General features: G+C 44.9%; 2 protein-coding genes across 3 annotated transcripts in view; one reads left to right on the forward strand and one right to left on the reverse strand.

Moving 5' to 3' along the window:
• The first annotated feature begins 12,638 nt into the window (after positions 1-12,638).
• LOC144681400 (CBY1-interacting BAR domain-containing protein 2-like) lies at positions 12,639-41,363 on the forward strand. Of its 2 annotated transcripts, XM_078542990.1 has the most exons (9): positions 12,639-12,745; positions 17,903-18,137; positions 20,397-20,465; positions 24,457-24,558; positions 32,685-32,789; positions 33,674-33,787; positions 38,068-38,166; positions 38,393-38,449; positions 41,135-41,363. In XM_078542990.1, exons 1-9 carry the CDS (start codon positions 12,726-12,728, stop codon positions 41,267-41,269), a joined length of 936 nt encoding a protein of 311 aa, XP_078399116.1. In that variant the 5' UTR covers positions 12,639-12,725; the 3' UTR covers positions 41,270-41,363. The 2 variants fall into 2 exon arrangements, with proteins under 2 accessions (XP_078399116.1, XP_078399117.1); XM_078542991.1 differs by lacking the exon at positions 38,393-38,449.
• Positions 41,364-48,435: 7,072 nt separating this feature from the next.
• Positions 48,436-71,797, reverse strand: part of LOC144682207 (meckelin-like) — a 112,289-nt gene continuing 88,927 nt past the window's right edge. The window contains exons 21-28 of the mRNA XM_078544613.1: positions 69,791-69,931; positions 68,170-68,250; positions 66,486-66,602; positions 65,617-65,733; positions 61,634-61,738; positions 54,905-55,007; positions 52,573-52,715; positions 48,436-49,729 (exon numbers count right to left, since the gene is read on the reverse strand). Coding sequence (XP_078400739.1) covers positions 49,649-49,729; positions 52,573-52,715; positions 54,905-55,007; positions 61,634-61,738; positions 65,617-65,733; positions 66,486-66,602; positions 68,170-68,250; positions 69,791-69,931 — 888 coding nt within the window. The 3' untranslated portion in view covers positions 48,436-49,648. The remainder of the gene's footprint in view (positions 49,730-52,572; positions 52,716-54,904; positions 55,008-61,633; positions 61,739-65,616; positions 65,734-66,485; positions 66,603-68,169; positions 68,251-69,790; positions 69,932-71,797) is intronic.

The raw sequence follows: 71,797 nt of genomic DNA on the forward strand, positions 1-71,797 counted from the left end.
ATCTAACTAGCCTGTAAGCCTAGGACTGTGTCTGCAAAGGATCCTCATTTTGAATTCATAAGGTCAAATGTGCTTTGCCTGGTGTCTGTTTAAAGTCTATGGGTTACTGTTGCCTAGGTGAGGATATATCTGGGAGTGATTAATTTGGGGATTTGTTTAAAAGTTATTATGGTAGTAATTTGTAGACATGTATATGTGTTTAATTTCTTGTTAAATTAATAAATGCTTAATTTAGTTTTATATAAAAAAAACCTTTTGGGGCTTGGTGGTTTTATTCCTGAATTCAGAGCTGCATCTCAAACATATCAATTAAAAATATAGGTTATGACAGTTGTTCAAGTTTCCCTCTGGGATTTTAAATAACTCAGCCTTCACCAACTGCTGTGTCATAACAAGAACTAAGCATTGATCCAAATTTGTATAGCCTTTATGCTGAAAAAAACCTCTCATTTAACAAGTGTTAATGTTGTGACATTCACTGTCTTCCTCCCAAAGTGTATGTCTGATGAGTCAACCGCTAATGATAATGAATTCATCTATCTCCCCCTAGTCTGCAACCCTGCATTTATTTATTTTTTATTCTTTTCACCGGACATCGCTAACTAGGCCAGCATTTTTATTGTCCATCCCTAATTGCCCTTGAGATGGTGGTGGTGAGCTGCCTTCTTCAACTGCTGCAGTCCATGTGGTGTAGGTACACCCACAGTGCTGTTAGGAAGAGAGAGTTCCAGGGTTTTGACCCAGCGGCAATGAAGGAACGACGATATAGTTCAAAGTCAGGATGGTGAGTAGCTTGGGGGGATCTTCCAGGTGGTGGTGTTCCCATGTGTCTGCTGCCCTTGTCCTTCTAGATGGTAGAGGTCATGGGTTTGGGAGGTGCTGTCGAAGGAGCCTTGGTGAGTTGCTACAGTGCATCTTGTAGATGGTACACATGGCTGCCATCATGCTTTGTTGGTGGAGGGAGTGTATGTTGAAGGTGGTGGAGATGGTGCCAATCAAGTAGGCTGCTTTGTCTTGGATGGTGTTGAGCTTCTTGAGTGTTGTTGGAGCTGCACTCAACCAGGCAAGTGAAGAGTATTCCATCACACTCCTGATTTGTGCCTTGTAGATGGTGGACAGGTTTTAAGGAGTCAAGAGATGAGTTACTCGCCATAGGATTCCTAGTCAATGACCTGCTCTTGTAGCCACAGTATTTACATGGCTATTTATTTATATTGTTCTCTTGTCAGCAGTTAAAATCATTCCAACATCTGACTGGAGTCTACAAATGAAATTCTGACTTACCTCCAAAGACCAACAATTTGATTAACAATCTAAAATCTAAAGCTCTGCAGAATCTCACCAAGGCTCCTTAGACAGCACCTTCCAAACCCATGACCACTACCATCTAGAAGGACAAGGGCAGCAGATGCACGGGAACACCACCACCTGGAAGTTCCCCTCCAAGTCACTCACCATCCTGACCTGGAAATATATCGCCGTTCCTTCGCTGTCGCTGGGTCAAAATCCTGGAACTCCCTCCCTAACAGCACTGTGGGTGTACCTACACCACATGGACTGTAGCGGTTCAAGAAGGCAGCTCACCACCACCTTCTCAAGGGCAATTAGGGATGGGCAATAAATGCTGGCCTAGCCAGAACGCCCACATCCCGTGAATGAATTTTTTAAAAACTCAACTACTCAACAGATCAAAGAAGCTGCCTGTGTTTTTCAGAGAAATAGGCTCAATTTTTATTTTACAGTTCAGTGAGCAGAGAGAGGTTTCCACTTAAACTTTAATTACTGATGAAACACATTTACCTTGTATATTTAAAGGTATATATTTTTTTAAAAAAACAACATGGAAGTTTTCCTTATTCAATGCTTTGCTTTTCTCACGATGGCACCAGACTTAAATTCCAGTGCTCCCGGGATAAAACCCAACAAAACACTGTTACTACGGCAAAAGATCTCGGCTGCTCTGCATTCTAAGCTTGTTTGCGCATCAACCTCTCTCTCCTGCTCTCCTACGTAACCTTTGATTTCTGACATCCCACCCTTTAAAACACACACACACACACACACACACACAAACACACATCTTATCATCTACCAACAACATGGTTTCACCCAAACAGAATCTTCCTTTTAACATGGGCATAATTTACTCTTTGTGCACCCACTTCAGTTACGGCAATCTGTCTTATCTACGCACTGCAGTTGCTTGGGAACACCAGTTATTCAGGGGAAGTGTGGCTTGAGCAAGATAGCTGCGTCGTGTGCCATTTTAAGTCCTGCGTTTAGTGTTGAATATTCTGGGAGGTGCATGGATATCATCCCAGAAAGTATTATCGCTGAAAGCAAGAGCGCATTTTGGAGATTACGTTAAATAAACCCTTTACAATTCAGCACCACTGAACAGTCCCTTTCAACGAACCTGGTAAGCTGTTACTTTTGGCAGCCGCCTGCAGGCCATAGGCTGAAAGCCAAAGTTAGCTCATTTTTAGGACAACTGCAAGTATACAGAAATAAATAAACCAATAAGTAGAACATTCTAGCTGATAGACCGGATGCAGAGCCAACGTGACTGGTATTGAATCCTTTCAGCACTGAAGGGGTCCTCACAGATCCTCTCTGCTCGCTGGTCAGCTGAACCCGAGGGGAGAGCGGAGAGGAAAAACAGATGCTGCCTTGTAACATATGTCAAGGCTATTTAGCAAGTTGGGCAAAGGTTGTGGGGCGGGGAGGCAGCCAAACGATAGGTGGAGGCGGGAGTAAATGTTGATCAAAGAAATTCCAGCAGTACGCTTTGTAATCTCAGCACCACACAAGTGGGAGCCAGGAAACCTTCTCCCATGGGAGAAACACTTCTCTTTCCCGGTTGAAAGCTTAGAAGAGGTCAGCATCAGGGAGCAGTTGTTCCAGAAGATGAGAAAAATGTTTATCACTAGGCCACCCCTGGTATCCTTTTCCCAAAGGCTGTCTATTTTCTCTCTTGTTCCCATGCAGCCCCTAATTTGGAGTTGTGGGGGTGGGTGGGGCAGGGGGCGGGGGGGGGGTGGATGCTGTGGGGAAAAGGGTGAAAGACACATTTCACACTAAATGGGATATGAAGAGTCAGTGGGTAGGCTCACGGTGACACTTCAGGTTGCCAACTCCCCAGGGTTAATTCCTGGGGACAAAGACCTATCCTTTGGACACCACTGTGAGCACCTTGGAAGAATAACCATTGGCACTTTAACGCAAAATTATGTTTTTGTAACATTTTCATTGCACAATTTCATTTATTGATTGTAAAAATAATTGGTGAGGGCAAAAATTCCGAGGGGGGTGATTGGAGGTTGGGGGGGGGGTCATGTGGTGAAGCCTCCAGGAATACACCCAACCAGAGTTAGCAACCCAAGTTAGTGCGCACAGTCTGCACAGTCTTTTTAGAACTCTTGAACACAGCAGCGTAGTGGCTTACCCAGGGAATTTTCCAAGCTGCAAGTAGGGCAGATGAGAGCCATAAAAGAAACCTTAAGTGCCATGGAAAGTGAAGCCAGTTTTATTTTTATACATTCCATAAGAAGCCAAGAACAGGCAATATAAATTTTGCAATGTTTAATTCATGAACACTTGTTGATAGGCACGTTTAGAACTCCCCATCTGGCCTCGTCGGAGTCTCTCCGCCCCCTGTGGAACTGATCCCAAAGCTGATCCCAAGACAGCAGAGAGTTTACAGGTCTCTGCACAGGCAGTGACAGACAGGGTTGGGGTGCAGGTCTACAATGATTGGGGATTGTTAAGAAAGCTAGGGGAGGGGTAAACAGTCAAAGACCTCACTCACTCGCAGGGCAGTACTTAATGAAGCGACGGGGGAGGGGGAAGTATCGACCACTCGCTGGAGAGCCGGCAAAAATCCCACTTCGTCTCTTTTAGGGAAGGCCCACTTAACTGGACAGCAGTGGACCTTCCCCAGGATCAAGGACCCCAGGGGCGGATGCCCCGCCCGCTGAGAGCTGCGTGCCAGTCAGAGGCTGGCAGCCCTATTGGACGGCCATGCCACTGTGGAGGCGGTGGCTGCTGCTGGTACAAGACCCACTCGAGTCCTAGGATTGTCACTGGATACTAGGCCAAAGGTGACAGGAGAGGGAGGGGGGGGTGTTGGCAGCAAGGGCAGGGGAGCGGCTTTCAGTGGGCACTCCCCTCTGCCTTCCTGATGCCGGGTCCCCCGATCAGGCACTGTGTGCCTTTGAATGAGGAACGCTGCCCACCCCATCCAACCCAATGGGAACCCGCAAGCAACAGGTTTGCCTTTTGCGCCTGCCGCATGGTAAGTACCCTCATCCGCCACTGGGTTAGTAGCAGTGGCAGTGGGGTGAGGCCCTTAGGGGGGCATTAATTGCCTAGGCCTCTTGATCACTATTCAGTGTTGCCTGCTTAAACCTCCCATTTGTCTTTACATTTGTAAAGCTGATGCAAAGCCCTGCCCCTACTGGCTGCTGCTGGTTAGGTGGGAATTCTTGCTGGATCCCAGCAGGGAACCAGGAGCAGGCAGGATCGAGAGGAGGAGCTGAGGGGAGAATTGCTGTGGGGAAGTTTGCATCATCATCATCCTGTGCAGCACAGGTTGGCAACCAAATGTAGAAACCTTGGCTGAATTTTGCACACTCCCCATCTCACCTCCACCCATCTCCTAGAAAACCCAGGCATGTTGTAGAAAAACCTACCACTGCAGCATCATCCCAGTTTTTTAAACCATTCATTCACGGGATGTGGGCTTCGCTGGCTGGGCCAGCATTTATTGCCCATCCCTAGTTGCTCTTGAGAAGGTGGTGGTGAGCTGCCTTCTTGAACCGCTGCGGTCCCTGTGCTGTAGGTACACCCACAGTGCTGTTAGGAAGGGAATTCCAGGATTTTGACCCAGTGACAGTGAAGGAACGGCGACATGTTTCCAAGTCAGGATGGTTTCCCAAACTTGGAGGAGAACTTCCAGGTGGTGGTGTTCCCTTGTATCTGCTGCCCTTGTCCTTCTAGATGGTAGTGGTTGTGAGTTTGGAAGGTGCTGTCTAAGGAGCCTTGGTGAGTTCCTGCAGTGCACTTTATAGATGGTACACACTGCTGCTACTGTGCTTCGATGGTGGAGGGAGTGAATGTTTGTGAAAGGGGTGCCAATTAAGCTTTGTCCTAGATGGTGTCGAGCTTCTTTAGTGTTGTGGGAGCTGCACTCATCCAGGCAGGTGGGGAAGTATTCCATCACACCCCTGACTAATGCCTTGCAGATGGTGGACAGGCTTTGGGGAGACAGGAGGTGAGTTAATTGCCACAGGATTCCTAACCTCTGACCTGCTCATGTAGCCACAGTATTTATATGGCTACTCCAGTTCAGTTTCTGGTCAATGATAACCACCAGGATGTTGATAGTGGGGGATTCAGTGATGGTAATGCTATTGAATGTCAAGGGGCGGTGCTTATATGCTCTCTCATTGTAGATGGCCATTGCCTGGCGTTGTGTGGTGTGAATGTTACTTGCCACTTGTCATCCAAGCCTGGATATTGTCCAGGTCTTGCTGCATTTGGACATGGACTGCTTCAGTATCTGAGGAGTCACGGATGGTGCTGAACAACATTGTGCAATCATCAGCGAACATCCCCACTTCTGACCTTCTGATGAAAGGAAGCTCATTGATGAAGCAGCTGAAGATGGTTGAGTCTAGGACACTACCCTGAGGAACTCCTGCAGTGATGTCGTGGAACTGAGATGATTGACCTCCAACAACCACAACCATCTTTCTTTGTTCTAGGTATGACTCCAGCCAGCGGAGAGTCACCCCGGGAGTTCAGCTCTTTTGTCCATGTTTGAACCAAGACTGTAATGAGGTCAGAAGCTGAGTGATTCTGGCGGAACCCAAACTGGGCATCAGTGAGCAGGTTATTGCTAAGCAAGTGCCGCTTGATAGCACTGTTGATGGCCCCTTCCATCACTTTACTGATGATTGAGAGGAGACTGATGGGGCGGTAATGGCTGGGTTGGATTTGTCTTGCTTTTTGTGTACAGGACATACCTGGGCAATTTTCCACATTTCTGGGTAGATGCCAGTGTTGTAGCTGTACTAAAACAGCTTGGCTAGGAGTGTGGCAAGATCTAGAGCACAAGTCTTCAGTACTATTGCCGAAATATTGTCAGGGCCCATAGCCTTTGCACTATCCAGTGCCTTCAGCCATTTCTTGATATTATGTGGAGTGAATCAAATTGGCTGAAGAGCGGCATCTGTGATGCTGGGGTCCTCCAGAGGAGGCCAAGATGGATCATCCACTTGGCACTCCGGCTGAAGATTGTTGTGAATGCATTAGCCTTATCCTCTGCACTGTTGTGCTGGGCTCCTCCATCATTGAGGATGGTGATATTTTTGAAGCCTCCTCCTCCATTGAGTTGTTTAATTGTCCACCACCATTCACGACTGGGTGTGGCACTGCAGAGCTTAGGTCTGTTGGTTGTGGGATTGCTTAGCTCTGTCTATCGCTTGCTGCTTATGCTGTTTGTCACACATGTAATCATGTGTTATAGCTTCACCAGGTTGACACCTCATTTTTTGGTATGCCTGGTGCTGTTCCTGGCATGCCCTCTTGCATCCTTCATTGAACCAGAGTTGATTCCCTGGCTTGATGGTAGTGGTAGAGTGGGGGATATGCCGGGCCATGAGGTTACAGATTGTGTTTGAGTGCAATTCTGCTGTTGGTGATGACCTCATGGATGCCCAGTCTTGAGCTGCTAGATCTATTCAAAATCTATTCCATTTAGCACAGTGATAGTGCCACACAACATGATGAAGGGTCTCCACAATGACCGTGCGGTGGTCACTCCTACCGATACTATCATGGACAGATTCATCTGCGGCCGGCAGGTTGGTGAGGGTAAGTATGTTTTTCCCTCTTGTTGGTTCCCTCACCAACTGCTGCAGGGCCATTCTAGCTATGTCCTTTAGGACTTGGCCTGTGGTAGTGCTACCGAGCCACTCTTGCTGATGAACAACCCCCAACCCAACCCAGAGTACATCCTGTGCCCTTGGCACCCTCCAAGTGGAGGAGTATTGATTCATCAGCTGAAGGGGAGGGCGGTATGTGGTAATCAGCAGGAGGTTTCCTTGTCCATGTTTGACCTGACGCCATGAGACTTCATTATTACTGTCAGGGCCAATAAGTAAGTTTATTCTTTCTAATGCAGCAAAATTACATTAAATACAGCGAGTGTTCCAGATAAAAGCAAAATAATTATTTATTTACAATGCAGGAGCATGAATAACAGTATCTGTATCAGTATAACAGTATCAATATAATATCAGTATCAGTATAAAAGTAACAATAACAGTATCTCGTTGTCTACAATCTGTTGTGACTGATACTTAGAGGGAACTTCACCACTGACATTGGTAAAACTGAATAATGTAGTCATATAGATTTAACATTAACTCTGTCATGCTGTTGTTCCCCTAGTTTTTGAGTGTTTAGTCAAATTTATTGTCATTGTGAGTTAAGCCAGTGAGTGGTTGAAATATGATCAGATGCATTACACTAGTTAGTTCATTTTAGCTGAGTTGCTGGCAGCGTTATTTTCTCTCCTTCAAAGGAGAAAAAGAGTGTGAGTGTGTGTGTGTGAATGTGAGTGTGTGAATGTAAGTGTGCGACTGTGTGAGTGTGAATGTGAGTGTGAGTGTGAATGTGAGAGTGTGAATGTGAGTACGTGATTATGTGAGTGTGAATGTGAGTGTGAGAGTGTGGGTGCGAATGTGAGTGTGCGAGTGTGAATGTGAGTGTGACAGTGTGAATGTGAGAGTGTGAGTGTGAATGTGACAGTGTGAATGTGAGTGTGTGACTATGTGAGTGTGAATGTGAGTGTGTGAGTGTGAATGGGAGTGTGCGAGTGTGAATGTGAGAGTGTGAGTGTGAATGTGAGTGTGTGAATGTGACAGTGTGAATGTGAGAGTGTGAGTGTGAGTGTGAATCTAAGTGTGACAGTGTGAATGTGAGTGTGTGAGTGTGAATGTGAGATTGTGAGTATGAATGTGACGGTGTGAATATGAGTGTGTCAGTGTGAATGTGAGTGTAACAGTGTGAATGTGAGTGTGAGAGTGTGAATGTGAGAGTGTGAGTGTGAATGTGAGTGTGTGACTATGCGAGTGTGAATGTGAGTGTGTCAGTGTGAATGTGAGGGTAACAGTGTGAATGTGAGAGTGTGAGTGTGAATGTGAGAGTGTGAGTGTGACAGTGTGAATGTGAGTGTGTGACTATGCAAGTGTGAATGTGAGTGTGAGAGTGTGAATGTGAGAGTGTGAGTGTGACAGTGTGAAAGTGAATGTGTGACTATGTATGTGAGTGTGTGAGTGTGAATATGAGTGTGTGAGTGTGAATGTGAGTGTGTGAGTGTGACAGTGTGAAAGTGAATGTGTGACTATGAATGTGAGTGTGAGTGTGAATGTGAGTGTGTGTGAATATGAGTGTGTGTGTATGTGTGAATGGGAGTGTGTGAGTGTGACAGTGTGAAAGTGAATGTGTGTGTGACTATGTGAGTGTGTCAGTGTGAATGTGAGCATGACAGTGTGAATGTGAGTGTGAGAGTGTGAATGTGAGAGTGAGTGTGACAATATGAAAGTGAATCTGTGACTATGTGAGTGTGTGAGTGTGAATGTGAGAGTGAGTGTGACAGTGTGAAAGTGAATGTGTGTGTGACTATGCGAGTGTGTCAGTGTGAATGTGAGCATGACAGTGTGAATGTGAGTGTGAGAGTGTGAATGTGAGAGTGAGTTTGACAGTGTGAAAGTGAATGTGTGACTATGTGAGTGTGTGAGTGTGAATGTGAGTGTGAGTGTGACAGTGTGAAAGTGAATGTGTGACTATGAATGTGAGTGTGTGAGTGTGACTATGAATGTGAGTGTGAGTGTGAATGTGAGTGTGTGAGTGTGACAGTGTAAAAGTGAATGCGTGACTGTGAATGTGAGTGTGAATGTGTGTGAGTGTGAATGTGTGAGTGTGAATGTGAGTGTGTGAGTGTGAATGTGCATGTGTGAGTGTGAGTGTGTGAGTGTGAATGGGAGTGTGTGAATGTGAGTGTGAGTGTGAGTGTGTGAGTGTGAATGGGAGTGTGTGAGTGTGAGTGTGAATGGGAGTGTGAGTGTGAGTGTGTGAGTGTGAATGGGAGTGTGTGAGTGTGAATGGGAGTGTGTGAATGTGAGTGTGAGTGTGTGAGTGTGAATGGGAGTGTGTGAATGTGAATGGGAGTGTGTGAGTGTGAGTGTGAATGGGAGTGTGAGTGTGAGTGTGTGAGTGCGTGTTGGGGCGGGGAAAACTGGGGTTGGAGTTCAGCTTTGATGAACTCGACAGTTCAATCGGGCAGCCTTACAAAGAGTAGTTAACACTTGAGTGAGCTACCAGGGGGCCCACTGTAACCTGTGGAATGTAATACTGGCAACAAGGTCAATGCTGAAAAAGAAACAAATGGATGACTTGCATTTATATAGCTCCTTTCATGACCTCAGGATGTCCCAAAACGCTTTACAACCAATGAAGTATTTTGAAATATAGTCACTGTCCTAATGTGGGAAATGAAGGGGAAAAAGTGAGTTTAAAAATAAAGCTTAGTTACTGAGTAGTGAGGTGTGTTTTGGAGGCAGATGGTGGTGTGGTGGGAATATCACTAGACTAGTAACCCAGAGACCCAAGCTAATGGCCTGGGAACATGGGTTCAAATCTGACTATAGCACCTGTTAGAGTTCAAATCCAATTAACAAAATCTGCTTCTGTGAGGGTGAACAAACTATCATCAATGGTCATTAAAACCCATCTGGTTCACAAATACCCTTTCAGGAAGGAAACCTGTTTGTTTTCCCCTGGTCTGGCTTATGGATCCTTTTGGAGTCTTAACGGTTGACTCTTAACTGCCCCCTGAAGTGGCCCACCAGCCATTTCAGTTCAAGGGCAATTAGGGATGGGCAACACACGCTGGTCTGGAGCAGCGACGCCCACATCCCATGAAAGAATACATTTTTTAAAAACCACTCGCCAGTGTGACATGAAGGCCCTAAACATCGATTATCGCACCCGGGAGACTGTAACTGATGACAGGGGGAAAATGGTGACATCACCTTGCATCACCGTGACGATCAGTGGCGAAAGCAGCTTGACGACAGAGATGCCAACACCTCGTGCGTGGCAACCTGCCTCTCACGGACCATGGTCTCCTCCACCATCAGCAAGAGTGCAGCATGTGAATCTACCCCCATCCTCAGTTTGAATTGCTGTATGCCCATCGTCTTAGGCAGATGCAAGGATGCTGACGACTCAAGTCATTTCATAGTCCCTTTCTCTGTCTCACTCTTACACACACTATTTCGCCAGAGTTCATCACAGAAATAAACCAGCGAGAGTTTCCATCAACTTATTTAAATGCTGCTGATGGCAGGACTCTCCCTTTAAGTTACAAGTTCACCCTTCCTCGTGAATTACAGTGTTCAGTCATAGCAATGGCTGCTGAAATGTCCTATAGCATCTCTGGTAGCAAAGAGCATGCACTGATAATTTGCGGTTAATAAGTTTAATGGCTATCTTATCGCTGAGCTGTACAGCCAAATCCTAGATTGGCCCAGGTTTGATTCTTAAGAAGTTCAAGACAAAACCAAAACCCACTGCCTTAACCAAAAAAAATCAATAAAATACAACCTAGTGAGAAGCTGTAACATCTGTCGGAGCGAGAGAGAGGATTCTACCTCTCCAGTGATTGAGCGGCTGCTCTGTTGGTGACAGTTTTACAAAAGGTTATTGTGTCTTCATTCATTCAACTTGGAAAGGAAATTTTTACATAGAATTTACGCTACAGGAACAGGCCATTCAGCCCGAATGTCCATGCTGGTGTTTATGCTGCAAATAAGCTTCTTCAAACTCTATTTCATCTAACGTTGCTGCCGATTCCTTTCTCCCTTGTATGTTTATATAGCTCCCCCTTAGTGGATCTGTGCTGTTCACCTCAGCTACTCCGTGTGGTAGTGAGTTCCCCATTCCGACCACACTCTGGGTAAAAAAATTTTGAACTGGGTTTTATATTTATGCCTCCTAATCTCATCTCCCCACAGTGGGAACACTGTCTCTATGTCTACCCTCTTTAATAATGAGTGTTTGCAGTGGCTGTACTGAGGGAGTGCTGCATTGTCAGAGCTGCTGTCTTCTGGATGACAGGTTAAACCTAAGTCCCATCAGCCTGATCAAGGGGATGTAAAAGATCCCAAAGCACTATTTTGAAGAAGAGCAGGGAAGTTATGTCTGGTGCCCTGGTCTATATTTATCCCTCAAATCAACATCACAAAAAAAAATGTTGACCTGGTCATTATCACATAGCTGTTTTTGGGAGCTTGCTGTGCACTAACTGGCTGCTTTGTTTCCTACATTTTAACAGTGACTGTATTTTGAAAGTATTTAATTGGCTGTAAAGCGCTTTGAGATGTCCGGTGGTTGTGAAAAGTGCTGTTTAAATGCAAGTCTGTTTTGCTTATAATCTTGAAGACCTCCATCAGGTCACACTTCAACCTTCTCTTTCTCTACAAAACAAAAGAGCCACAGCCTGATTAATTTTTCTTGTTGGGTATAACCACTCTGATCTTGCAGCATTTTACTCAAAGTCAATTCTTACACCTTCTCCAGCGTCTTTGTCTCCTTTTTATTATATGGAGACCAAAAATATTCACAGCATTACAAGTGTGGTCACGAGGAAAAGACTGTTTGAGGACCAGGGTCACAAACCTGGGACAAAGGTCAAGGTTGACCGGGCAGCAGTGATCCCCGCGCTCCGATATGCTTCACAGCCTCGGACAGCCGATAAGCAGCACCTCAAGCACTGGAGAAGTATCACCAGGGGTTCCCTTCGCAAGATTCCCCAAGTCCCGAAGGCAAGAAAGATGGTTCGACCACAGCGTCCTCTCCCATGCATCGAGGCGCTAATCGCTGAACACCAGCTCTGCTGGGTGGCGGGTGTAGCTCGTGTGCCTGAGACCAGACTCCCCAAGCAACTGTTCTACTTGGAACTTGGGCACTCCCAGGCGGACAGCGGAAACGCTTTAGGGATCTCCTCAAAGTATCCCTGGGGCCGACAAGTATCCCTGCTGACTCATGGGAGTCCCTGGCTTATGACCGACCAAATTGGAGACGGCTCATTCGGGAAGGCACCGAACACGTCGAGAGGTTTGGTTGGGAGAGCACAGAGAAGGATTCGAGGCATCGGAGGGAGCGCGCAAACCTCCAATCGGTCCAGCTACTCAACCCCTTCAAGCAGCACCTGACCAGCATGTGACAGAGTCTGCAGATTGCACATGGAGCCTCAGAACCCGTGGAATCAGAGTGGAAGCAAGTCACCCTTAATCCCGAGACATGGTCTAACTCAAGTTCTGTACAAGAAAACTTTAGGCTGCATGAAGGCATTATAAAAAAAAAAAATTGAGCTTCATGACATTGAAACCTTCCAATTCTGCATTTAGGCACAGGACTCTCAAAATTTACTGGAATTGTGTGTAAAACACATCATTGAGTATGTGGTTCTTTGCTGCCATCTAGTGATCTTTGAGAGAAATAATGAGCACTAGAGGAGATGAGTGATTGCTTTGTGTATTTGTCGTCACTATAACAACCAGGAACACCAATACTTGGGCAAGGTCTGCCTTCATTCTGAGCTGGCATTGTCTGCTGTTTAAATAAGGGAGGAAATTCAGAACATTTCTGGAGAAATGAATTCTTCTTTATCAAGGTAAGGGCAAAGTGTCCACATTCAGAAATGTTGCCTTAGAATAGTGAGAAGAAAAAGGGTGAGATTTAAAAAGTGGGACTGCGTCAGCCATTGATGCACACAGCAAACCACACAGCTCCCAGTATCAATGCAGCAGTGAATCTAATCAATTTAAGCAGAATTTATTTTTAGATGCTCCATGTCAGGGGGACCCATTTCAGTGCTGTGCCAGCCAGGACTTCTCAAGTTTGGAATATTAACAAGGTCAAGTTCAGCAACCATTTTGAGCCATCTTGCCAAGGTTGAGTCCATTCTAGGGTTTAATTATTTACTGTGCAATGGCTAATGCTTAGAAATTCTCCCCGCATTTTTCTGAATGTGCAAAATGGAGATCTATAAAAGACTTGGCTGACAAATTGAAAAAAATAAAACACCATGGTGTTATGATTTTTGTACTTAAAAGGCATTCTTTGCCAGAGTATCACTTTAAGTCAGAGTTTGTGCTGTGAAGTCACAATAGCGCTGATTGTAGTAAGCAATTCTTTAAATCGCTTTTTTTTTTACTGTCATTGGTTTTCTTCCCCTCTCTCAGAAGGTATTGCCATTTTGCACCATGTGGGAGAGATTTGGGGGAACATTAGGCATTTCAATATTCCCCAATGAATCTAGCCAATTCTAGTGGATATTCTGTATTGTATTCATTTATCAACTTTCCTCCCCCTTTGATCTCTTTCTCAGTCCCCATTGAAATGATTTCAAGTCAGCAAAACTGCAGTTATCCAGACACAGGCATGAACAGGTGACGGTCTCAATACTTCATAGATATCGAATAACCTGCTTTACAATTAATTGCATGCATTCTGTTTCCGTATTTTGCCCATATTCCAACTTGGACCAAGTCCTCTTTGCCCTAAACCAATTGCTGAACTACATTGGCTCCCAATCTGGCAACATCTTGATTTTAAAATTATCATCCTGGTTTTCCATAATCTCCGCCCCACCCGCCCCGCCCCGGGATGGGGGGGCCTACAACCCTCCTGAGATCTCTGCGCTCCTCCAATTCTGGCCTTTTGTTCATTTCTAATTTTCGTCACTCCACCATTGGCGATTGTGCCTTCAGCTGCCTTGGCCCTAAGCAGCTGAAATTCCTTCCATTAGCTTTTTCCTCTCTCTCTACCTCACTACCTCCTTTAAGATGCATCTTAAAACCTACCTCTTTGACCAAACTTTTGTTCCACTGTCCTGATATCTCCTTATGTGTCACAGTGTCAAATGCAGCTTGATGACACCCCTGTGAAGTGCCTTGGGATATTTTATGTTAAAGGTGCCACGTGAATGCAAGTTGTTGCTGTCTAAAAACACAGAAGCTGAAACACATTAACACAAACTACAATCTCTTTCAGACAGCACCAATCTAGCTGGCCTTAGCAACAATCATTGAGTAAGTAGACTGCACCATCAAGCCAGAACCAACAATGTAAAAAAAACATTGAGTGAACTGGCATCTTTCCTTCTCGTCAAAGCTGTAACAGAAATAGTTACTAAAGAGCTCCTGCCTGTATACCATAATTGAAATTCAGGACTTATCTGGAACTGCGCTCCTTGGTCTCGGGATTATGGCCGGGCTCCAAGCCTTCAGGTTAACCCTTTCCCTGCTGTTTTCTCTCCTCAGCGCATTAACAAAGAGCTTCAACCACACCAACATTTACAGCATAAGGAACTGTAAAGGTCCCCACCCGAGTGATGCCACGTAGGACATTACTAATTAGGACACAACCAGACTTAGCTGTGATAAAAAGTTTTTTGCAAGAGTTGCCAGCTATTGTGCTCAGGGTAAATCAGCGCTAACCTGCAATGGGTTTGATTAATATGGTAAACAAAAACAGAATTACCTGGAAAACTCAGCAGGTCTGGCAGCATCGGTGGAGAAGAAATCAGTTAACATTTCGCGTCTTCATGACTCTTCGGCAGAACTGAGTATAGTTAGGAGAAAGGTGAAATATAAGCTGGTCTAAGGTGGGGGGGGCGGGGTGAGAGAGAAGTTGAGGGTGGGATGATTGTGGAGATAAGCAAGCAGTGATAGCAGGGCAGAAGAGACAGGCGGAAATCCTGTCGGAGAACAGAACAATACTTCTTCAGAGAGGGCATTTCTTGAAGAGAGGTGGCAGTCAATTAAACACAGAGATAAAAACAAAAAGCTAAAAGCTACTGCGGATGCTGGAAATCCAAAACAAAAACAGAATTACCTGAAAAAACTCAGCAGGTCTGGCAGCATCGGTGGAGAAGAAATCAGTTAACGTTTCGAGTCTTCATGACCCTTCGGCAGAACTGAGTATAGTGGCTGTTTAATCCAGCTCGTACACTTCCCCTCCACCTCATTTTTACTGACTAAATTTTTCATGCATTTGAAGGCGTTTTGACCAGATTAGCCAGGGAGGAAGCTGTTTCTTCTGTCAGGACAGTCGGTAACCAGAGGACATAGATTTAAGATTATCGGCCAAAAAAGCCAGGATGGAGATGGAGGAGACTCTTTTCTTTTGTGCAGTGTGTTATATTCAAGTGGTCATAAACACCAGCATGGACTGGATGGGCCGAATGGCCTGTATCTGGGCTTTATATCCTATGTAATCCTTTGTATGAAATGCACCGACTGAAAGGGTGGTGGAAGCAAGTTCAATAGCACCTTTTAAAAAAAGGACTAGAATATATACTTGAGAAAAGTCAAACAATTTGGAGCTAGGGGAGTGGGGCTAATTGGAGAATTCTTTCAAAGAGCCAGCACAGACACAACCCGCCAAATGACCTCCTTCTGTGGTGTAAGATTCTATGAAAGCGGCAAATTTATGCTGGAGTACATTTCCATAGATGCCTGTAGGCCAATGATACCTCACCAAAGGGTCAATCATCTCTGGAACCTGAGCTCACAACCGACTTGATGTGAACAACATCAGATTGGTGAGCTTGGTGCTGACTTCACTCTCATCGCCACTATTCCGACAGGGGTGACTTGGCCAAGTGACCAAGAGCAAGGACACTGGGCTGATTTTTCCTTTTCACCCACCTGGGAACACTAAAGCCAATTGGAGCAATTGTTGCATCGATATGATGAGCTGACTCATTCCAGGCCCCGGCTCAGCCTGGTCTGAATGGATCACTATAACGCCAGGCGGTACTTTTATCCACAGGCCTGACAGGGAAACCATCCAGAAGCACGCCTAACTGAATTTTCAACTAACTGCTGCTTATGAAAAGAACAATCTAATTGGCTGTTTAGAGCAGGTGGCTACTTGATAGATATGATTAGAATATCATCATGCACTGGAATGACCACGGGATCTTGAGGAGAAGAGAGAGAAACTTCTACCAAATTGAACAGGGACCTTCCCTTGTAAAGAAAGAAAGATGACAGACCAATTAAATTGGGGATGCTCGAGAATCCAGAATTGGAAGAGTGCAGATATCTCGGGTGGAGTGCGAGACTGGACGAGATTACAAAGATAAGGAGGGGGGAGGCCATGGAGAGATTTGAAAAGAAAGATGAGATTTTTAAAGATGAGTTGTTGCTTATCTGGAAGCCAGGGTACCCCTTTGGTCTCTACTTTGAGTGTCCTGTCTTCCATTCTTAATTAGCACTTTTCTTAGACAAATATCACCACCTTCAACACCTTTTTGATCCTTTTGTCTGTGACATCTTTTGATTATCTGCTCCTATCACTGCTTGCTTATCTCCACAGTCACCCCACCCTCAACTTCTCTCTCCCCCCGCCCCCCCACCTTAAACCAGCTTATATTTCTCCTTTCTCCTAACTATGCTTCAGTTCTGCCGAAGGGTCGTGAAGGCTCGAAACGTTAACTGATTTCTTCTCCGCCGATGCTGCCAGACCTGCTGAGTTTTTCCAGGTAATTCTGTTTTTGTTTTGGATTTCCAGCATCCGCAGTAGCTTTTAGCTTTTTGTTTTTACCCCTTTGGTCTTCCAGATTACAGAGTTTACAGATGAGACACAACAACCCCCACCCCACCCCCCCCCCCCACCCGCCCCCCACTGAACACTGCATTTCCTATTCTCACTGGAGCGGGCTGGAGTTGGGTCAGGGTTCACATATTGCACGTTTTACGCTGGTTTAAATCATCAGCTGTCTCCACTGAAGTGGGATTTTGGTAGCCCAGGAGCGTGAAACCCAGCATGTGCAGGTAAATCCACCTGAACTTGGTGGATTTGTCTGGATAGCCCCTTTGGAGAGGTAAGGTGCCATTTGGATATGGTCCTGGGACACCATCAGAAACCTCAGCCGTTCCCTGTATTGTTGTTTTACTCCAGGTTTTTCTCCATCAATGTGAATTTCTTTTTATTCTTCAGTTATTTTTCTTGCTGGTACCTATCTTTCTTCCATCCTTTCCTTCTTGATCATAAGCACACTTCAGACGAAGCATCCCAAACTGCCTGGAAAGAGCAAGAGCCATCCACTTGTGTACAAGCCAAGCAAAGTCACCTCAGCAGTGATCCACGTGGGATTAAAATAATGTTGCACTGAGTCCGATGCTTGTGAATCTAGTTAGTTAAATTGAAGCTCAGAGGCATGTGAGCAGCAAGTCCTGTCATGCTTCAATGTGGGGGTGGACATGTGGAAAATGTTACTAGAGTATGAGGCTGTCTTTGAAAGTCACCAAAGAGCAAAGAAAAAAATCAACAGTCATAACAGTTTTGCGCAGGACAAAGCGAACTTGTTTGTAAAAATGAATAAGAGCGAAAGCTATACAAGGAGCTTGTTCCGATATTTGTGGAAACCAGTCCTGGGTAATTGGAGATTTGGTTCCCTCTCATCTACTGAATTCAAGAGGCCATCTGAACAGCTAACAAATGAGTAATGGGAAACTAACAAGAAACTGAAGAGTTGGCTCAATCTGAAATTTCCACCAGTAAAGAAGGATGATGACTGCTGTAACTTCAGAAAGAAATCAATGTCTTTTTAGCCTGGATTAAGCACAGAAAAGCTTGGAACGAGCCCAACATCATTCCACTACCAAAATTCCGATTTGCCTGGATTCCTATTCTAGAGTTTCACTCATCCCTAGTTAATGCTTCCTGCTTCTCAATCCCTCGCAACATTATCTGGAATTGCAGCTCTCCACATGCCCTGCTTTCATCTTTTGATTTTTTTTTCTTTTTTAAAAAAAAGGGACGCTCAGGTTAAGATCATGGAAGGGACAGTGAACAACGCAGAGAAGTACCTTGGCCAGTTCTGCATGCTCCTGGCTTCCTACACGCGGAAGAATGCCAGACTGAGAGACAAGGTTGACCTGCTGATAAAACAGATTATGGACTTTGCGAACACCGAGAATCCAGAGATGCGAAGATGCCTCAAGGACTTTGGAGAGGAGTTGTCTAAAATTCAGGACTATCGTCAGGCAGAGGTAGTAATGTTCACAGAAAATACTGTTCATAGAGGTGATTTATTTTGTGATATTGTGTTTTATTTTGTACCACGCTGTACAGAGTCTTCACTAAGGAAAATTAATATGAGTAAATGTTTATCACTTGCACACATAATTGCATATTGGAATCACAGTGATGCAAGTTTGACAGTTTGGTATAATATTGTCTATTAGTCACAGTTTTAAAGCAATTACATTTTCAGTCACCACCTTATAGATACTCTGCTTGTAGGCCTGTATTTGGCAATGTTGCTTTGTGAATTCTAACTTTACGGTAATCAAGAGTGTCCTAGGAGATGCCTAATGTGACTTTTTAAACCTTCATTATGGGGAAATGGATAGATGGGGATACTGGGCCTTTACTCAGCATCATCTAAATTACCTTTGACATCTCAGCTGAATTTAGGAACGTGATGTGTTGGGGAATGTTGGCATAGCACTGCATGGTACAGGATATTCAAGCTTAAATACAGCGAGTGTTCAAGTATTTTTTTCCCCATCTTTGTGGATTAGGCAGATTCTTGGAGGCAATATGAAGTTTAAATGCATGCTTCAGGTAATTTGCATATATCTCAAGTTGCTGATACGAACAACCCTAGGTGTTCCAATTTAGGACCCATCCACCAGTGAGGCAATAGTGATAGTAAAAGTCCTTACCAAGCTCCAAGACCACCGACCTTCAGATATTATTAACCAGAGCAGAAATAAGCACAAATAGGAGTGAGTTGCCCAAGTTTCGCCAAGTTTGAAAAGCATTCATGGCCATTAATTACAGGAAATAGTTTCAGGATTAGAATCAGTCTTAGGTGATGCTCAGCAAGTGAAATAAATACCGTCCCTTCGGCAGGAAAATTTAAAAAAAAAACTTATTTGGAAGCTTGGTGAATGGGAGGGGAGCAGGTCGGCCTCTCATTCGGTGTAACAGAACTTAAGCTCACCACATTCAAATAGAAAGAGAAAAAGAAGTAACTAATGTTAGAAATTACGAAGGAACGTTGAAAATTTTCAGGAGGTCATTCAGCATCTGAAAGAGAAACATTAATGATTCAGCTGGGACCTGACATTGTGATGAAGGACTCCAGTCAAAACGTCTATCTCTCTTTTACCTTTCAGGTACTAACTCACCTGTTGTACCAGTATTTTGATACAAAGCACTGAAGTCCATTTATCATCGATGTCAGAAGACTGTATCTCAGTTTCCTTATATCAGATCCCGCTAATGTTGCTGTATTCAAAGCCTAGCAGCTTTGGAATGTAGCAAGGAGCTGCTTTGTTTAGAGATCTCTAGATGCAATCTGGCTTTCAGGCTAGGAGGCACTTGAATCCACTCATCTTTCACTGAAGTATTTTTGTTGAATATTTTGAATTATTTCTTTAAATGTTTCCCACTGTTCATTTAACACCATATCTTTTAGTCTATTTACCCAATCAACCTTAACCACTTCTCCCCTCATGTCTATGTAATTGGCTTTAAGTTCAAAATTCTTGTTTGTGATTGGAGTATCTCACTTTCAAACTTAACATGAAATTCAATGGTATTATGATCACTATTTCTTAATAGATCTTTTATTATGAGATTACTAATTAACCTGTCTCATTACACAATACTAAATCTAATTTAGCTTTATCTCTAATTGGTTCCATAATGTATTGCTCCAGGAAGCTTATGAAAACATTCTACAAGCTCATTTGACAAACTAAAGTAAATCTTAAAATTAAACATACATTTGGCACACATAACTGACTCTTCTGAACAACCTCCACTAATATAAACTTCACCATCCCCAACTCATGAAATTGCCATAGCAGGATTTGAACTGATGACCTCTGGGTTACTAATTGAATACCATAACCATTACACTATCATAACCTGCCTCCAAATCTAAGGGGGGGGGGGAGGGGAAGTGAAATCTCGATTATTTTTCTGTAAGGAATCCTGTGCAAATTGTAACAATAACAATCAGTAATAATCAGCTTTCACTGGGTTGAGGCTTCCTATGCCGAGGAAAATGAAATGCTCAGGGAGACTATGGAGGTCAAGCGATAGGAGGTGATAATCACAATGTAGAAGTTAATTAACATGTGAAGGAATTAGTCAAACAACAAAAAGTTGTTTCTATTTTTGCTAAGTCACATTCCTGTGCCATAACTTCACAATTAAGTTTGTTGCGAAAATTTCTTCATGAGATTGGTCTTTGAAATAATTCTTTTTTTGCCTTCTTCCCCGATTCATTTTAGGTGGAAAGACTGGACGCCAAGGTTATTGGACCACTAAAGGCATATGGTCCGCTGACAAAATCCAAATGGGTATTTTGTTCCTTTGTTCCTATTTAATTTTCCACCGTAATACTTCTAATTAATCAAAAGTCAAATTCTTTTCCACCCACAAACCAAAAATTTCACCTAAACAACAACTTTCATTTATATAGCACCCTCAATGTAGTACAAACATCTTGAGGCACTTCACAGGAGCGTAATCCACTCAGCTTCTGACCTCATTACAGCCTTGTTTCAAACATGGACAAAAGAGTTGAACTCCTGAGGTGAGGTGAGAGTGACTGCCCTTGACATCAAGGCAGCTTTTGACTGAGTTTGGCATCAAGGAGCCCTAGAAAAACTGGAGTCAATGGGAATCAGGGGGAAAACTCTCCTCTGGTTGGAGTCGTACCCAGCACAAAGAAAGATGGTTGTGGTTGCTGGAGGTCAATCACCTCAGTTCCAGGACATCACTGCAGGAAATCCTCAGGGTAGTGTCCTAGACTCAACCATCTTCAGCTGCTTCATCAATGACCTTCCTTCCATCATAAGGTCAGAAGTGGGGATGTTTGCTGATGATTGCACAATGTTCAGCACCATTCGCGACTTCTTAGATACTGAAGCAGTCCATGTCCAAATGCAGCAAGACCTGGACAATATACAGGCTTGGGCTGACAAGTGGCAAGTAGCACTGATGCCACACAAGTGCCAGGCAATGACCATCTCCAACAAGAGAGAATTTAACCATCGTCCCTTGAAATTCAATGGCATTACCTTCACTGAAACCCCCACTATCAACATCCTGGTAGTTACCATTGAGCAGAAGCTCAACTGAACTAGCCATATAAATACTGTGGCTACAAGAGCAAGTCAAAGGCTGGGAATCCTCCAACAAACAACTCACCTCCTGACTCCCCAAAGCCTGTCCACCATCTACATGGCACAAGTCAGGAGTGTGATGGAATACTCCCCACTTGCCTGGATAAGCACAGTTCCAACAACACTCAGAAGATCGAAACCATTTAGGACAAAGCAGCCTGCTTGATTGGCACCCCTTCCACAAACATTCACTCCGTCCAACACCGACCAACAGTGGCAGCAGTGGGTGCCATCTGCAAGATGCACTGTAGGAACTCACCAAGGCTCCTTAGGCAGCATCTTCCAAACCCACACTACAACCTAGAAGGACAAGGGCAGCAGATACATGGGAACAACACCACCTGCAAATTCCCCTCCAAGTGACTCACCATCCTGACTTGGAAATATATCACCGTTCCTTCACTGTCGCTGGGTCAAAATCCTGGAACTCCCTCCCTAACAGCACTATGGGTGTACCTACACCACATGGACTGCAGCGGTTCAAGAAGGCAGCTCACCACCACCTTCTCAAGGGCAATTAGAGATGGGCAATAAATGTTGGCCCAGCCAGTGACGCCCACATCCCATGAAAAAATTAAGAAAAACCAGAAAGAATTTGTAACCGAGTTACATAAGGAGATATCAGAACAGGTGAGAGGTAGATTTTAAGGAATGTCTCAAAGGAGAAAAGAGAGATAGCGAGGCAGAGATGTTTAGGGAAGGAATTCCAGATTTAGGACCCAAGCAGCTGAAGGTGCGGCTGCCAATGATGGAGTAAAGAAAACTGGGGGATGCAGAGGCTATAATTAGAGGAACACAGAGGCCACAGAGGTTTGTAATGCTGGAGGAGGTTACAGAAGTAGTGACAGGACCGGCTATGCAGGGATTTGAAAACAGGAATGAGGAGTGAGAATTTTACTAACCCTTTGGGGACAGGATGGGCTGGGAGGCAGAAAGGCTGGCAAAATGGCAAGGGAAGATATTGGGTGGCATGCCCAACATCTGCTTGCTGTCATGCCACTTTGCCAGCACTGGGAAGGATTGCCAATGAGCTAGCTGCCTGGAGCACAATTGAACCACTTAAGTATTCATTTCAGGGTTCCTTCCCGTCCCCATGGTCTTTTTGCTATTGGGTGGGGAGACTGCCCAGTGAAACCAGGCAACTTCCTGGCTGGTGCCGGAAATGGGGCCTCCTTTTTTTGCAGACTCTTTGACCCACAGAAGGGACCCCAATGGCTATGGCCACCCCTGCAGTACCTGTTCACTGAGACACCACCTCACCACCCCCCCCCCCCCTCCAATGATTGATGGGACTTGCCTGCCAGGCACCATCTTCCCCAGCTCCACTTACACCTCTTGGAGGGCACCGGCCATTGGTCCTACATGTACAACACAGCAATGGCCACTTGTGGTAGCGCTGCTCCACCTGCTGCTGAGCTGCTAGCCCTATGATTGGGCTGGCAGCTTTTAGGGGCAGGCTGCCATCTTTAATAGGGATGTGTCTGCTTGCTGCCAAAATATGACCTGCATACCGCTGCCCACTAAAGCAGGGTCAGACCCCCCCTACCCCATCCCCTGCTTTGGGCCGCGGCGACAGGAATTTAGTCTTCGATATGAAATTCAGCCCATCGAGTCATTGCTAGACTGGGTGCCAGTGTAGATCAGTGAGCAAAGACGTGAATGGGACTTGGTGAAAATTAGGATCCTGGCACCAGGATGAGTGCGAGTTTCCAGAGGTTGCAAGATGAGAGGCCAGCCAGAGCAGTATTAGAATATCACTGTCAGAGCCTGTTCGTGTTAACCAAAAAGGACTGGTAACTATTACTGTGGAATCCTTTTGACTCCTCCAAGTGCTGATGTAGTCTGACATTGTGGCGACATCTGTGATTCAGATCATTTAGCCTCCTGGCTGTGGGATACACAGTGAGACAGGATAAACACCGGACTTGGGGGATAATGGAAAACAAAGGGAAAAGTAAACTGCGAAGACTGGATGTCAATCCTGAAATTCAAAAGCAAATACAGAAGAGCAGGTCAACACCATCTGTAAAGAGAAAAGTGGGCTGATCATTCTTGGAGATTATCTTTACTTCAGGACTGGAAGTTGAAAGATAACCCAAAACTCTCTAAGTAAAATTGCTAAACAAACGGGGGCTGGGGTGGGGTGGGGATGAAACTCCAGGTAGTGATCGGACTCAATTTCCTCAAATTTACAAGAATGAGAGGCAATTTCATCCAAACATATGTTCTTAAGGGACTTGAAAAGGTAGAAGCTGGAAGAATTGCTGTGGAGTCCAGAACATGGGGTCACAGGACAGAATCTTGTGGAGCTGACGGGGTCTTGGCTGCCAGCTGGAGACCCGGTGAGAGCCCCATGTCGCCTCTTTTCGGGAAGGCCCACTGCATGTTGTGCCACTCAGGCAGTTAACAGGCCTGCAGTGGGCCTTCCCCCCTGTGCCAATGACCCTGAGGGCGCAGGTCCCGCCTGCCAAGAGCTGCCAACCAATCAGAGGCCGGCAGTTCTCAGCTCCACCGCCGGGGAGATGGTGGCCACTGCTGGTACTACACCTACCCAAGGCTCTAATTGAGGTGAGACCCAGGTGACTGATGGTAAGAGGTTTTACAGGGTGGGGATTGTTTGGGCAGGGGGTTGGCAGCAAGGGCTGGGAGGTGACCTTCGGGGGCACTCCTCTTCCTGATGTCAGGTCCCTCGATCAGGAACTGAGTGCCTTTGAATGCAGGAGGCCCAACCCCTTCCCCAGGAGCCCACAAATGAACTCACCAGGGTTTGCTTGTCGCGCTCCTGGCATGGCAAGCTCCGGGCCAACTGCTGGGCTAATACCCTGTAGTTCCCCATTGCTTTCTCCATGGCAATGCCTCAACCAATCAGAGTCAACTTGCCAACCAATCAGCACTCTTTTCTCCTGTAGTATAAAATATCATGAACGTTTGAAATTTGGCATTCTTACATTTGTCCTGACGAGTTCAAGATGAAAAGTTTCAGCAACATGTCTCTCTTTTCAGCCATATCCAAGTTCTGTACTATCAAGCGACTATTAATTTATACAACTGAATTAAATTCCTGTCACAATAAAATGTACTTTCTAGAATAGTGGCTTGTCAAAGTTTACACATGTCAGGAAGCAGCATAATTAGTTCTGATTCTCTTTCTGTATTAAATCAGACAGACATCAAAAAATTTAACAGCGTCAGAAATCGTGAAATGAAAGAACTGGAAAACCTGCAAAAGTTGAAACAGAAGAACCCTTCGGACAGGCAAGGGATTGTATCCTTTCTGAAAGGCTGGCCCTTAAGGGTAGAGAGTTTAAAGATAAAATTGACTTCACTTATGCAACTTTTAAAAAAAACAACAGACACTTATAACTTAGAAAAGGTTGCCTCAACTCTGAGTTAATTCTCCCATCCCAAATGTAATCAGAACTAAATAAGAACAGAAAATGCTGGGAAAACTCAGCAGGTCTGGAAGCACCTGTGGAGAGAGAAAAACAGAGTTAACGCTTCGAGTCTGTGTGACTTCTTCAGAGCTGAAGAAAGGTAGAAATGTGATGGGTTTTATGCTGTTTAAGAGGGGGTGGAGCAGGTGGAGCAAAATAGAAGGTCAGGGTAGGTGGGAGTTCAGGAGAGATTTGACAAACTTATCATGGACACAAGTCAAAGGGAGCAGTAATGATAGTGTTAAAGACTAAGGCGGGTGCTAATAGTGGCATAAAGGTCGGATAGCAGAAGGCGTTAATAGCAGAACAAGGGTCAGTGCTCTGTGAAAGTAAAGCATGTGAACGAGTTACAGACTGGCCCTGTGTGGGGAGGGCTTTGGGAAAAAAAGGGTGTTGGGGGTGATAGAGGAGTGAACCAGGGTGCAACAGAGGGTACAGTCCCTGCAGAATGCTGACAGGAGAGATGAGGGGAAGACGTGTTTGGCGGTGGCATCATGCTGGAGTTGGCAGAAATGGCAGAGGATGATCCTTTTAATGTGGAGGCTGGTGGGGTGAAAAGTGAGGGCAAGGGGAGCTGTATCATGATTCTGGGAGGGAGGAAAAGGGTGAGGGCAAAGGTGCGGGAGATGGGTCAGACACGGAGGCAGGGGTGGGGGAGATGGGTCAGACTCGGAGGTAGGGGTGCGGGAGATGGGTCAGACTCGGAGGCAGGGGTGGGGGAGATGGGTCAGACACGGAGGCAGGGGTGGGGGAGATGGGTCAGACACGGAGGCAGGGGTGCAGGAGATGGGTCAGTCTCAGAGGCAGGGGTGCAGGAGATGGGTCAGACATGGAGGCAGGGGTGGGGGAGATGGGTCAGACTCGGAGGCAGGGGTGGGGGAGATGGGTCAGACACGGAGGTAGGGGCGGGGGAGATGGGTCAGACATGGAGGTAGGGGTGGGGGAGATGGGTCAGACACGGAGGTAGGGGCGGGGGAGATGGGTCAGACATGGAGGTAGGGGTGGGGGAGATGGGTCAGACACGGAGGTAGGGGCGGGGGAGATGGGTCAGACATGGAGGTAGGGGTGGGGGAGATGGGTCAGACACGGAGGTAGGGGCGGGGGAGATGGGTCAGACATGGAGGTAGGGGTGGGGGAGATGGGTCAGACACGGAGGCAGGGGTGCGGGAGATGGGTCAGACACGGAGGTAGGGGCGGGGGAGATGGGTCAGACACAGAGGCAGGGGTGGGGGAGATGGGTCAGACACGGAGGCAGGGGTGGGGGAGATGGGTCAGTCTCAGAGGCAGGGGTGGGGGAGATGGGTCAGACTCGGAGGTAGGGGTGGGGGAGATGGGTCAGTCTCAGAGGTAGGGATGGGGGAGATGGGTCAGACTCGGAGGCAGGGGTGAGGGAGATGGGTCAGACTCGGAGGCAGGGGTGGGGGAGATGGGTCAGACTCGGAGGCAGGGGTGAGGGAGATGGGTCAGACTCGGAGGCAGGGGTGGGGGAGATGGGTCAGACTCGGAGGCAGGGGTGAGGGAGATGGGTCAGACTCGGAGGCAGGGGTGGGGGAGATGGGTCGGACACAATTGAACACCCTGTCCTCGGCTCAGGAGAAAGGAAGACATGTCAGATGCACTGTTTTGGAAGGTAGAATCATTGGAACAGATGCGACGGTGCTTCTCTTCTACTTCTCTATCACCCGCAACACCTCATACCCTTTCCACGGCACCTTCCCAAGCAATCGCAGAAGGTGTAACATCTGCCCCTTTACCTCCTCCCTCCACACCACCCAAGACCCCAGACACTCCTTCCAGGTGAAGCAATGATTCACCTGCACATCCTTCAATTAGTCTGCTGTATCCGCTGCTCACAATGCGGCCCCCTCTCCATCGGGGAGACTAGGTCGCCACTTTGCAGAACATCCTCGCTCAGTCCATAAGCATAACCCCGACCTTCCTGATGCTTGCTATTTCAACTCACCATCTTGCTGTCATGTCCACATTTCTGTCTTGGCCTGCTACAATGTTCCAGTGAAACCCAACGCAAAGTGGAGGAACTTCCGATTAGGCGCCCTACAATCGTCCGGACTTTACATTGAGTTCAATGACTTCAGGCCATGAACTCTGACCTCCATTTTGATATTTTTTTTCCAAACTCCCTAGCCCCACAGGGCCAGTCTGAAACTTGTTCTCATGTTTATCTTTCACAGAGCTTGTTCTGCTATTAACACATTCTGCTATCTGACCTTTCTTCCACTATTAGCACCTGCCTCCGTCATTAACACTATCATTACCACTCCCATTGTCTTGTATCCATGACATCTTTGTCAATCTCTCCTGAGCTCCCGCCTATCCCTGTCCTTCTATTTTGCTCCACCTGCTCCACCCCCTCTTAAACAGTATAAAATCCATCACATTTCTACTTCTCTTTAGCTCTGAAGAAGAGTCGTATGGACTCGAAATTTTAATTCTGTTTCTCTCTCCACAGATGCTGTCAGACCTGCTGAGTTTTTCCAGCATTTTCTGTTTTTATTTCAGATTTCCAGCATCCGCAATGTTTTGCTTTTATTTTCGTAATCAGATCCAGTATCATTTAAAATTTTCATATCTCATGAGGTACATTTTTTTATATCTCTTTCTGATCACACACTACAAAAGAACAGTGTGTAGATATGGATTACATTGTATACCCAAATAAAGCATTCTATATTGTGCATATGTATGAGAGTTTTGGATATATTGAGGTGGATTTTATAAAGGGACAGAGCTGCCCTCCCCGACCCAGAAGGCACCTGGCTGACCCGAAACTTGGCTGCCCGCAGTGATATGACGCTGGGGGCGGCCTTAATTAGTTAAGAGTGGGTGTTCCGCCTCTCTTGCCCTGGAGATGTGCCAACCAATCTGATTGGCCAGCAGCTTTGTAGACCCAGCAGCACCAGAAGAAAGTAGTGACCACGGCTGGGACTAGAGAGCTGCTGGCCAATCAGATTGAAGTGAAGGTGGATAAGGTTTTGGGCAGGCCTGGCTGTGAGACCCCAGCGAGGAGGGGGAGGGGACTGGGGGTGGGGTGGTGGTGGGTGGTGTTAGAAAAGCCAAGGAGGGGGGGCATAAATGGGGGGGGGGGGAGTGGTGGCGAGTACGAACATCAGGATAGGGTGCCCCAACTGGGCACAAGGGATTCCCCCAAAGGAAGGTACCCCACTTCCCTGCCCGATCGCAGCCTGCACTGTCAAAGCTGCTGTGCTGTTTGACTTCCGTTCACCTTCCATCGCAGGCTGGAAAATTACGGCAGAGAAGGAATGAGCCCCTTAAATGGCAGTTAATTGTCCACTTACGGGCCTTAATAGGCCTAAGGGCTGACAGGCTCCCCGTACTATGGGAGATGGGTCGGGGGGTGGGCATGAAGGCGTGGGCTGGCCAACCACCTTAATTATGTGCCCCTCCCCTGCCCTCCCCCACCCCTGTCTTCAAATACACCAGCAGGGCTGCTGTAAAATTCATGCCATCCTTCAAGGAATGTAAGTGAAATTAGAAATAGTTACCTAGTCATTCAGGACATTTTCCTTAACTGATTTTTCCAGTCACTGGTACGTGGCTTTTAAAACTGTATCTGAAGCTCAAGAACTTCCAATCAGCTTGAAAACGAATATGTTTTATAGATTGACTGGTGCTGTTTATGATGTAGTTTAGTACGCTTTTAGCCCTAAACGGATTGTTTCAACGAATGTGAACAGGTGGCTGTACATAAGAGGTGCAGTAATGATTAAAGACCACATGTTATAATTCCCCTGGTTGACGAGCCAACAAATGAACTGCCCAATGTGATATTGCCCTATGCAGGTTGGGTATGTCCCAGGTTTGACCCCCGGTCTGTGTTGAGTTGGCTGACTTCAGCTTGGGAAGCTGTAATGATTCTGCAATAGGAGGCAGGAATCCCGCTCGTCTTATCTGCCCTGTGAACATCTAGCAAGAAAAAAGCGTTTTTTAAAATGGTTGTAGAGTGAAATATGATTCCAAGGTGGAATATCTGCCAATTTTGGCTCCCTAGTCTCATACGTGAAGGATGTGACCACTGAGGCTGGAGCCCAGGTTTTCAAAGGGCCATGTGGTCGGGAAGGGGTGTGGGTAGGGTTTGAAAATCACTGTCCCAGAGACCAAGTTGGAAACCTGATGCCTTTGGAACAGTTCCGAATTTTCAATAGGTCAGCAATGGGAAGGGAGTTGGGAAGGCACCTGCCTCCGATTAATGGCTTTTTTAGCTCTTTAAGGAATTGGTTAAGGAGCCTGTCTGGAACGGAATAAAATTTTCAAAACTTCTTCCGGTGATCCCGAACAGTCTCATGCATGTCAGTGCACAGCTGACGGGTTTGTCCCAGGGCACAAATACATTCCTTTGGACAAAGTTTTGAGAGGAATCTATGGGGTCAACTAGTGTCAACATGAGTGCAGGTCCTTACCTTGTCGTGCAAGTGCACTGCCAACCTCGCTCAACCTCCCTGCCTTCTGAAAAGCTGTCTGCTCAAATTGGCAAGACAGCGGCAGCCTCTAACATGGCTGCCACCAGCCTATGCCACTGGCACCAGACAGGCAGCTCCCACCTCCTGGAGTTGCACAGTGCCTCTAATTGGGTACCAAGCTCACCTCCTGGCCAATTAGACCATTTAAATTTAAAATATCATCACAAGAACAATGCAGATCAGGTGCAGGGTTGAGACACGAATTCGTCCAGGTGTCAGATTCCAGAAAATTCAGTCTAGGAAAGCTACTGACTGATTCAGCACAGTGCCTGACTTGCAATACAATGTTGCTGATTGATAGAAATCAGCTGAAGTCAGGCTACAGACGGTGATTATGGGGACGGTACATATTTTATATATATACTTTATTGTACTGCAAATAGTAAGTTTTGTGATAATATGAAACTGGTGCAGGAATATTCCAAGGACCATTATCAAAAACTCTGATTGAATGACCACATATTAAGCAGCACTACAATTCCCTTGCTAACGGAAATGAGAAAATGTACCCTCTCTCCAGCGCTTAACATTTGCCAACATGACACACAGCAATTTCTGGAAATGCAACATTGTTATTTTTGTTTTAAGAATAGAAATGCAAAATATTTTTTGGAAGGTGTGAAACTTGTAAATGTTGATGTTAAGAGAGACTTGGGTGTGCAAAGAACTCAGAAATGTAGCATGGAGGTACAGCAAGCAATTCTGAAGGCTAATGGCATGTTGGACTTTATTGCAAGGGGATTGGAGTGCATGAATAAAGAAGTCTTGCTACCATTGTACAGGGCTTTGGTGAGACCACACCTGGAATACTGTACACAGTTTTGGTCTCCATATTTAAGGAAGGATATACTTGCATTGGAGGTGGTACAGCGAAGGTTCACTAAATTGGGTCTCTGGGAATGAAATGGCTGCCCTATTGAGAGAGACTGAATAAATTGGGCCTATATTCTGTGGAGTTTATAAGAATGAGAGGCAATCTCATTGAATCATACAAGATTCTGAAGGAGCCTTAATAGGATAGACTCTGAGAGATTGTTCCCACAGGTTGGGGAATCTAAAACATGGGGCCAATCATTAAAGACTGAGATGAGGAGAACTTACTTCATCAAAGGATTGTGAACCTTTGGAAATCTCTACCCCAGAGGGTTGTGGATGCTCCATCATTGAATATATTTAAGGCTGGGATAGACAGATGTTCTCTCAGGGAATTAAGGGATATGTAGAGCAGGAGGGAAAATGGAGTTGAAGCCCAAGATCAGCCATGATCGTATTGAATGGTGGAGCAGATTTAGCATGGTCTACTCCTGCTCCTATTTCATGTGTTCCTGGATTTTTCCTTTAACAAATTGAAAAATCAGCAAATAATATACACATTTTGTGACTAATTGCTGCAGTCTGCTTTGGCAGTAGTAAGTAAATGTCAGATGCATCACCTTCATCAATTTTATGCTGCTGCAGTTCATTGTCATTTGTACATGCACACACACTAGCAGATCTCACATGGTGTTGCTCATGGTCAGTAGGAAGAGTCTGCAGGGGAAGTGTTCCAGGGAATCAGTGCAATAATTAAAGGAATTGTTGCCTACATGCAAGACTTCTAAACTAATACGAAAACAAAGAAAAAGGAAGAACATATTTGTGTTTATACATCACCTTTGACAAACTCAAGACATCCCAAAGGGCCTTACAGCCAGTGAAGTTTTGAACTATAGTCTTGAACAATAGCCACTTTTGTAATGTATAAAAAGCTACAGCCAATTTGCACAAAGCAAGGCCACCAACAGCAATATGACAATGAGCAGATCATTTGTTTTTAAGAATGAATTTTGGCTGGGACGCTATATATATTAAACTTGGTTCATGGGGTTTGCATTTCTTTGAAGATCTATTTTAAGTGCCTGCAGTATCAGTTATCCCTGTAAGGGATGCTCTGATGGGCTTTCTCAATGTTGGAAGTGTTATCCTGGGCAACACACAATAGTTCCTATTTTACAGTGTGAGTATGTCTTCCTGCAATTGCACAATTTTGCAATTGGGTTCCTGAAACTGTTTGAAAAACTTTCTTAATGTCCAAAGTAAGGGTTTAAAACAAAATTAAAAACTCAAAATATTGCACAATAACATGATTAAATTTCTCCTCCAAATTGACTCAAAAATTCTGCCCATATTCTGTGACTCTGTGACTGGAATTTGGATTCTGCAGTCCAAGCTTGTACAGTGTATCTGATTACTCGGGTTGCATCAGTACCCTGCAGTTTATCCATTTTCTCACAACTTCCATTCTGGAATCTTCCCTGTATAAGGTGAATCAGTGCTTAGACTAATGACAGCTAATGTTGAATTTGGAACAGTTTTGTATTACGATCCCATGTTTATGGGGAACTGGATTAAAAAGGCTTAAGTTGACGTGACATGGAATTATTTTTAAAAAATTTACCCTGGGGATATGGCCAACACTAACGGCCAGCATTTATTGTTCATCCTTAGTTCCCCTTGAAAAGGTAATGATCTGCCTTCTTGTTGAACCACTGCTGTCCATGTGGCAAAGTGCTGTTAAGCAACGAGTTCCAGGATTTGGACCCAGTAATGCCTTAAAGCCATTAAACAAGAGAAAATTTCAACTCATTCTTCCCAGCCGAATTCAACCACAGGTCCCAGGTCTAGTGTTTAAAGCACTGCTCCATGCGCCTCTTTTGCCTCATCTCTGATGCCCTTCGCTTGGCTATTCGATTGTCACCAAACACAACATGTTACATGCATTGTGATGGGTTTTTTCAGAAGTTACAACATAACTCTGGCATTAGAAGATTAGAACAAGAGTAGGCCATTCAGCCCTTTGAGTTACATTCAGTTAGATCATGGCTGACCTGAAAGCAGGAGTGTAGGCCTTTGTCCTATCCCTCCATGGTGCATCCTTCTTGAGCATGACTTTTGAGCAAGACATAAGTTGTGCTTGTGACCATTAACCAAGAGTTAGTAACATTGCCCTCAGTATCACAATATCTTTACAGTGCAGAAGGAGGCCATCCAGCCCATTGCATCTGCACTGACTCTCTGAAAGAGCATTCCACCTAGTTCCACTCCCCTGCCTTACCCCCTTATCAGACTTGATGTTCATTCTGTTTGAACCTTTCTGTTTGATGCTGTATTTTATTGGAAATAGCTTCAAAGGCTGTACATGATCTAGTTTCTACACAAAACAGACTCAAATAGAGAAGAGACTGTACTCCAGAAACATGGTTACTTTAAAACAATGCAACAAGATTGGATCTTTTGTGGTGCTTTTAAGAAATGCAGTGGCTAGCCTACTTGATCTCAGTGAAACCTGTGCTTCTTTTTGCATGTCACCCCTTGGAGTGCAGTGTACCTTTCATACGAAACTGAATCTATACAAGGTTCATTTGTTACCTCCAAATTAACATGTCTGTCTGAATGTGAGTGTTGACTTCCTTCCTTAGGCTGAAGCCAGTGTGCAGAAGGCTTCAGTTGATGTCAGTCACACCACACATCAGCTGGAGGAGATCATTTACAAATTTCAGCAGCAAAAACTGCAGGACATTAAGGTATGAAGATTAGAGTTGATCTCTTTATTCATAAATTAAGTCTCAATTTCCTGCTTTTTTTTCAGGCCATTCCTTGCTTCACTATTCTTAGGTGCAAAGACTTCTACAGGCTACACCTTGAACTTGGGGAGATAGTAGTGTTGTGGTAATGGGTTAGTAAATTCAGAACACTAGGGTTAGTAAATTCAGAGGCCTAGGCTAATCCTCAGGGGGCATCAGTTCAAATCCCCCCACAGTAGCTGGTAGAATTTTTAAAAATCAATTAATTAAAAAAAAATCTGGAATTGAAAACGAGTCTTGGTAATGGTTTTGTTAATTGTTCTAAAAACCCATCTGGTTCAATAATGCCCTTTAGGGAAGGAAGTCTATCGTTCTGGTCTGGCCTACATGTGACTCCAGACCTGCAGCAATGTGGTTGACTCTTAACTGTCCCTCTGAAATGGCCTAGCAAGGCATTCAGTTCAAGGGATGGGCAACAAATACTGGCCTTGCCAATGACACCCACATCCCATGAAAGAATAAATTAACTCAATCCTTCTGAGGACCTGAAACGGAAAACCTCAGTCGCCCACTCATTCTAGGATGTTTAAGTCTTTAAAACCTAAAGCTTAGTGGCACCAAAACACCACTTCCTAAATTAACTTCTCTCTTTTCAGTCTCAGTGCTATCGTGTTTTATTGACCTTGGCTCTGCATGTAGGTTTCTCTGTAAAAGCATTGCAAACTGTTGCAATTCTCAAAGGGAGCCCAATCCAGCATCAGAACGGGGGGGGGTCTTGTGATGGTACTGGAGTAAACTGAAGGAGTGATCCATAACTGCACCTGGTCACTGTATCATGATTCCCTTTGCAAAACTCAAATCATTTTCTTTCTTTTTATTCATAGGCCATTTTCTCAAACTTTGTGACAGTCGAAATGATATTCCATGCCAAAGCCCTTGAGATGTACACGAATGCCTTCCAACACCTGAACAACTTTGATGAAGAGAAGGATCTGGTGGTATGAATGGAAGTAACTTGTGTTTAGTCCTTGTTTAAAAAAAAATTCAGCAGACAGATTTACAAGAAACCTAGACTGGGATATTTAAAATGTCTTTTCTTAAATAAATAAAACAGCTAGATGAAAGAAAGAAGCTCATAGACAAGGGCCTTGCCAAGGCTGAAAAGAGTGGGAGACAAAAACAAGACAAGAAGCAGTTAGTAACCCTGCTGTTAGGAATCTACAACAGAACCTGTGGCACAGCTCTTCACCTTGTCTTACATTCCTCACAGCACAAGGCTTGGTTATGGCGAGCACTTTCTTGCGTGTGTGAATTGATGTCCTACTGCTATGCAATGTTTGTAAAGCTTGAAAACTGGGGGAGATGGTGGCGCAGTGGTAATGTCGCTGGACTAGTAATCCAGAGACCCAGTCCATAAATCTGGAATTGAAAGCTAGTCTCAGTCATCTTTTTTTATTCTTTCATGGGATGTGGGTTTCGCTGGCTGAGCCAGCATTTATTGCCCATCCCTAATTGCCCCTGAGAAGGTGGTGGTGAGCCGCCTTCTTGAACAACTGCAGTCCGTGTGGTGTAGGTACACCCATAGTGCTGTTAGGGAGGGAGTTCCATTCTGATCCAGGAACTCCCTCACTAAAAACAGTGATCATGAAACTATCATTGATTGTCATAAAGACCCATCTGGTTCACTAATGTCCTTCAGGGAAGGAAATATGCCATCCTTACCCGGTCTGGCCCACATGTGACTGCAGATCCCCACAGCAATATGGTTGACTCTTAGCTGCCCTCTGAAATGGCCTAGCAAGCTATTCAGTTCAAGAGCAATTAGGGATGGGCAGCAAATGTTGGCCATGTCAGTGATGCCCACATCCCATGAAAGAATAAAGGAAAAACAATCATATTGGAAAGGATTTAACATCTAATCTAGGTGAGCATGCTTCTCATTCAAGGCTTTTCTTTCCCCTGCTATATGAAGAAAAATAAACTCAGAAGAAGCTGTACATATTTCAAAAAACATTGAACAAACCAGCGTTGGGACGCTTCTGTTATGAATAATGATGAACAAAAAGATCACCTGGCCTACCCAGTCTGTGCCACCCAATTGTGATACCTTCACAATAAATATACACCACAACAGCCAAAAGACATGTCATCTCCTAGGAGAGGGGGAAAAAAAACGATAAAACCCAAGGCCAATTGGGGACAAATAATCTAGGAAATTCCTCTCTGACCCACCCCCTCCCCACCACCCCACTAAGCTGATCACAGCCAGTCCAAGAGATCTCTGATCCTGAATTCCTTACAGCATCTACCTTTTGTAAGCGGTGATCTGTGCCTCAGCCAGAAATAGGTTCAGTTCTCGCTTGAAGAAATTTATGGAAACAGAGTCCACTGCACAAGTCGTATTCTCGAGGAAAAGAACCAGCCCCTGACATCCATCCGAAATCTGACATATACAACTTAAAATTCTGACCCCTGGTCCTCCTTTTCCTATTTATAACAACAACGTATATCTATATAACACCTTTAACATGGTAAAATGTCCCAAGGCCCTTCGCAGGAGCATTATCAAGCAAAATATCACATGGAGCCATGTAAGGAGCTATTGTGCAGAATTGTCCGCGACCACTGGCGTCGGGTGTGCTCAGCAGTGTGAGCAGACAATATGGCGAGGAGGCCAAAAGCGATTTCATGACTTCGTGGAACCATTTTGCGATCGTCTGCTCAGCCCGTTGACGGTGGGCTGCGTTTCCCGCCATCGGATGTCGGGACCCTCATTGTAATACATGTGCATATCATTATAAGGCTAGCCCGCCAGACTCATCCCCCCCATGCTAGATCGTCCGCCCACTTCGGCGTGATTGCACGCTGATATGGTTCACAACTGCGCATAAGTGACGTGCACCTGGCGGGCTGCACTTCACACTGGACTTCAAGGTTTATTTGCCTACCTTGCTTTGGGCAGCACTCACAGTCCTCAGTGCCAGGCTTCACAGGCAGCACCACATCACTTTTAGGGGGGCTCACAGGCAGCCATAAGGTGGGGGTGGCTTTGAATGGCTTCAGGGCTAGGTAGGGGAGAAGTGGCCTCAGGCAAGGGAAGAGTCTGCAGGATGAGGCTTTTACTGAGGAAGAGGGTTATCCCAGGGTGTGTGTGGGGGCACAAGTTGATCTGTACAAGTGGCCTCAAGATGGTGAGGGCTGAGGAGGCAGCCTCCAGAGGAGATGAGGCCTGATGGAGATGTGAGTGTGTGTGTGAGAGAGTGAGTGGTGATGCCCCTTGAGCTGGCAGTGAGTGAGATGCCAGTGAATGTGTGATGGGTTTGAGTGTGAGTTTAGAATGATGAGATGGTTGCCTTAACCTGGCAGCACAGATGAGATCATTCATCCTCTTCCTGCCCTAGATGGCCAACCTCTTCTGTGCAACATTGGCACTGATCACCACTGCCATTGCCTACCAAGCCGGAGTGGTAATGTTGCTGCCCCTCCAGTGGCCAGAGCGGGGGTAGAGGACATCATGGCGGGCCTCCACGGCGTCCAACAGTCATTCCAGGGATGCGTCACTAAACCTGGAGGCTGAAGTCTTCTTGCCTTTCGGGGCCATGTCTTACTTGCAGCAGTCCTGGGCTGGAAGCACGTGGGGCTGTACTTTAAATGTGGCGCCCGACGTGATGAAGTGGTGAGGTGATGGCTTGGCGGGAAAATTGGAGCCCACCCACCATGGAAACGGTGTCTTTCCCAGGAATGCATTATGAATGCATTGGGTTTGGGATAATATGACATGAGAAGACGCTGTTACAGCCGACATCATTTTACCCGCCTGCTACTGCACTTAGTGCAAATCTGGGATGATTCCGCCCAATAGGTCAGATGACTAAAAGCTTGGTCAAAGAGGTAGGTTTTCATGAGTGTCTTAAAGGAGAAAAGTTAGGTAGAAGGACAGAGAGGTCTAGGGAGGGCATTCCAGAGATCAAGGCTTGGGCAACTGAAGGTGTGGCCACCAATGGTGGAACGATTAAAATCGGGGATGCACAAGAGGCCGGAATTAGAGAAATGCAGATATCTGGCAGGGTGTGGGACAGGAGGAGATTACAGGGATAGGGACGGGTGAGGCCATGCAGGAACTTGAAAACAAAGATGAGAAGAATTTTAAAATCAAGATGTTGCTTGACCTGGAACCAAAGTAAAATTTGGGAGACTAGCCCAGAATGTATTGGAATAATGCATTTTATCAGCACAAGCTATTTCCTTCATCATCTTATAAACCCCGATCAGAATACCCCTACATCCACACTCCTCTAAAGTGTAGAGGCCCAAATGTTTTAGCCTATCTTGATATCCAAGATGCTTTATATTGGGAATTAGTTTAATGGACCTCCCCTGCACCTTTTCTAAAGTCTTAATATAACCCAATGTGAGGTGTCTAAACTGGACATGATATTCCAAGTGAAGCTTGATCAAGTTTTTGTACAAGGACAAAATTTTATGCCTAGTCTTATAATAAATTTTTTTATGAGCGTATGCCAACATTCAATTTACTCTATCGCTTCACACCATTGCTCATGAACCTTTAGAGTTCTATGCACTAGAGCACCCAGATAGCTACCTCCCTTCACCTTCTTTAATGCCTTCCCCTAAATGTCGAACATTCACTATGCCCACGTACATAACAATGCACCTGTCCAAATTAAACATACGAACTCCATTTCCCAATACATTAAGATCGAACTGCAAATAGTATCTTCTGCAAATTTATAAATTGCATCCCAATACCCAAACCCAGATCATTAATTAAAAACACCCCTCCCTGCAAGGTCACTCTGGTAGCATCTTAAAGATGAGCATGTTCCATGAAGCAGCTCCATTGTAAACATAGGAGGACAGGAGTTCAGGCTACTTGAGAGCCACAAAATTCCAGGAATGCACATTCACAGCTGGGAAACCTTCACCCTCATGCTTCCTTACTCCTAACATTAACTCCTGCGTGTCTGTTTTCAGCCGTTCCATTCCACTCAACCTTTCTGAAAGTATGGTCAGCACTGTCCTCTAGTTGCCCAAAAGGACAGACCAAATATGCGGGTTGGGTAAGATTTTTCTTCCCCTCCCCATTTGCAAAGACACTTCAGTCCAGCAGGTGGGAACAAGTAGAAGAACGGCTCACCGTAGGAACAAACAGAGGCCATTCAGCCCCTCTGAGCCGTTCCACAGTCTTCTACAAAGCCCCTTGTAATTTTCAAATCTTTGTTTAACTTGCTGTATGTGAAATTTTTGTTTCCCACAGGCTTTTAGGTCAAAGATCTCCATCAGTGAATTTGAAAATGACGCACGACCATCTCAGTCCCAAAGCAGCTCAAGCTTACAACCTTCCCCAGGCAGTCAGGTAGTACATCTTTGGAACATTTCAACCTTTACTTCCTAGTTAACCAACTGGCAGTAGAATGAGATTAGGGCAGGCAAGTGTAACGCAGCACAAAATGGATGAAAATCATATGAACATTCAAAAGTGGCGGGCAAGAAAAGACCCAGCTGGCCCATCAAGCCTGCAGCATGTCACGATAGCAGAAGCATCAGGACTAAACACTTCTTTCACTCTCTCCCTTCCGCAGCCAGGTGAACTCCTGGGAGAGGCAAGAAGAGAGAGAAAAAGGTCCAGCAGCAATAAGGTAAAAATTACTCCGGAAAATCTCTCTCTTGTCCCCTCAGGCAATCAAAATTAACCCAAGAGATCACAAGGACCAAGTGTTAATCATAGAATTGTAGAACTGAACAGAGCAGAAGGATTTGACCCATTGAGTTTGCACCAGTTCTGTGGGATTTGAACATTCTTTCACAGGATATGGGCGTCACTGGCTAGGCCAGCATTTATTGCCCATCTCTAATTGCCCTTGAGAAGGGGGTGGTGAGCCGTCTTCTTGAACCACTTCAGTTCATCTGTTGTAGGTACACCCACACTACTATTGGGAAGGGAGTTTAAGGATTTTGGCCCAGCAACAGTGAAGGAACAGCCATATAGTTTCAAGTCAGGATAGTGATTGGATTGGAGGGGAACTTGCAAGTGGTGGCGTTCCCATGCATCTGCTGCCCTTTCCTTCTAGGTGGTAGAGGTCGCAGGTTTGGAAGGTGCTGTCAAAGGAGCCTTGGTGAGTTTTTGCAGTGTATCTTGTAGATGGTACACACTGCTGCCGCTATGCGTCAGTGGTGGAGGGAGTGAATGTTTGTGGATGGGGTGCCGATCAAGCAGGCTGCTTTGTCTTGGATGGTGTCAAGCTTCTTGAGTGGAGCTGCACTCATCCAGGCAAGTGGGGAATATTCTATCACATTCCTGACTTGTGCCTTGTTAGGTGGTGGACAGGCTTTTGGGATCAGGGCGTGAGTTACTCTCCATGGAATTCCCAGCCTGCTCTTGGAGCCACAGCATTTATATGGCTAGTCCAGTTCAGTTTCTGGTCAATAGTAACGCCCAGGATGTTGATAGTGGGGGATTCAGTGATGGTAATGCCATTGAATGTCATGGGGAGATGGTTAGATTCTCTTTTGTTGGATATGGTCATTGCCTGGCACTTGTGTGGAGTGAATGTTACTTGTGTTCAATGTGCTCAACCTTCTGACTAAAGAACTCGTTCACAATTTTCCCAAACCTATAGTTTCATGACAAAAACCTTCCCCAGAGGAGCTGCAATTACCTTTAAGAGTCAGATGCATCAAAAGCGGTCAAATGTTAAAGCTCAAATGAGTGATTCCCCCACTCTCAGAGACAGAGGGCTCTCAAATCTGCCTTTCCTTTGAATAAACATAGACCCAATTCTGTCAGCATTTTCCACACAAATTCTCAGCATTTGTTTTTCATATAATTTGTTTCAGATGAACAGAATTTCGAGATTCAAAGATTAAGGGCAGGTGGTGGTGAGGTGGTATTGTCATTGGACTGATAATCCAGAGACTCAGGATAATGCTCTGGGGGCCCGGGTTTGAATCTCACCATGACAGATGGTGGAATTTGAATTCAATAAAAATCTGGAATTAAAAGACTAATGATGACCATGAAACCATTGTCGATTGTGGTAAAAACCCATCTGGTTCACTAATGCCCTTTAGGGAAGGAAACCTGCTGTCCTTACCTGGTCTGGCCTACATGTGGTTGACTTTTAAATGCCCTCTGAATAAGGGCAATTAGGGATGGGCAGTAAATGCCGGCTTAGCCAGCGATGCCCCACATCCCTTAAATGAATAAAGGGGAAAAAAAACAGATAGAATAGCTTAGATAATGGCTCAGATTATGAGATAGTAAAGAGATGGCAAAACTGTCAGCATTTGCCATAATTACTCCTCTGAATCTGAAAGCAACTCCTGGAGTTAGCACATGTACATGGAAATTCAGAAGTTGTTGTCAGTGAATCAATGTTTCCTCAGAAGGTGTACTGTTCAATCCCCCCCCCCCCACCAAACTGCAATCAAATAGAAATCACTGAACTGACGAGAACTTGTCAAAATGTTAGTGTCACTGTAAAGATCCTTGAAGAAGGTACACCTTGGTGAATTAGGTGTAATTGAATTTTTAATGCTACATTAAGTTCACAGTTACTACTGAACAACCTCGCCAACTGTGGAAAACTTATTTTATATTTTTGGGGTTTTAAGTTTTTCTCCGATGATAAAAAATTCACATTTTAAAATTTAAAAAATGTGTTTTTATAATATTTGAGTTTTTAACCTTAATCCCATGGTGTGTCCAAATCAGTTATTTTGGCCTTTCTAAAATGTTACATTAAAAGTGAAAAATTCAGTGCATTTCACTTCCTGTTTTGCTGTCTATGAGAATACTTCAATATGATTGGCTGCTTGATGACATCACTGTTGTTGGATGCCTGGCAATTACCTTGGTTCCAGGTTCAAGCTGGCATCAAAAAAGGGGAAATCCTTGCCTTGGAGATTGCTATGTCTTTGTGGGGTGCCATCACTTCGCCACTGATTGTGAAATCTGACCAATATAGAAACAAATCAGCATAATTTACAAGCACATTTAGTGGCACCTTCCCATACACTGATCTCTCTGCATGTGATTCCAATACTTCAGTTACAAGGAATCAGTTGGGCACCTACCAAATTCTTTGCCTCTTGAGTGGGTATCAGAGTAAAGCGTGCATATAGAATTCAAATCATTTATTTTTAAATGTTTAAAATAACACGCCATACCATTTTAAATGAAGACATTCATGTTTTGAATGTCAATGCTTGCATAAATGTAATTTTAAGGCAATTGTGCTTAAACCACAAAACTAATGTGCAGTTTTTCATGGGGCTAATCTCTGTGATTTACTTCCATAATCAAACCCCTAATGTCATTGCAGCTCCGGACTCCAAGAGCTCTTCGTGCTCATTTTCAGGAAGAAGAGTCAGAGGATGAGGAGGAAGAAGAAGAAGTTGAAGAGTTGCAGGATCTCAGTGATGATGATTACAATCAATATGCGAAAATTAGAAAATGAGTAATGCTGAAGGAAAGCAGTGCCCACTTAGCAATATTATTTTCAAAATGCTTTTGGATGCGAAATGATTAAAATAGAATCTAGGCCTATCCAACCATTTGTAAGTGTAATTGATAGCCACCGGTAGCTCGAGTGTCTAGAAACTGTCCAACCCACAACAATTGGATGGAGTCCCCAGGAGCGAATAGACAACAAGGCACCGAACTCTTAAGTTACAGAGTTACAGAGTCAAATGTTGTCCTTCACATTCATATTTCACATTGGTTCATGTGACCTGCTTGGCAGCTCTGATTTAGATCAAATCTGCCTTCAGCACACTCTCAGGCAGCGCATTCCAGATCCCAATCACTCACTGCATAAAAGAGGACGGAAGGGGGGAGAAAATTGATTTCACAGAGAACCAGGCAAACCGTCCTGACACTGAACATGTGTCTAACTAGAGTAGCATGGGAATCGTGTTAAGAGGAACAGGTAAAGAGAAACTATTTCTGCAGGTTGGGGATTCTAGGATTAAAGGTACATTGTCTAAAAATTAGAGTTAAAAAATCCAACGATGTGTTTTTACAGGGAGCATGCTGTTCCCAAGTGTTCCCGCTCCCCCACACCCCTTGCTAGGGGAGGTGGGGCAATTTAAAAAAATATCCATTCAAGGATGTGGGCTTCACTGGCTGGGCCAGCGTTTATTGCCCATCCCTAATTGTCCATGAGAAGGTGGTGGTGAGCTGCCTTCTTGAGCCGCTGCGTCCATGCGGTGTAAGTACACCCACAGTGCTATTAGGAAGAGATGATCGAGAGTATACTGATGGGGCAGTAATTGGCTGGCTTGGATTTGTCCAGCTTTTTGTGTACAGGACATACCTGGACAATTCCCCACATAGCTGGATGGATGCCAGTGTTGTAGCTGTACTGGAACAGCTTGGCTAGGGGCGCGGCAAGCTCTGGAGCATAAGTCTTCAGTACCATTGCCAGAATATTGTCAAGGGCCATAGCCTTTGCACTATCCAGTGCCTTCAGCCATTTCTTGATATAATGTGGAGTGAATTGAATTGGCTGAAGATTGGCATCTGTGAAGCTGGGGACCTCCAGAGGAGGCCGAGATGGATCATCCACTCGGATCCCTTAGTTTATTTTAACCACCTTCTCAACCTGCCCTGCAACCTTTGATGATTTGTGCACATATACCCCAGGTCTTTTTGCTTCTGTACCCATTTTAGAATTGTATCCTTTATTTTCTATTGCCTTGCTTTGTTCTTCCAAGCAAAATGTGTCCCCTCACACCTCTCTGCATTAAATTTCATCTGTCATTTTACCCATTCCACCAACTTATGTCCTCTTGCAGTCTCTCGCTATCCTCCTCACCGTTCACAGTTCCAAGTTTTGCATCATCTGCAAAATTTTGAAATTGTGCCCTGCACACCCAAGTCTAGATCATTAATATAGATCAGGAAAAGCAGTGGTCCTAATACCGACCCCTGGGGAACCCCACTGTGTACTTTTTTCCAGTCTGAAAAACAACTGTTCACTACCACTCTCTGTTTCCTGTCATCCAGCCAACATCATATGCATGCTGCCACTCTTCCTTTTATTGCATAAGCTTCAACTTAATTTCTGACAAGTCTATTATGTGATACTTTATCAAACACCTTTTGGGAGTCCAAGTACACCACATTCACTGAATTACCCTCTTCAACCATCTCTGTTACCTCATCAATAGCTCAGTCAAGTTAGTTAAACATGACTTGGCTATAACTAATCTATGCTAGCTTTCCATAAGTAATGCACACTTGTCTAAGTGACTTTAATTTTGTCCCAAATTACCACCCCTAAAAGCATTCCCACTACCAATGTCAAACTGACTGGCACGTAGTTCCTGGGTTTATCCTTACACCCTTTCTTTGAACAAAGGTGTAACATTTGCAACCCTTCAGCCCCTCTGACACCAGCCCTATTATCTAAGGAAAATTGGAGAATGCATTTTAAAATTGAGATTGCTGTTTTTTTGTTAACCAAAGCTATTAAGGGATATGAGGCAAAGACAGACATTTAAGTTAGGTCAGAGATCAGACCTAATCTCATTGAATGGCAGAAAATGTTTGCGGGGGCTAAGTGGCCTCCTCCTGGTCTTATATATTGACAGACATTTCTGTGAGTTCAATAGTCCTGCCAACCAAAATACCTTGGAGGCAGGTGACTTTCAAAGGATGGAAAGGATAAAAAGGGGAAATGCTAATTTCTTCATAATTAAGGCAAAACATATCCTTCTCCTCAGTGTGAGGGTGGGGTGGGGTGGGTGGGTGTAGGGGGAGTGGGTGTAGGGGGAGGTGATATACAGCAGCCAAATCTCTAAACCTAACGTGAAATAAAAGGGATATCTACCCCACTTCTGCGAAACTGTATCATGTTCCATGATAGTTTGGGCTGGTCCAGATACTTGTCCATTCTTCCATCCATCATTACGCAGTATAACACTGGGCTGAATGTGGCATTGCAATCTCTGGAACCACAATAAGATCTGGCACATGCTCTGTAACCACTGCGAAGCTCATGGCATTTGTCTATATTCCCCTTCCTTCCAGTTGGAGTGCTCACTTCCCTTCAAGAAATGCCTCTTTTAATTAAAGGAGGAGACACTAGGTTTCCCTCAAACTAAAAGATCTAACGATAGTGACTCCTTTTTGTTTAGAAGGGCACAACTAATAGAAACTCAAATCTTTTTAAAAAAGGGAACTTAACAAATGAAGCCATCGCATTGCTACCAGTGTTAATAATGCTTCCCAGTCCCTGCAGTCATGAAATGGCTCGAGCTTAGGGGTAGACCCCTTTTCCAAGGCCAATCCAGGTGTTCACCGCCACAGCACATGTCCAACACAGACCTGCCCTTCGTCGGATGCACAAGAGTGGAGTTGCTGGTGTTTCGCTGCAGTGAACATGCAGGATTCTCCTGTAATTCTGGTCCGAGGACTCAACTGCTACATTTATACTCGAGTAAAAAGGAGATTTTGTGAAGCAAGTGTCAGCTGACGCAGCAACCACGACAGAGGGACAATGCTTTGAAAAGGGGCTGTTAGCATCATGACAAGCTGGCAAATGTTTACACTGGAAATTTCCACAGGATCTTTGGGCCGGAGATGGTCAAAACCGAAGAGAGATGGCGTTAGGGGGTTAACAGGCTCTTTCTCCAGGGATTCTGGTGATTTACCCCTTCAAATTATGGCAGGAGGTTTGGGAGAACATTGCAGAAATTCAGGATCTTAGTTCCTTTTGGTTTGAGGAAGACAAGCTAGAGGAGCCATGCATCATCTCTACCCAGCTAAATGCGCAATCTTGTGGTTCTACAGCATTTACACCATAGGCCCACATCTTCTGGAGACCAGACGTATACCCCAAGATGATCTTCATGAGCCAGTGGAAATCCCAATGTGCTGATTTTGTGGGAATTGCCTGGGATGTTTGAACTTCCAATGGGCAATTCTCCTGCTCCCTGGGACCCTCCGAAAAAGTCTCCGACTTGAGTTAGAGTTAGAGACTTTGGGCGATTCGACTCAGTTATCTAGATAGTTAGCCAGGTAATGTTAGATGGAAAAGTCTCCTGGGTAACTATACAACTGACCACCCCCTGCCTCACCAATCACTCATACTGACCTCGCTGCCAACACTCCCCCTGATCGCCCGAGCTGACCTGACTAGCCCTCACCACCCGACTCCCCAGGACCCCCAACTCCCCACCAACCCGATCTGACTAGCCCCTGACCTGATAACCCCTCCCGACATGACCTGACTACCCCTGAACCCACCTACCCACTCACCCACCCTACGCAGCAGTCACCCTACCCACTTACCTCACCCACCCTACCCACTTACATAGCTACATATTCACTCATTCACTAACACACTGAAATGCTGTTTAAATGTCCCAGCTTTACTGTGTTTTAGTGAACACTTACCAGAATACAGCAGGTGGTGCCATAAAAAGGGGGTGTGGCTCATTCGTCACCTGACAATCCAGCATTACAATGAAGCAGTTTGATGGAAGAATGCTCCACATTTCTGAAGGAGCCGGGGTCAGAAGACCCAGGCAGAAATGTGGAGCAGGATCCTGGCACAGAAAATTAGGAGCAGAGTGGCAATACGACAATGGTTGCTGCTCCTCAGAAGATTCAGGCCACTCTGTTATCTACTTGTGGAAAAAAATGGATTTAATTAAGAAGTGCCAAACATTTCTTTTGTGAAGACAGCATTCGTCATCAGCTGTCCCTCGATTTGAGGATGACATCTACTGAGGGTCTCGAGTTTCTGCCATGGGTCTTCATTTGTCTGAACAGGTTGATCCTTGACCCACAGATCTTTGGGCACATGAGGCAGAACATCCCACAAGGTAGTGGGATTTGGAAGCGCAGGATTTGCTTCCATTTCTTTCCTTCTCTGCCGCCGTTCTGTCTCATCATTAAGACGTTGTGAGTCAAAGCATGATGCAGCTTGATGGACAGGTCATTATCCCTTTATTGGGCCTTAAGGTTGCTGCAATGGAGGAATCAAGGTCACCCTGGAAGTTCAATGGAAAGCCCACTGCAGATGCTAGATACTTTCTATTTTATTCATGGGGTGTTAGCGTTGCTGGCAAGGCCAGCATTTATTGCCCATCCCTAATTGCCCCTGATGTGATCTGAGCCACCTACTTGAACTGCTACAGTCTAAATGGTGTAGGTACACCCATAGTGCTGTTAGGAAGAGGGTTCCAGGATTTTGACCCAGCAACAGTGAAGAAACGGTGATATATTTCCAAGTCAGGATGGTGAGAGGTTTGGAGGGGAACTTCCAGATGGTGGTGCTCCCATGTGTCTGCTGCCCTTGTCCTTCTAGATGGTAGAGGTTGGAGATTGGGAAAGTGCTGTCAGAAGTTGCAGTGCAAGCCTTCATAGTGTGTTCATTTATGATTAAAACAGGAAATATATCTGGAAGGAATACTTAAAAAAACCTTCACTAGAAATTTCAAATAAATATATTAATACAATACAACTTGATGCAGATTTAAAAACACTAGCAGTGGTATTAGTCTTGGGGGTTGAGGAGCTGGTCTGTGAGGCATAGTTGCTAAGATGAAGCCTGTCCCTTTAAAGCTACAAAGCACAATCCCTATGGGAAAAAACTCCAACGGGCACATCTGAAGCCAATTAAAGGCCTTGTTGCCTTTTGCTGTGGGAAGTTTCTATAGATTGGCAGCGGCATATAAATCCATAAAACCTGCAGCTCCTGCTCCTGGGGAGAGGCCAAGTTGTCAAGATCACAAAAGTCGCCACGGATTGACTGCCTTTCTTCTTTCCAAACAATCATGGTTTTATTTTACTGTTTTATGAATATAACATTTGAACAAATCAGGTGCAAGTCTGACATAGACTTCACAGTAGTGACATTTTCACCTACGATGTTGATACTAGACTTTCATCCTTGATGTAGTTGTTGAGTTTTACTGTCAGCAGTGTAGTCATTCTGGTTAAAGGGAATAGTGCTTAGCAGTGCAATCATTCCAGTTAAAGCACACAGCAACGCATTCTTTCTGGTTAAGGGGACACTGCACCTTACTTAGCAGTATAGTTGATTCCAGTTAAAGCCATTACAAGGATGTAACCATACAACCAATTCCTGATAAAAGTGCAGCATCAGAGTATGCAGCAGTATAGTCTGTTTGCCTGGAAGGAAATGTTACTTAGTCAACAGCAGCACTTGTCCAATATGAACTTTAAATTGCTGGATGGCTCCTGATCAGCCTCACAGGATGAAATGTCTCTCTAACAGGAGCTGCTGTCTTACTGACGCCTTGGTTACTATTAACTAGTCACCTCTCCAATAATCCCTCCTCTGTCTTCTCAAAATAACACAGGCAAAGAAACAAAAAATGATACCCAATAGGAAAGATGGAAATGGAAAGCGGAGTACAGAGTACATCAATGCAGTTGCGCTATCAAAAACTTTTCATCAGTTGAGAAGTGTTTCAGATGCTTTATACATGGTTCATCAGTGTGATCGCAGACACCACTTGTAAACTCAGGAGAAGCAGAACAAATGTCCAATTGGGTTAGAATTAGTTAATTCTACAGAGAACTGTTCTTGAGGACAACTTTCTCATTGCACAGAAAAAAGGAGCGTGATATCATTTGAAAACTATTTAAACGAGAAATGTGTGATTTGCTTAAACCTAATCAGTGGCATATGTTGGTAAAATTAATAACAGGCTTTATTCTGTGGTTTTCTTTTCATGTAAAAATCCAATTCATGTTCCCATTTTCCAGTGTTTTGTGTAGTGTATGAACATCAATTTGCACCTTATTCAGAATCATCAATCACAATCTATGAATAAAACAGCAGCGAACTGTGTCTTTCTGTGATAAGTAGTATTTTCTGTTGAGTGCCAATGAAATAAATGATTTATAATCCATTCTGACTCTGCTCATGTTGAATTACACAATGATAAGACGCATTACATGAAAGGAACAACTTGCATTTATATAGCATCAGGATATCCCAAAGCGCTTTACAGCCAACAAAGTATTTTTGAAAAGTACTCACAGTTCTGAAATAGAAAATGTAGCGTAGCATGCAGAACAAGATCCCACAGACGTCAATGTAATAAATAACCATGTAATCTGTTTTTTTTTCACTGATGAATATCGGCCCTGCAGGACATCCAAGAAGAACTCCTCTGCTCTGCTTTGAAACAGTGCCATGGGATCTTTTGCAAGGCAGGCAGGATCACAGTTTCATGTCCCAAACAGAAAGGTGGCACCCCTAACCATGTGGCACTCCCTCAGTACTGACAGCAATTTTACCCTAGATTTTGTGCTCAAGTCCCTGGGGGTGGGGGGGGACTTGAACCCTCAGCCTTCTGACTCCGAGGACAGAAGTGCTACCCACAGGGCCAAAGCTGACACTTGATGTTTAGCAGGAACTATTCTACCTTTGATGCTGAGGCTCACACAAAAGTGCATTATGACTGACACCAGGGGAGTCGGTTCCTATTACTAACAGCCTCTGTCACCGAGAGGCTGCAGGTTTAAAATGTAAAAGCACCTTCAGGTTGTCCGAACACATTTCTTCACATTAACCCGAACTGGATTGAAACCCAAGTGTAAAGACAATGGTCTGTAGCAACACCAAGATACCACTTGTGATAACTTACAAAAAGGCTTTTATTAGAGAATAAATTCATAAATTGTAAAATGCACAGCAAATATACACAAAGTTTTAAAAAAGCTTCTCAAAATATATCACTAGTAAAATACTGTAGTCCATATCTAATTACTGATTAAAATAGTGGCCATGATTGGGACACACTCAACAATTGACATGAATATAAGATTGGAAACTCTAGTGACAAAGCATTTGACAATCTTGCCAGTTACAGATAGGCCCAAACACAATGGCATTGGACAACCATTATTTTATGCTCTCTAAAATGTACAAAATATTTGTCATGTCGATACAATTCATGAAGACACAAAGACAACCTCGGTGAGAAAATGATTTATTTGTGTTGCCATATTCTTCTGGCCTGTTAGGTCAGCCAGGCAGTCCAGCGGCTACAGCCTTGAGGGCTAAATTCGCCAGAATGATACCTAGTGCCAAATTTTTAAATGACCACAGAAGTGGGACTACGGGCAGACAGGCCAACAATTCCTGCCACTGGCCGGTGAGCCAGTTTGCTGATGTGGTCCAGCTGCAGGGCCGTTTTGTGAACAGCCTGGCTGGGTAAAGACGATTCCACACAAGCGGCGGGCAGCCTATTAAAGCAGTTAAAGGGCCAATTAAATCCAAAGTTCCGAAGCCGACTAGAATGTTCCAGTTGGCTGGCAGGCTGCTCATGGTGGCCATAGCCCAGCCCGTACATAGCGGTGGCACACCTTGGGAATGATATACTGGTCTTGGAGGGAGCGCAACGTAGATTTACAAGAATGATTCCTGGGCTCCAAGGGTTAAATTACACATACTAGAGTGGTATTCCCTGGAATTTAGAAGGTACTCTACTGAGTGCCACCTCAGGCTTGTTCTAAGCTAAATGCTGTCTTCATAGCAAGATAGTCCAGCCAGAAGATATTGGAAAACCTGGTTCAGATTGCAAACCGCCAGCCTTACACTTTCACTATTTCTCCGATTGCATTACTGAATTTCCCTTCAGCCACTCTACTCAACTCTGACAGCACTGTTTATTCTGTGAGGCAGCTGGTTATCTTTTGGGCTTTATATCTTGCCACTCGATTGTTCCTTTGGATAACACTGGACTGCATACATCAGCCCGTTGCTCTCAAAATAAAGTCACACTTGTGTGAGCGCAGTTAGGATTAAGACGTTCCTGTCCATAAAGCATTCCTCGACAGTAAAGAAACTTCAGATAAGGAATCTTTCATCTACTAGTGTCTTCGTGGCTAAGTTCCTCCTTGAAATTGCCTTCCTTATTGATTCCAGAATCTGATTTCATAAGAAAAAATACATTTTTGGGTTAAAATGGACTTGTAATCAGTTCTAAGCTGTCTGAATGGAACAAGCATTAGTTATAAATGAAAGACTTGCATTTATATAGCCCCTTTCATAATTTCAGGATGCCCCTCAGCTCTTTACAGCCAACAAAGTATTTCTGAAGTGTAGTGATTGCTGCGATCAAGCAATGCAGCAGCCAATTTGCGCACAGCAAGCTCCCACAAACATCAATGAAGTAATGACCAGGTGATCTATTTCAGTGATGTTGGTTGATCTGCTAGTGTTGGAGATTTGCTAGTGTTGTTGGGGAGGGTTTGAACTAGATTGGTAGGAGGATAGGAAGCTGAGGGCAGATTCAGGTTGGACAAATTCAGAGAAGGGAGCGGGAGACAGAAAATTAGCAAGTGACTCTGAAAGACAGAAAAAGCAAAGGTTAAAAGGTTTACAGGGATTTGGCAATGTTAAGAGGTATTTATTTAAATGCAAGGAGTATAGCAAACAAGGTCGATGAGCTGAGGGCACAGATAGACGCATGGCAGCATGATATCATTGCTATAGCAGAAGTTTGGCTTAAAGAGGGGCAAAAATGGCAACTCAACATCCCTGGATATAGGATTTTCAGGCAGGATAGTGAGGGGGCTAAAAAAGGCGGGGATGTAGCATTATTGGTTACAGAGTCAATTGCAGCTGTGAGGAGGGATGATATACTAAAAGAACCATCAAATGAGGCCATATGAGTTGAGCTCAGGAATAAAAAGGAGGCAGCCACGCTACTAGGAGTGCACTACAGGCCCCCAAATAGTGAGAGGGAGATAGAAGAGCAAATATGTAAGCAAATTTCTGAGTACAAAAACAATAGGGCAATAATAGTTGGGGACTTCAACTACCCTAATATCAACTGAGATAGGAACAGTGTAATAGGCACAGAGAGCACAAAACTCTCGAACTGCATTCAAGAGAACTTTTGTAGCCAGCACATAACAAGCCCAACGAGAGGGTGCAATTCTAGATTTAGTATTAGGAAATGAAGCTGGGTAAGTGGATGAAGTAGCAGTGGGGGAGCATTTTGGAGATAGTGACCATAATACAGTTCGATTTAGCATCATTATGGAAAAGGACAAAGATAGAACAGGGGTAAAAGTTCTAAATTGGGGAAAGACAAATTTTACGAAGCTGAGAGGTGATGTGGTGAAAGTGGACTGGTTACAGCTACTTGAAGGGAAATCAGTTACAGACCACTGGGAGGCATTCTACAGGCACAGTGCAGACATGTCCCCACAAAGAAAAAGGGCAGTACTGCCAAATCTAGAGCCCCTGGTTATCTAGAAGCATGTAATGTAAGATAATGCAGAAAAAGAAAGCTTATGACAGTCACAAAAAACTTTTGACTCAGAGCCAAGAGTGCTCCCCACAGAACCAAGGTGGACACCTCGCAACTGGAGCCCGTGTCAAACACGCTTGTAGTCGGATAGGTGTCCTTTTTGTGTTTAGTTTTTAATCTCCCTCTGCTTGATCAGTTCACTGACACACTCTGAACTGAAGCCCAGAAAAACATAGAGAAGCAGGTATCTGGAGGCTGCAGGTGAGAGAGCAGGTCGACTGCAAGAGGTTGCCTGGCCGCGTTCCTGTGCATTAGTGATAGAAAGTGTGTGCAGCAGAAACTGAAGAACTTGGGCCCTGGAACGGGCCTCAGATATTTGAAACATCTCCATGCCAGCTTGAATGTGGGCTTGCTTCAATGATTCTACGCAAAATGCAAGCCTGACTTCTGCCGTGACATCAAAAGAAGCTTCTGTGTCAAGGCCAGACATTGGGGGTGGGGCGGGTGGGTGGGAGAGGGTTGAGGGGGGAACGATTACAGATTGCAATCAAAATGGTGAATAGGATGTTGGCATCTTCCTCAAGGGGGCTGGAATACAAAAGGGGGCGAGAGTTAACTTTCCATTGTTCAAAGCCATGAGTGTTCAGTTTTGAGCACCGCACCTCAGAAAAGATTGGCCTTGGAGTGGGGTGCAGTGCAGGGCCAGCAGGATGACAGCAAAGCTTTGGGGGATTACATTACGTGGGCAGGCTTGGTAAACCTAGTTTGTCATCCCTCGAGTAGAGAAGGTGGAGGGGTTATCTGATCAAGGTGTGTAAAATGCTTAAACGATTAGAGAAGGTAGGGGAGCTCGAGATCAAGTGGACATAATCTTTAAAATTAGAGTGAAGAGTGAAATCGGGAAGCACATTTTCAAAGGGAGCGTGGTAGAAATTTGGAACCTTTTCCCTTAAAAAGTTGTGGATGCTGGGAAGCTTGGAATTTTCAAGACTCAGGTAGTACCCTTACCTAACAAAAAATCTACCTAAGGGATCTGGAGTAAAAGTGTGAAAACTGAGTTGAGATGTAGTGCCGTCAAGGTCTAACTGAATGGTGAGGCAGTCTTGAAGGGTGAACGAACTGATTCTCTTCCTAACTTCCTAGTTCTATATCATATTTGAAGTTAAACCTTGTACAAAAAGGTAGGTGCTGCATAGAATTTTCAGGACCAAAATGATCACCTAGACCAGTTTCGAGCACCTAAGTCTGGGGGGGCTTGGAGAGGAATGTCCAAGATCTTTTTCACCCAAATTGTACTGAGTTTTCATCTGGTTTTTCCACCTCTCTCCAGAGATCACATGGTTGAGGGTGGGGAGTACATATTGTGATGCACAAGGTGCCACGATCGTGTGGGGATAGACTGGGTGGAGGAGAACATCTTTTCCTGTCTATCGCTGTTTGTATATTTGTAACTCATGGCAGGAAGGCACGATGCTGAAATACATCTGGTTAGTGTTAATTAGCTGTCACTTACCTTTTGCACCAGGTAAGTGATGATTGCTGCCAGCACAAAGTCCTGTGCACCCAGATCCACTACAGAGAATAGAAGAGTATCAAAGAGCAACAGGACCAACTCATGGCCATAATAAAGGACATTGCTGAAGAGGGTCCGGTCATCTGAAAACAATGAGATTGAAAAAAATTTCAGCCTCACGGGGTGAGTCAGAAATCTCAAATTAAGCGTTCTGCTGTCTCGCACTGAGACTTTTACAGCTGCAAAAACAGAATAGAAAAGCTGTATAAATAATCAGATATGATCGCAAATGCTGGGAAAAAATGCTGGGAAAACTCAGCAGGTCTGACAGCATCTGTGGAGAGGGAAACAGAGTTGAAGTTGCGAGTCCGTTTGACCCTTCTTCAGAGCAGACTACACAAGCGCCGACTGCAGCTCAGGATGGGGCAGAGTGAACAGACAGGTTCAGTTTAGCACAAAGGCCAGTGAATCCCTGCAGCAAATTGCTTGGCGAGGCACATGAGGCTGATGGAATCAGCTCCCAAGGTTAAGTGCCTTTTACAGCACTCACTGCGGGCCAGAAGCAGGTGTGCCTGTGCCCCTCCCTGTCAATCATGGCCCCTCTCTCCCCCCCACGCCCCCAATCCAATGACAGTAACCAATACATGTCATGCCAGGTCATTAAATGATGCCAGTCTTTCTATTAGTTAGTGTGCCAACTCTCCAGCTCTCAGCCATTTTGTTAATTTGTAGATACTAAGGGAAATCCCACATCATGGGTGGGGTCTTGTGGAGGTGACAGGGGGGTCTCGGCTGCCAGCTGGGGAGCTGTGAGGCCCCCACGTCACCTCTTCTCAAGAAGGCCAGTCACATCGTACCCCACTCAGGGACTTAACAGGAAGTCCTGCCCGTTGAGATACGTCAGCCAATCAGAAGGCCGGCACCTCTTCTGCACTCGGCAAAGCCATTGGGAAGGCGGTGGCTGCGGCCGGTACTACACCCGGCCAAGGTCTCAGATCAAGGAGGAGCCCATGCACAGATGGGTGATGAACGGTGCAGGGGGACATACTCTCGCGGAGAAAAATAAGGGACACTCTGGCATGGGGGTCCGTTAGAGCAGGGAGGGGGTTGCTGCTAGGGCTGGGGGGGCAGTGGGGGGGGTGGGGTTGCTGCTACAGTTGTGAGAGTAGGGTGGAGCTTGTGGAGGGGGCAGGGTGCTGCCAGAGTTGTGAAAGGGCAAGAACGGGAGAGCGGTTACCCTGCATTTGTAAGATTTAAAGGCCCAGATTACATTAAAATGTGTCCTGGATGCATGAAACCAGAGGCACAGGACAGCTAGCTCAATCATGGGATGACCCCATAAAATAAGAGAGAGCTGGTTACCCTGGACAGGAGGGAGGAGGGTTTGACAGCCATGGCTGACAGTAGCTTTCAGTGAGCCCTCCCCCCTTCCCAATGCTGCATCCCTTGATCGGGGACTGAGTGCCTTTGAACGAGGGGCCACCACCAACCATCCCCCCCACCCCCCGATGGTAGAGGCTCCAATTTCCTTTCCATCACATGGCTGACCAGGAATCTCTCCTACTCTGACCACCTGCCATTGGCGTGTGTTGGAAGGATTTGCAGCTCAATACTCAACCAGTTTGCTGTGTAATGAATGCGCCTTCCTTGGTCATCAAGTTCTGGGGTGGGATTTGAACCTGGAGCTTCTAAGCTCAGAGGCAGGGATGCTAACCACTGCGCCACAAGACCTCCTGGACCCATTAGGATGTTCTGCAAAACTCTAACGAGGGTACATAAAAGTGGCAACATTGGGGAGAGTTTTCACGTCGGCGTGCAGGGGGTGGGCCTGCGGTGATGTCAGGCGTGTGTCCCGACGTCACCACGCGTCATTCCAATCTTCCGTTCGGCGGGCGCGCACTGGCCGAACTGTCAAAGGCCTGTTAAGGCCATTAGGAGAGTAATTTAAATAATTGACAGGGCTGCCCGTCCAACCTTAAGGTTGACTCTGTGCCCGCCTGACAGATTCTGCCCATGGAAACAAGCCATTTATTTATGAAACAATAGATGTAAAACTCTCCACAGATTTCACCAAAATAGCCATTAATATTTCACACAACTTATTGTTAGTTCAGGCAATGAACGACATTTGGATTTTGACAGGGTGATGATTAAATCCTCCTGATCATAATAAACACATACTGGCCTGAAATTGTATGATTGCTTCAGGGGAACCCTTTGGCCAAACTCAGAATGTAGCCATGTTGTCACGTGTTGAATCTGACTGATGCAAAGCTGTGGCTATACTGCACAGCATTAGTCATTGAAATACTGGCAAACGTACAGCCCTTACCATTGTAGAAGAAACTCCTATCGTCTGATCGTTGAAACTCAAAGTCCAAGATTTTCTCCAGGAAGAGCTTTTCCCTTACCACATAGTCCATGTCTTTGTAGGCCTGTGTAGAGACACACTATAATATTGCACAGGTAGTGGATGTTCTGCTTACAACCAACTGTCTGCAAATGATAAAGGTTGTGGGAGCTCAGATTCACAGAGTGGCTTATCATCTCAACAGGACAACCAGTGCCACTTGGCACCTAATAAATTACTTCTGAAGTGCAGTCACCGTTGCTCTGTCGACTAGCTAGATATGTGCACAGCAAGATCCCACAAACCACAATTAAGTAAACGACCAGTTGATCTGCATTTGATGGCGTCCGTTGAGGATTTATCAGAGCATCAGAAAAGCTTGCTTCTCTTCAAATGGTGCAAAGGGATCTTTTGCATCCTCTTCGGTTGACATACAAAGCCTCAGTTTATCATCTCATTCAACAATACAGTGCTCCCTCACTACTGCACTGGATTACTGGTCTAGATTATGCGCTCAACGTCCTGAAGTGAGGCTGGAACCCACAAACTGTTGACTTAAGGGCTGAGAGCAATGCCAGCTAAGCCAATGTGGCAAGAAACAAATTGTGGCTTAAATTTCAGTAAACCAGCCAGTCACAGCTCTTACTCCATATGTTAAAAGCCAAATAGTCGTTTGTTGGTACAGAACATGAGTATCGCTGAGAAAAGACACATGTCAAAGCTTTTCATCTTGCACTCATCAGGACATTCGCAAGAATAACAAATGTAAAGGGTACAACAACTTATACTTCATGAGAAGAGAAAAATTACGCCTGTTTCAACTGGACAAAATAGGCAACAGCCATTCTCTGGTTCATTCCCCAGGGCAATGCCTTGACCAGAGTCAACCCCATGCCTGGTTTGAATCTAAACAGTCATCAGTTAACTGGTGCATTATCCATGGCAACACCTCTACCAATCAGAGTCCACTTGCCAACCAATCAGCACTCTCTTCTCATCAAATACAAATTGTTGTTCCCTTTACATTTGGTAATCTTGTGATTGTCCTGATGAGTGCAAGACAAAAAGCTTTGACATGTCTCTTTCTTTCAGCGATAAAGGCCAAATATTATAAATCATTTGATATTGCTTTAATTCAACAACTAATGCCTTACATGCCCAACATGTCACTTTGTTGAATAGACAAGGAAGTGGATCAATGAAGTAATGTGTAAAGTCAGGAGCACAAATACAATTTGGGGAGAATACCCATTGAGCTCAATGATTAATGAGTGCTTGGATCGTTTTCTGACAGCAAGGCAGGGAGCGCAGCAGCCAGAGAACTTATTGGGAATTTGGCCAATCTTTTAAAACAATTGGTTCGGATCTCACAGGCATCCTGTTCTCCAGCTTCTGGTAGCTGTGGCTCAGGAAATGGCCCCTTGCATTGTTACTCCTCACCCTGAGCTTTTAATACTGATCTCCATCTTCCTGGCAGCTTCGTTCACTCAAGTAGATGAGGAGGGGAGGTCACAAAGAAGAGATAAGTTACATTCTTAAGCGAAGAAGGGGATAATTAGAGGGCACTGCTCTCACACAATTCTCAGCAATGGTTTCAAGCAACACTGGGAAATAAGAGGCAGCATACCCAAGGAGTCAGGGGAATAAAATAAATTAAAATTGGCAGAACAGGAGGAAAGAAACAATGTTGAAAGGTGCTATTTGAAAAGGGTGCTAAATAAGTTCAGATCTGACCTGCTCCTTTAAGAAACAAATCCAATCAGCTCTATTTCTTTGACATATTTTGTTGCTTTAAAAACAGACTTCTATTTTTGTTGATAGGGTTCACCAGCAAACCACACCCAGGGTCCGAGCTGCTGTCAAGTAAAATATTAGAAACACATTTCCTACCGAGTCCTTTGTTTGACCCTGTGAGTACATCCCTTTGTAAGTATCTCTCTCCAACTGCAAAGAGCAAGGGTCGCACTGTTGTTGTGAACATTGATTGACTGGTCTGTATGAAGCTTTCCAAAATAGACACGTTGTTTTGGATGGAAGAGAGCAGGACAGCTGTGTGTTTGAATTCAATTTGACCAGCTTTTATAAAAATATTTATAGACTTTTTCTAATGCCAAAACTATTCCCTGCACTCACAGGATGATTTTCTTCTTCAAAATCGAACCTTCTGACTTTTGAGTTTTTGCTTTCTAAAGATAAAGTTTCAAACGGTAGCCTTTATTTTCTCTTGCCAACTTGCACCCCTCCACAAAGCTCTTGGAACCCTCTCTGTGTTTGCCTCAGTAGTCACTGTGAGTCAGCTTGCGAGTGTTGACAAGCAATTCTCTCATGGGACATTTCTAAAAATTCATTCGCGGGATGTGGGTGCTACTGGAAAGATCATGTGACAGGGGCGGGGAGGGTGGGATTGTATGGCTCGCCCCCCCCCTTGGAAGCAACTGACCCGCTCCAGTGCCAGCCCGCCCCACAGCCATAACGCACGTCAGGCTGGCTAAACAAGAGCCAAGTGGGACTTCCACCCCTCACTGGGGAGTAAGACCCGCCCTTGGGAGCTGCTGGCCAATCCGACTGGTCAGCAGCTCCTTCAGTCCCGGCAGCTACCAAGGGTGCGTTAGCGGGCGCTGCTGGGACTACAAGAGGAGGAGGAAGGTGGCCCATGGATCCCTGGAAACAGGTAAGTCCGGTGTCTTGGGCAGGTCAGGGTGGGGAGGATGGGGGAGGTGTAGGTTTAAGGCTGCAGGCAGTTAGGAAGAAAGGGTGGGTTCTGTCTTGGGGGTTGGTGGGGGCACTCCCCAAAAAGCAAAGGGCAGCCCCCAAAGATATATTCTCCCACAACCCCCACCTTCCTTCCGCCTTTTGTCATGAAGCTATTAATGTATATAATATTTTGGAAAATATTTTTCTTTTAAAATAGAGGCTTAGTCTGCCTTAATTGGATTAAAGCCCGCTAGTCTGCATGCTTTGAACTAGTTTAAGATGTAAACAGAGAGGTAGAGTGTATTTGCATTTTTTTGAATAGAGCATTCAGGAATTGGGGTGAAAACTTGATACCTTTCGAGCAGCTACCAAGCCATATGTTTACATTACTAATAAAATTGGTACAATGAAAGGGGTTTTATTATTAAAAGGTAAAGTTTAAAGAGGCTGGTGAGACAATGAGAATTTGAATTCAATCAATGGTGGTAGGTATAACTTCAGTACTTTTCGGGTGTGCAGGCAGAGGCAATATAAGATCAAAAGGCAGCTGTAAGCCTCCAACTAGCTCCACAGTGGAAAGAACCTCATTTTAAATTCGTAAGGTGAAAATGCTTTTCCTGGTGTTCGGTTAAGTCTATGGGTTGTTGTTGCCTTAAGGGAGATTAGTTTGGGAATTTGTTAAAAGTTATGATAGTAATAATGTGTACATGTATTTTAACCTGTGTAAAGTATAAAACGCTTCATTTAGTTTAATGTAAAACCTCGAGAACTGGTGATCTGATCCCTGAATTTAGAGTCACATCTCAAACATAACACTTAAAATTATAGGTTATGACAGTTTAAAGTTTCCCTCTGGGTTTTTTTTAACCAACTCCGCTTTACCAACTGCATCAGTCATAACTCCCTTTGAAGAATTTATTTTGAAAAAAAAAATCGGGCTGCCAACTCCCTCCTGACTGCCCATGCCGATTGTTTCATGACGTGGGCAGGGTCATCTGGCTTGATATCAAGCCTTATCCAACCTTGATTATCTATTTAAACATGGTGGCGGGTGGCCGATTTCAGCGCCCGCCTACCATCCCTGTGTTATGAGGATGAGATCAGGGGTGGGTGGGATGATGGTGGGGTGGGTCCCCGCCGAAAACACGCCCGGCAGGGGCAGGTAGAATGCAGCTCCATTTATTTATTGCCCATCCCTAGTTGCCCTGAAGTGTCACTTCAGAGGTCAGTTAAGGGCCAACCAGATTGGTGTGGGACTGGTGTCACATACATGGCAGTCAGGTAAGGAAGGCGGGTTTCCTTCTCTAAAGGGCATTAAGTGAGCCAGTTGGGTTTTTTATGACAATCTGACAGCTCGATGGTCACTTTTACTGATGCCAGCCTTGTTAAAATCTGAATTCAAATGATCAAAACTGCCATGCTAGGATTTGAACTTAGTTCTCTGTCTCGTAATATAATCACATTACCGTATCACTACATTACAGACAAGACTGGAGACTTGTCAGAAACAAGCCCTGAATTCATTTCCTTCCACGTACACTCACTACTCAATGCAGTAGTGAGTTCCACATTTTGACCATTCTGTAGATGTAGAAGGTTCTCCTGAATTCCACTGTTGGGTTTATTAGTGACTGTTTTAAATTGATGCTGAGACCAATTGTAGCATCCCTTCCAAAAAGCTCAGGTCAAATCAGCACACACTAGCTCAACTACCCATTTGTAAGCCTGCTGAACGAGCCTCTGATCAAAAGATTGTGGGTTCAAGCCTCAGAGCAGGAATTGAGTTTATAATCTGGGTTGATCCTCCAGTGCAGCATTTAGGAAATCTTACATCAAAGAATGTGCTATCATTCTAGTGAGATGTTAAACTGAGGCCCCGAATCTCTCTGTTCTGAACATGAGAAGATCCCATGGCATGACTGGAAGTATTCTCCTTGTATATGGGCTAACTTTCCTTCCTCAGCCAATGCCACCAAATTCAAGTTCATTAGTTGTTCAATCTCATTGTTGTTTGTGGGACATTTCTGCTATAGACTGGTTTACCGTGTTTGCCACTGCAGAAACCTAAATACCAAAATCCAAGCTGACACTCCAGTGCAGTAGGTTTTGATGAGGCCTTAAACTGAGGCCCTGTCTATCATCTCAGGTGGATGTAAATGATCACATGGCACTATTTTAAAGAAAAGCAAGGGAGCTTTCCAGGAGCTTTGGCTAATCTTTAGCCCTCAGCCAACATCACTCAAACAAGATTATCCCTCCGCACTGAAGCAGTCCATATGCAGTGTGACCTGGACAATATTCAGAATTGGGTTGATAAGTAGCAAAAAACATCCATGCCACATAGGTGCCAGGCAATGACTATCGCCAAAAAGAGAGAATCTAATCAAAATAAAAACAGAATTACCTGGAAAAACTCAGCAAGTCTGGCAGCATCGGTGGAGAAGAAATCAGTCAACGTTTCGAGCCCTCATGGCCCTTCAGCAGAACTGAAGCATAGTTTCAACAAGGGAGAAATATAAATTGGTTTAAGGTGGGTGGGGGGGAAGAGACACATTGAGGGTGTGGTGTGAGCAGATAATCAAAAGATGTCAGAGACAAAAGGGTCAAAGAGGTGTTGAAGGTGGTGGTCTTTGTCTGAGAAAAGTGCTAATTAAGAATGCAAGACAGGATATTCAAAGTACAGCTCTAGTGGGGGTGGGGTGGAAAGACTAAAGGTTTTAGTTTTAGATTTAAAAATAATGGAAATAGGTGGGGAAAGAAGAATCTATATAAATTATTGAAATTATTGAATTAATCTAATCATCTCCCCTTGATGTTCAATGGCATTACCATCGCTGAGTCCCCCACTATCAACATCCTGGGGGTTACCATTGACCAGAAACTGAACTGCACTAGCCATATAACTACTGTGGCTACAAGAGCAGGTTAGAGGTTAGGAATCCTGTGGTCAGTAACTCACCTCCTGACTCCCCAAAGCCTGTCCACTATCTACAAGGCACAGGTCAGGAGTGTGATGGAGTACTCTCCTGAATGAGTGCAGCTCCAACAGCACTCAAGAAGCTCGACACCATCCAGGCCAAAGCAGCCCACTTGATTGGCACCTATCCACTACCTTCAACATATACTCCCTCCACCACCGATGCACAGTGGCAGCAGTGTGTACCAACTACAAGATGAACTGCAGCAATTCACCAGAGCTGGTGATTTGAAAGCACCTTCCAAAGCCATGACCTGCACAACCTCGAAGGACAAGGGCAGCAGACACATGGGAACACCACCACCTGCAAGATCCCCTCCAAGTCACATACCATCCTGATTTGGAGCTACATCGCCGTTCCTTCACTGTCACTGAGTCAAAATCCTGGAATTCCCTTCCTAACAGCATTGTGGGTGAACCTACATCACATGGACTGCAGCAGTTCAAAAAGGCTGCTCACCACCATCTTCTCAAGAGCAACTAGGGATGGACAATAAATATTGGCCTAGCCAGCGAAGCCCAAATTCCATGAACGAATAAGAAAAAACTCCAAAAGTAATTCACTATGTTTTTGATGCACAAATGCGGTAAGGTACTTCAGCAGTGAATGTAGTATATTAATTGCTCACCCTGTTGCTTAGAAGATTGGTCCAATTAGGCTCAAGACCCTTTATTGGGCAGAAGAGAATATTCGAATGGTTTAAAATTAAATTACTTAGGAGCTCTTTGCAGTTAGATAAATTGATAGCGGGCTAAATTATAAAATGATTGCCTCTTAGTATAATGAGTACTGACTAAGTTGAAGCAACCAAAAGAATTGAGGCCTTCTACCTGTGTTGGGTAAAAGGACAGTGTGTTCACCCGCTACATCCAATATGGTGCCCAGATAAGCTCCCTCTTGATTTTATGGTCAAAAATGTCAATTAACTTCCAGCATTCTTTTATCCCAATGGCATATATGTGCACACAGCATCCCACACAATAACTGACAATATCCACACACACTCAGCCAACAAGCAAAATGAAAAACAACGACTCACGTGTTCAAGAAAAGATGAAAGGAACTTATTCATTGTGAAGTAGGCTTTCAGGTTCTGCTGCAGAGCGGCTGTATCCTCACGACTGCTTCGATTTACATTTGCCGCCTTTAATGATAAACAAGACGAATGAAAAAAACAACCCGAGTGCTGAATTTCAAGGTCACGCTCTGCATTAGATTCAGGTCCTTGTTAAAGGTGATAATATTTGCTTCAACAGCTCAATGCTGTGCTTCTGCTGCCCACAAACCTCCTCTCACGACTCTTTACCTAATCTCTTGAACATAACCTTCATTGCCACAGACGGCTGTGGAGGCCAGGTCACTGAGTGTATTTAAGACCGAGATAGATAGGTTCTTGATTGGTAAGGGGATCAAAGGTTACGGGGAGAAGGCGGGAGAATGGGGTTGAGAAACTTATCAGCCATGATTGAATGGCAGAGCAGACTCGATGGGCCGAATGGCCTAATTTCTGCTCCTATGTCTTATGGTCTTATTCCTTTCTCCCTCATTTGCTAATCTAGCTTTTTTTTTATTCATTCATGGGATGTGGGCTTCACTGACCGGGCCAGCAATTATTGCCCGTCTTTAGTTGCCCTTGAAGAGGTGAGGGTGAGCTGCCTTCATGAACTGCTGCCGTCCATGTGGTGTAGGTACACCCACAGTGCTGTTAGGAAGGGAGTTCCAGGATTTTGACCCAGCGACAGTGAAGGAACGGCGATATATTTCCAAGTCAGGATGGTGAGTGACTTGGAGGGGAACGTCCAGGTGGTGGCATTCCCATGCGTCTGCTGCCCTTGTCCTTCTAGATGGTAGTGGTTGCGGATTTGGAAGGTGTTGTCTAAGGAGCCTTGATGAATTTCTGCAATGCATCTTGTAGATGGTACACACTGCTGCTACTGTGCGTCAGTGGTGGAGTGAGTGAATAATTGTGGATGTGGTATCAATCAAGCGGGCTGCTTTGTCCTGGATGGTGTCAAGCTTCTTGAGTGTTGTGGGAGCTGCACTCATCCAGGCAAGTGGGGAGTATTCCATCACACTCCTGACTTTTGCCTTGTAGATGGTGGACAGACTTTGGGGAGTCAGGAGGTGAATTACTTGTCGCAGGATTCCTAACCTCTGACCTGCTCTTGTGGCCACAGTATTAATATTGCTAGTCCAGTTCAGTTTCTGGTCAATGGTAACCTCTAGGATGTTGATAGTGGGGGATTCAGTGATGGTAATGCCATTGAATGTCATGGGGTGATGGTTAGATTCTCTCTTGTTGGAGATAGTCATTGCCTGGCACTTGTGTGGCGCGAATGTTACTTGCTACTTGTCAGCCCAAGCCTGGATATGGTCCAGGTCTTGCTGCATTTGGACATGGACTGCTTCAGTATCTGAAGAGTCGCGAATGGTGTGAATTAACCTTTTCTTCGAATACACCATGTAGTAGTGAGTTCTGCATTTGACCATTCTGTAGATAAAGAAGTTTCTCCTGAATTCCCTGCTGAGTTTATTCGTGACTATCTTATATTTATGGCTTCTGGTTCTGGTCTTGCCTGCAAGAGGAGACATCTTCTCTACGCTTAACGCTTTCAAACCCTTTTCTCTTTTCTAGAGAAAAGAGCCTTAGCCTGTTCAATTTTGTATAACATTTCAGTTCTGGTATCATTCTCATAAATTCTTATTTCAACCTTCTGGGCTGGATCTTGCCTCCAGGGAGTGAGAAACAGAAGTCGGGACGATTTCTAAGTCCCAAGCCACAAACCTCATGGGAAAACAGTCATTCACTGGCATTTTTATGTAGGTCCTCTATCCAATTAAGGATGGTGTGCGGTCTCTCAAAGCTGGAGTGCCAGGGGCCTTCAAGCTTAAAAAGCGCAGCAGGCTGAAATGGGAAAGTAAGTGAGAGAGAGAGAGGGCACTTCAACATGGAAGCATCTTCTCTCCAGCTTTTTCAAATATTTAATTAAACAATAAGTTCAGCAGTCAGGCCATCACTGTGGTTGGATACGAAACAATAATTTGTGATAAAATGAACAGTCACTTGGATAAATGTGGATTAATTAAGGAAAGCCAGCACAGACCTGCGAAGGGTAAATTATGTGTAACTAATTGGATTGAGTTTTATGATGGGGTTACAGAGAAGATCGATGAGGGTAACGTGGCTGATGTGCTGTAAATGGAATCTAGAAACAACATTTGATAAAGTGACACATAACAGGCTTGTCAGCAAGTTGAAATAAAAGGGAAAGAGGCAGATAGATATAAAGTTGGCTGAGTGCCAGGAAACAGAGCAGTAGTTGTTTTGCGGACCGGAGGGAGTGGCGTTCCCCCAAGAACCACTGCTTTTCTTGATCTATATTAGTGATCTAGTCATAGGTCTAAAGGGCACAATTTCAATATTTGCAGATGACAGAAAACATGGAGGTGTTGTGAACTGTGAGGACATTGATAGATTTCAAGGGGGCATAGGCAGCCTAGTGAATGGGTAGACAGGTGGCAGATGAAATTTATTGCAGGGGGGTGCATAGTGATACATTTTGGTAGGAGGAATGAAGAAAGGCAATAAAAAATAAAGGACACAATTCTAAAGTGGTTGCAGGAGTAGAGGGATCTGGGGGCATATGCGTACAAATCATTGAAGGCAACAGGACAGGTCGAGAAACCATTTAATAAGGCATACAGGGTCATGGGATTTATAAATAGAGGCACAGAGTACAAAAGCAAGGAGATTATGCTAGAAAAAAAACCAAAGTGCTGGAAAAGCTCAGCAGGTCTGGCAGCATCAGTGGAGAGGGAAACAGAGTTAACATTTCGAGTCCAGTATGACTCTTCTTCAGAGCTGTTCTGAAGAAAAGTAATTTTGGACTCAAAAATTTTAACTCTGTTTCTCTCTCCACAGATGTTGTCGGACCTGCTGAAATTTTCTAGCACTTTGTTTTTATTTCAGATCTCCAGCATCAGCAATGTTTTGCTTTCATTTTAGAAGTTATGGTGAACCTTCATAAAACATTGGCTCAGCCTCAGCTGGAGCATTGTGCCAAGTTTTGGGTGCCATACTTTAGGAAGGATGTGAAGGCATCAAAAAGTGTGCAGACAAGATTTACAAGAATGGTTACAGGGATGAGGGACTTCAGTTATGTGGATTGGTTGAAGAAGCTGGGGTTGTTCTCCTTGGAGAAGGTTGAGAGGAGATTTGATAGGGGGGGTTCAAAATCATGAGGGAGTCTGGACAGTGTAGATAGGGAGAAATCGTTCCCATCGGCAAAAGGAAGGAGAGCCAGAGGAGGCAGGTTTAAGGTGAATAGCAAAAGAACCAACAGAGAAATGAGTGGTTAGGATCTGGAATGCATTGTCTGAGGGTGGGGTGGAGGCAGATTCAATTGTGGTTGTCAAAAGGGAATTGGATCATTATCTGAAGAGAAAAGACTTGCAGGGCAATGGGGAAAGGGTTGGAGAGTAGGACTAGTTGAGTTACTCGTGTAGAGAGCTGGCATGGGCACAATGGACTGAATGGCCTCTTGCGCTGTAACCATTCAATTCTAGTTTAGAATTTAACTCTCAGCCTTCTCATCCAAACTCAATTAACCTTGCACAATTGAATTTCACTCCACTTCGTCCCTTGGTTTCATGAAACACTTTTCTTTCACCTCGCCTTTCAACTTCTCCCCCCTTCCCCATGCTTAGCGTCCATTGCATCCCTGTAATCCTCATTGCAAAGCAGATTGAGTCATCATCCAACACTACCTCAATTCATGCTGTTTCTGCCACTGGAAGAAGCAGATTTTATTAGCGCGGCACTTCATTGATTGAGAAGAATGCAGGACACAACAACTTGTATTTATATCTCGCCTTTAACATGCAAAAATGCCCCAAGGTACTTCACAGGAATTCAGACAAAAAAATTGGGAGTCAAAGAAGCAGGTAGTAGGTGGGGTTATTAGTAAATTCCGAAATACCTCATTAAGTGGTTATAATAAGTTATTAATAAAACAAAAGTACCTCATTGAGTGGTGATAGTATCCGATCATATTGTTGTCTGACTTTGTTAGAAATTAAGACCTCAAAGGTCTGGATGTCCATGTTGGGCTCTAGACCTCTCATTGCACAAAGATTATCCTTTGGTAAAAAGTGAAAGATTAGAAAACATCGCAGTTTCTGACTCTTCCCCAACACGATCCTCTCTGTCTCCCCATTCCCACCCTAATTACAACAACTTCAGGATTTTTCTGTCTGATGTGCATCCATTGCCATCGCCTGCATGTGCAGATTTCCTGTTCCTGAACCAAGTCCACTGGTTTCCCTGGATAGAGGGAACCCTGACTGGAAAACACACCCTCTTGGATGATACTTGTGCAAACATTTCATCCCTTTAAGATGGAAAAACAAAAGAATAAATCTACAAGATTTAGATTTCCAGCCTGACTTATTTTCTCATATTTACTGCACCCAGGCACTCAAATAACCCCAGAGGCAGGAGCAGGAAAATCTGCTCCATCATGTCAGGGGAACAGTCTCGAACTAGGGCTCATAGTCTTAGGATAAGGGTTAGCCATTTAGAACTGAGGTGAGGACAAATTTTTTCACTCAGAGGGTCGTGAATCTTTGGACTTTACTACCCTGTGGATGCTCAGTCATTTAACACATCCAGGCCTTGGATTGATAGGTTCAAAGGAAATTCAAGGGATATGGAAAAAGGCAGGAAAATTAAGCTAAAGGAAAAGTTCAGTCATGATCTTACAGAATGGATGAAACTGCTCGAGGGCCATATAATCTACTCCTGTTACTCTTTTTTTATGTTATTTGAATACAATTTACAATTTATTAAGATTAATCTTAACCCAACATCATAAAATGCATCATTTGATTACCTCTTCCTTCTTGAGGTTGAGGTACATTGACTCCATACCAATATCAGCTTGTCCATGTACTGACCGTCCGTGGATGTAGTAACCATAGCACCTGTGCAGTAAGACCAAGACTGATACCTGGATGCAATTGTATTCGAAAAATATTATTCGTACTTGAGACACAGATATAAAAGAAAATGATGTAGATATTTCTATTTAAACTCCATTTCTGACAGTGAAATTTGGTAAAATAACAGGGGCAATCAATTTGGCGAGTTCCATCCAACTCCAAGCAGCTAGTTCAGAATGGCTTTGTTGGAAAAATAGGATTCTCAACAGGAGCAAGGGTCAGAAATGAAATCTAAAACTTGGGAAAAAAGAGGTCATATAGCAAAGTGAATTAAGAGGAGATAGAAAATAAAGTTAGGACTTCAAATCACTTTTCTTTTGCAGTAGCTTCTTGTCGATTCATCCCACGTGGCACAAGCATAGGTTATTTCACGATTGTGCGTCAACCATGGTTCAATTGGTAGCACGTTCACCTCTGAATCACAATGTCCTGGGTTCAAGCCCCACTCTAGGGCTTGAGCACAAAAACCAAGGCCAACATGCCAGTGCAGCACTGAAGGAGCATTGGACTGTTGGAGATGTCGTATTTTGGATGAAACGTGAAACCAAGGCCCCATTTGCCTGTTCGGGTGGATGTAAAAGATCCCAAGGCACTACTTCAAAGAGCAAGGGACTTATCCCTGATGCCCTGCCCAATATTTATCCCTCAATCAACATCACACAAAACAGGTGATCTGCTGATCATCACATTGCTATTTGTGGGAGTTTGCTGCGTGCAAATTGGCTGCTGCATTTCGTGCATTACAATAGTGAGTACACTTCACTGACTGGAAGGTGCTTTGAGATATCCAGTGATTGTGAAAAGCATTGGACGAATGCAATTCTTTCAAGTCTTTCTTCAGCATGCCCAGGGGCAAGTCACACTGGCAGCGAGTGTGAGTCGGAAATAGGCCCACAGCATTACAGGCACAATTCTCCAATCTAAACTCCGAGTTCACAGGTATAAGACATGAAAGACAATGGCCATCGAATACACTGTCAGATTAGCAACAGGCCTGGTCTTTCCTGACAATCCATGGGAGCATTTTTACTTCCATATTTGACTGTAGGTTTGGAAACTATTCCTTGGAATTTTTCCACAACTCCTCTCCAAAATCACAGTTGGAAAGTCCTGGGACTTTTTTTTTTAACGTGACTAATTAACCCACTGCTCTCCGGAAGGCTTGTGCTCAGTTCGGGTGCGGCCTCCCTGGCACCGACTGCCTTCTGGTCCCTCTCCTCAATAGCCATTCCATGCCAGACAGTATAAACAAGTAACTTAACCCTGAATGGCCACAACCAAAGTCCACGCCCCTCACACTTTCCAGCAGGGGATTACTGGGTAGCATTCAGGGATGGGCACATCGATCGATATTTATTTTTCTTTCCTTAACCCAGTGGCACAGAGGTCAATTGTAGTGTTGTGACTCGGGAGCTGGCTGTAACCGGCAAACTCAGCGAAGACCAAGGGAAAACTTTAGATAGCGCAGCTCAGTTCCACTGGGCAGTGGTCGAGGTTGCTTTCCATTTTTAAGCCAGTAGCTGCGTTATAATTGGGCTACTTTCAGGGTAGCGGAGTGGGAGGCCACATACTCACATTGCTGACGGAGCACACATCTACAAACTGCTGAATCTTGTCTTCCACAAATCGCTCACAGAATCCAACGCAGAAGACTACCTGCAAAAAGGGTGACATGTCCCTGGTTAATGCCGAATAGAGTTTGCTCAGTTCCAAACAATTTCAACGTGAGGTCACATTCATGCTCCGTGCTCGTGGTGAAGGGTGGGGGGACGGTGTGGGTCACCCCACCTGCTCCTCCTCACATTACAAGTTTGTCAATAGGAAGACGCAACGTCCTGCTATTCTGGGAGAGAGGGAGAAATCAAAGGGAAGTTTGTCAGGGATTACTCTCAGGAACCTTTTAGTGACTGACAGCAGATGCAACGGGTGAATTTGAGTCCGATAAATAACTGATGCCTCCAAGTGACAGTCTCTAGCACGTGAGGTCACAAGGCAACCACCTTCTGTAATGGGTATGAAAAGCAAGGAAGTCAAGCAAACTTGTTGCTTGTCACCATTAGGCAGGTGGGAAATGTTCAAAACTCGTGAAGCATCTATCTGAGGTAAATGCATGTTTAGCATGAGTGAGAACCACAGAAGCACCACATCCATTTCTGGATGCCATACTTTAGGAAGGATGTGATGGTATTAGAGAGAGTGCAGTTAAGATTTATGAGAATGATTCCAGGGATGAGAAACTTCAATTACGTAGATAGATTTGAGACGTTGGGACTGTTTTCCTTAGAGAAGATAAGGTTGAGAAGAGATTTGATAGAGATATGCAAATGCATGAAGGGTCTGGACAGAGTAGATAGGGAGTCACGGTTCCCACTGGTGGAAAGATTGAGAACCCTATAGTGCCAGTAGGATGTGTAAAAAAAACACAGAGCACACAGATTTAAGGTAATTGGCAAGAGAAGCAATGGGGACATGAGGAAAAGCTTTTTCACCTTGTGTGTGGTTAGGATCTGGAATGCACTGGCTGAGGGTGTAGTGGAGGCAGGTTCAATCGAGGGATTTAAGCGGGAATTGGAAGAAGGTGCAGGGCTATGAGGAGAAGGTGGGAGAGTGGCACTAGGTGAATCGCTCATTCAGAGAGTATACATAGTGATGCAGCAGCTAGCCAATTACTGCAGGCCACTTAAGGGGCCTATAAAGGCCGCTATGCCAACACAGACCAGAATTTTTCAGTTATCCAGGTTATCTAGACATTATCACACTGTTGTTTACAGAACATTGCTTTGTGCAAATCGGCTGCCCTGTTTCCTATATCACACCAGTGACTACACTTCAAAAGGACTTCATTGGCTGTAAAATGCTTTGGGGTGTCCCAATATCATGAAAGGCGCTACAAAAATGCAAGGTTGTTTTTTCCTTTCCATCTTTTCTTTCTTTTGCCATAAACAATGTCCTTTGTCATGTGTCCAACAGTTCAAATTCCTAAATGAATTTATATTTAAACAAATCGTCTCTTAATGGAAAGCACCTCTTTAGCAGCCAGCAGCATGACATACTATGTGAAACAGAAGTGTGGTTGTGGTGGAACAGGGAAGCGAGTCTATTGGTTGTTTTACTTCCTGACTCTTATGGAAGTGTCATTCATTTATCAGTGTCTGGGCTGCCAATATATAAAATATAGTAACTGCAGCTGTCTTACTTGAGCTAAGCCGACTGCCAACCACATGGATACTGCTATTCCATATCGGAGAACTGGGCTCCAGGGAGCCAGACTAACATCAGATCCTGGATGTAGATTCAAATTCAGGTCTCTTCTAGCGATGTTCTTTAAGCCAATGACCTGGAATTAAAAATATGTAAGACAGATACAGCAATTTGTTACACCTGCCAAGCTTATGTCTTTCACAAGGAGTGAAGGAGAAAGGTTAACAGAAACTCCTTCACACAGATGGCCGTTGGAGCATGAAATATTTTGCCACAGGGAATCGTTGAGGTAAAAGACATTTACTCCTTTTAAGGGAAAAGTGGATAAATACCTGAAGCGGAGGAAGACACGGGGCAAGTTCAAGAAGGCAGCTCACCATCACTTTCTCAAGGGCAATTAGGGATGGGCAATAAATGTCGGCCCAGCCAGCGACGCCCACATCCCATGGATGAATAAAAAAAATGATTGGGGAGCGCACGGGGTCGTGGGATTGGTTTTGGATTGCTCTAGTAAAACTTTGGCACAGATACAATGGACTGAATGGTCTCCTTCAGTGTGCAAACATCTATCTTTGAACCTGCTAGCGGGAAGATGCTGAGAGTCACCTTTCTACTACCGTAAGAAATATAACCATGAATCACAGAGACCAGGCAAGGTCTAAGAACGTTTGGTTTGCTTCACAAATTACTGCTTGGTAACCTCAGCGGAGAGCTGTTTGTCCAATGGAGCCTATACCTTTTCCATTGCTTCAGGGAAGGGGGCAGGAGTGGACTCTCTTGTTCATTTCACCCTCCCACCTCCCACCCCCATATAGCATAAACCATGATTGGTGAGTCTCTACCCAACCTCTGGTGATACCAGTGTATGGTACACTCATAGTGCTGGCCTTGGCTTTAAGCTTCAAAAAGACCTAAATCATATAATGATGTTGAAGTCAAAACATTAATCGACTCAATTCTCCCAATCTATTCATAACTAATCAGTTCTGAGACAACATCATTACACCACCACCAAATCAGCAACTTATATTTGTGTAGCCTTTAACGTAATAAAACATCCCAGGAACATTATCAAACAAAATATGATGCTGAGCCACATAAGGAGGTAGTGGGCCGTAACTTGCGTGGAGCGGCAGAGTCGGATTGCCACTCCTTTCCTAGTTATTTACCTTCAAACGAAGCAGCTCCTTTTTCTCACTCAGCCTTCCGACTTGGGCCGGGTGAGAAAGGTGCAGTGCACCAGGTTCCCAAGGCGTTGTGTCGAGGGCAGCAGAGTGGGAGGTAAGGAAGCCACGCCCCCTTTTTACAGCACTATCTGCCGTAAAGCAGGTAAGTTTAAAGGTCCGGTCACTTTGAGGGCAAGGTAAGTTTGTAAGGTAAGTGAGAAAGATTGGGGGCAGGGGAAGGGGCAGGACTTGTGGTCGGGGGGTGGCATTGCTTAGTGGAGGGGGGGGTTTGGTCAGTGGAAGGGGATGATCAGTAGCAAGGTGGTTAGCGGGGGTGGGGGGATGGGGGTGTGGTCAGTGGGGGGGTTGGGGTGTGGTCGAGTGGGGGGCTGGTGGTGGTCAAGGGGGTGTAGTCAGTGAAGGGCCCTGGGGCTAGTTGGGGTGTGGGGAGGGCAGGCAGGGTGGGGTTGTAGTTGCAGGATGGAGAGAGCAGTCATGGAGGCGGTGTGTAGTGGAGGGGGCGGGGTGTAGTGGGGGGCGGGGTGTAGTGGGGGGTGCAGGGTGCAGTGGGGGGGTGGGGTGTAGTGGGGGGGGTGGGTGCAGTGGGGGGGGCGGGGTGCAGTGGGGGGCGGGGTGTAGTGGGGGGTGCAGGGTGCAGTGGGGGGGTGGGGTGTAGTGGGGGGGGCGGGGTGCAGTGGGGGGGCGGGGTGTAGTGGGGGGGGCGGGGTGCAGTGGGGGGCGGGGTGTAGTGGGGGGTGCAGGGTGCAGTGGGGGGGCGGGGTGTAGTGGAGGGGCGGGGTGTAGTGGGGGGCGGGGTGTAGTGGGGGGCAGGGTGT

This window comes from Cetorhinus maximus, chromosome 6 (genome assembly GCF_964194155.1).
Source record: "Cetorhinus maximus chromosome 6, sCetMax3.hap1.1, whole genome shotgun sequence".
Classification (NCBI taxonomy): Eukaryota; Metazoa; Chordata; class Chondrichthyes; order Lamniformes; family Cetorhinidae; genus Cetorhinus; species Cetorhinus maximus.

Coding starts and splice junctions, on each gene's coding strand:
- LOC144681400 (XM_078542990.1), top strand. CDS start 12,726: ATGAATTCTTCTTTATCAAG. Junction 20,466..24,456: donor CGCTGACAAAATCCAAATGG/GTATTTTGTTCC, acceptor GTATTAAATCAG/ACAGACATCAAAAAATTTAA. Junction 38,167..38,392: donor AACCTTCCCCAGGCAGTCAG/GTAGTACATCTT, acceptor TCCCTTCCGCAG/CCAGGTGAACTCCTGGGAGA.